Source organism: Silene latifolia, chromosome 10 (assembly GCF_048544455.1).
Source record: "Silene latifolia isolate original U9 population chromosome 10, ASM4854445v1, whole genome shotgun sequence".
NCBI classification, from domain to species: domain Eukaryota; kingdom Viridiplantae; phylum Streptophyta; class Magnoliopsida; order Caryophyllales; family Caryophyllaceae; genus Silene; species Silene latifolia.
In genome coordinates, this window is record NC_133535.1 from 144,646,013 (window position 1) to 144,718,101 (window position 72,089).

General features: G+C 34.9%; 4 protein-coding genes and 1 long non-coding RNA gene across 5 annotated transcripts; all 5 read right to left on the reverse strand.

Annotated features, from left to right (window-relative positions):
• Positions 1–246: 246 nt before the first annotated feature.
• Positions 247–1,850, reverse strand: LOC141606163 (F-box/kelch-repeat protein At2g44130-like). The gene has a single exon (XM_074425189.1). The coding sequence runs from the start codon at positions 1,743–1,745 to the stop codon at positions 486–488; it is 1,260 nt and encodes a 419-aa protein (XP_074281290.1). The 5' UTR covers positions 1,746–1,850; the 3' UTR covers positions 247–485.
• A 2,608-nt stretch (positions 1,851–4,458) lies between these two features.
• On the reverse strand, positions 4,459–14,221 carry LOC141606164 (guanosine nucleotide diphosphate dissociation inhibitor 2-like). The gene is made up of 13 exons (XM_074425191.1): positions 14,029–14,221; positions 12,317–12,379; positions 12,145–12,228; positions 11,910–12,017; positions 11,635–11,807; positions 7,872–7,983; positions 7,691–7,771; positions 7,485–7,547; positions 7,288–7,389; positions 6,893–7,017; positions 5,695–5,905; positions 5,519–5,593; positions 4,459–4,770 (listed from the first exon to the last, which is right to left on the reverse strand). The coding sequence occupies exons 1-13, from the start codon at positions 14,113–14,115 to the stop codon at positions 4,720–4,722; spliced, it is 1,335 nt and encodes a 444-aa protein (XP_074281292.1). The 5' UTR covers positions 14,116–14,221; the 3' UTR covers positions 4,459–4,719.
• An 8,002-nt stretch (positions 14,222–22,223) lies between these two features.
• On the reverse strand, positions 22,224–24,238 carry LOC141609279 (high affinity nitrate transporter 2.5-like). Its single transcript, XM_074428392.1, has 3 exons — positions 23,737–24,238; positions 22,991–23,633; positions 22,224–22,782 (listed from the first exon to the last, which is right to left on the reverse strand). The coding sequence occupies exons 1-3, from the start codon at positions 24,236–24,238 to the stop codon at positions 22,467–22,469; spliced, it is 1,461 nt and encodes a 486-aa protein (XP_074284493.1). The 3' UTR covers positions 22,224–22,466.
• Positions 24,239–37,139: 12,901 nt separating this feature from the next.
• LOC141609280 (uncharacterized) lies at positions 37,140–40,298 on the reverse strand. Its single transcript, XR_012527338.1, has 2 exons — positions 40,002–40,298; positions 37,140–37,577 (listed from the first exon to the last, which is right to left on the reverse strand). It is a non-coding gene; the product is annotated as an uncharacterized LOC141609280 (long non-coding RNA).
• An 11,174-nt stretch (positions 40,299–51,472) lies between these two features.
• Positions 51,473–55,604, reverse strand: LOC141606165 (RAP domain-containing protein, chloroplastic). The gene is made up of 3 exons (XM_074425192.1): positions 53,492–55,604; positions 52,944–53,026; positions 51,473–51,939 (listed from the first exon to the last, which is right to left on the reverse strand). Exons 1-3 carry the CDS (start codon positions 55,290–55,292, stop codon positions 51,871–51,873), a joined length of 1,953 nt encoding a protein of 650 aa, XP_074281293.1. The 5' UTR covers positions 55,293–55,604; the 3' UTR covers positions 51,473–51,870.
• Between the last annotated feature and the right edge of the window lie 16,485 nt (positions 55,605–72,089).

Genomic DNA, 72,089 nt, shown 5'->3' on the forward strand with positions numbered 1-72,089 from the left:
TTGTCCAGAAACAAATGACTAAAATCGAGATAGTATATTACTCCCTCCTATTCTCTATCTTCTTCCACATTAGTTTTAGACAATTATTTAGTGGAATGGTAACATGTGGAGGAAAATGAAAGTAGAAGAGAAAAGGTGGGGTTACATGTGATATTAACCACAAATGATAGACAAATAAGAAAAGTGGAAGATCATTGTGACTTAGCCGTTTAGGAAATGTGGAAGATGTTAGTGAATAGGAGGGAGTACAAGCCAAAATTCATGAATACACCTTATGTTTATCACATTATTGTACATGCCATTAATATGAGTCGACCTTATTTATTTTCATTATTATACTTATTCCAAATAAGTATTACTTGTATTATTTATCAAAAACAAAATACGACTATTCTAAATTTCTAATATTCACATTGAGTAGAGTATACGATTACCGAACTAATTATGGGTAAATCAGGAAATTGAAACTCAATTGACAAGAGTAATTAGATGAAGAGATTTGAAGTTGAAAACGGAAATCCTAAATAACCAAAAGGAGCATGAACATGTTCCCATTTCCAATTAATTCCGTCTTTCTTCTGATTTTCCTTAGTTTTTTCCAACACGTAAATTCCTTCTCCACCGCATCCTTCTTCGTTACATTCCCCTCCTCTTTTCTCTCCGTTACCCATTACCATCATTCTATCATCCCCCATGTCGACTATCGATATCGACGACGATTCGCTTACGCTTTTCGGGATTGAACCCGTGTTTAACACCTTCCATGACTTTTCCTTGAAATTGAATTCTTTTAGTTCTCCCCCTGTCATACATATCCACCTCCGCAACGCGGAGGTGGTCGATTTCGGGGTATGTCCCATGTGCGGCCACACCCCGTCTATACGAGTCCATGTATTTGTTTCTGGGTCATATATTTCAGCATCGGAACGGAATCTCCCTTGAGATTCTGTTCCGTATCCGCTGATGACCCAGAACTTAGAATCGTCGCTTAATAACAAACCGTGAGATTCGTCTCTTTCCTCGGCCATATCAGGTAATGATCGCCACTGATCAGCCTCGACATCGTAAACCTCTGCCGTCCGAAGCGCGTTTTTCTGTCCGTCGTGCCCTCCCGCGACATAAACTGTCGCGGGACCAGCTGCAGCACAGGCGAAGAACGACCTCGCTGTAGGCATCGGAGAGCCTTCTCTCCAGATACCCTTAGCAAGGTCAATCACTACGACCCGTGAAACCGGGTCGAGTGTAGCCGGGTCCCACCCGCCTAACACAATTACCATCCCCAATTTCGGCAGTGTTACGCACTGCGCGAACGTGGGGATGGTAATATTAGACAAACTCCGCCATTCTTTTCGAGTAGAATTATAAATACTTAAATTATACAACAAAGAGGTCCGAGTGTCCACTTCATTTAACTCTGCAACCTTTGCCTTCGACGTTGTTGGCATCAACCGCGGAGACGGAGAAGACAGGGGTTGGATTAAAAACACGAGATGCTCCGCCAACGCGTAACGTTGACGGAGCGAAAAGAAACATGGATGGGATAAGGTGAATTTCCAATGATTAGAAACTAATTTAAGTGTTTGATGACAAGAAATAGGCACCCTTAATAAACATTCTAAAGCAATATCATTTGGTAAACCCGGAATTAATTCATTTTCTTCGATACATAATTTCGAAAACTTATTGGAATTATTTTCTCTAATTAAATTAGTAGATGTAGAAATGAAATTACTAAAATTTGCCATATTTTGGAATTGTTTGTGGAAAATGGAATATGATTTTGTTGTGTTGAGATAGGAATGGGAGAAGACGGTATATATATAGTGTGGAACTGTACGTGATACACTGTATTTGTGAAACACTGTCGCTTGAGACTTGTTTAAGTTCAAGTACGAGTGTCTTACATTTATTTGGTTCCATCTGTATTTTTGATTTTACGCGGTTAATTAATTTGTGGTTTTACCACGTGAATATGTGTAATGTTTTAGTGAAAAACGTTTAAAACATTTACAATGTATCAATCAATAAACTTGATGAAACTGGCTCGATTCAGATGACCGATACTAATAACCTGATTTGAAACTGGCCCGACATTCAGAGTAAGGACTCGGGATTGGCCTGATCAATATAACTGGACCTAACATTTATTGCTGCACACAGACCATGAAACCTAAATAACTTCATAATAATTAACCCGAAATTAACTTAACCTAATCCGACTCGAATTTTGTTAACCCTTAAAATAACCCGATCTAAACGGATCCGACCCGACCCTGTTCAACCCGTTTGCCATGTCTAATATTATTCAGTTTATCACTACTTGTTTATTACTAATATAATATAGGCTAGACCTGGTAAAATTGACCCGACGTAAATGACCTGGTCGTACTGGACTCAACACCCGAATTGATGAGCTGAGCATAACTCATAACCCAACGCAAACCGATATAATCCGACATAAATATTTATTATTGTAAACTAATAGTAATATCTTTTCTGACTCTCTTTACCTTGTAATACAAACTTGCCGAGGCATTATCACATATTTTTAATTTATTTCTAGGATAAATCGTACGTAGTTAATTTTTAATTTATTTCTAGTATCTCCGTTAAGTCTATTGTTTTTATCGTCTAGATTTAGCTTTGTTCAAAGATAAACTTATCCCAAAAAATAACAATAATATCACAAAGTCGTACATCTAACTGTATAATAATAATGACAATAAAAGGTGAGGTCTTGAAGTGATGAAAGGATAACGACTTGTATTTAAGTATGAGCCTTCAGTCTACAATTGTCAGCTTTGGCACACCATTCATTTTTATTGAAAACGGTTGTTTCTTTTATTTATTCTTTGAAAATGATCGTTTTTCGTTAAAAAAATTCCTTGCTTGTGAATTATTGCACTAGAGAAAATTCTGATCCTAATCTCAATTTTGAAACAGACGTACATGAGTATACATTATACAACATTTCAAAATATCACCTATCGTATCAAATCAGCTGTTGAAAAAAAAAATCATCATATAAAATCGTTCTAGAAAATAATAATGACGATATTTTATACGGAGTACTTCTTGTATCCTAACTCCTAATCATTTGTTTATCTTTTGATTAAAACAGCTCTTAACAAGAGTAAAAAAGTTAAAACAAATAATTGAACGGAGGAGTAATAACGATTAAAACATGCTTATATGTATTGGGTTATCATTAATAAAAAAAATTAAGATCAAAATATATTTAAGGTGTAAAGAAATACAAGTGTTTTTAACATTGAAATTTGTATTATTAGGCCAATCATCCTATAAGTAATTGAGATTTAGGAATTATAATATTGTGATTGTGACATTGTCAAACTTCAATTTTTTTTTCAAATATATAATTTTCACATGCTTAGATCATTGTAATTTGTAGTTGATTTATTAATGCCTTTTAGGACCCGCTGCCTTTTAGATCCTTGAAAATTGACTTATAATTTAGCAAAAAAAAAAATAAAAAAAAAAAAAATTAAAAGATATATAGTGAATTGCTTGATGTCGGATACTCTCTTTGCAAAACTTAATTTAGATGAATAAAAATAATTATTGGCTAGATTAAAATGTCAGTTATTAAAATGCTTCTCATCAATAATCCTCCACGGATTTTTAATACGTCGTAGTTTCCTTATTTTATTCTACATCTTATTAAGAGTGTTTCCCTGAAATCCTTTTAACATTATACTAGTTCTAATTTGATAATCTAAAAACCCGAGTTTTACTCGAAAATATTCACTTTAGAACCATATACTCGGTATTAGTTAAATTGCATCTAAATTAATTATAGGCGCTTTGAATCCACAAATACTACTACATAACCCTATATACATAATACATTAATCCGAGCTTATGTGTAATTTTTTCCGAGTTTTGTAAGAGTTTATTTTTTTTATGTTTAAGTGTATGAGTTCAAAAACTTTACAGCATAGCTCAGATTCTTTTAAACAAAACTCGAAAATTTTAGTACAGAGCTCGGATTCTACATCATACAACTGCATACAACAGGTTGTATAATCTACTCATGGCTTTGAATCGCCAAATCAAAACCAAAAACTGTCATCTCCAAATTCCAAACAAACAGAAATATGTCATTTCGAAACTGGAACAAACATTAATGGAAGGAAGAAAAAGATGAAATTGGGAAATTGGGTTCTAGAAGACTCAGCTACGTGATTTTGACAACAGAATATCAGTCTTTGGTTACAAATGGTGGCCTGTCTGTGACGGTCCAGGACCCATCAAAATCACTCCAAGGGCCAAATTTATGGAGCATTAAAAGCTGAAAGCCACACATTGTTGTCGAGTCGAATCAATTCATAAAAACAATTAGCCTCATATCGCGTTAAGTTTATCCTATCATACGGTTTTTTCTCGACCAGAATATAAATGACAGCTTGCAAATGACGCATACTAGGTTACCTATCCTTTTTGCCAAGAAGAGACGGTCTCAGGTAATATAACACTAACGATGTTGAAATAAAACATAATGGATACGTAAAATCATAGCACATGAGGAAAATTGTTATCAAATTCATCAAACCATGATTTTGTCCTACAAAAATATGTCAAAAGGAAAAGAAGTCATAAAATAGGCACTATCAAGAAGCGATGCCACGGAAAACAGGAAAGACTCAGTAGCTAGGAGAAAAACATCCATCAATTTTATCGGTGAAGCCCGTGTGGGTTTCATTCTTCAGCAGCACTAGCTGCGCTCAAATCCACATTCAAGTCCAAAGCCTACAATTGCAGTCGTATAGAACGGGTATATCATTAGTTAGATGAACTTGTTAACAACAAACCCAAATAGAAACAAACCTCAATGATAATTTTAACAGTTTGATACTCCCTATAAGATATTAGTGAGTCATTTCCCTTGTGTTATTATACCGAAGTCAGAAAATAGCGAGTCTTTGTCTGGATAGGGAAAACCTTATGTTCTGGGCGTTGAAGTATTAGTTTAAAAGGTGACGTCTGAAGACTCTGAACCAGTCATGCATGGAGTCATTCAGACAGAAAGTTTCTTTCAAAATTACTTGTGTAGAATCTAGAATCACAACTATGCACATACGTCATACTTACTCCATTTAATCAATCGTTTTACATTTTACAAAATTGCCCTCACATTTTTTGTAAATTGTATAAAATTGGTCAGAGAGGGATTCGTGATGGGTTTTCGAGGGTGGACGTTGTGTTTCAGGTGGTTAAAAGAGGTTTTCAGGAGGGTGAACTGGTGGTATGTGGTTGGGGAGGGTTATGGTGGACGAGGGGAGGGTTGTGGCGGTGGTCGACATAAAGTTGGTGGTGGGATTATGACAGGTCTTACGAGATTGACATAGCTAATCTCACAGACACAAGAGTTCATAGCCGAAGGACAAAATGAAACCACCTCCTCAACGGCAACAGCATCAGCATGATGAAAAAGCCAATCTAATATGGAGTGAATTTCTGAGAGAAACAAAATACAAAAGGGTTTCCAGCTTTTTACCTTTCCGGTGATTGAAGTATACATCTTGAGAACGTCTGTGACAGTCGACTCAAAGTGTGTTGTGGCATCGTAACTCTGCATAAACAGCACAAACAGAATGGGAAAAAAAAACCTAAATTTTACTCAATTCATACCAACTTTCAATGGAAATATCAAGAAAAAGTGAAGGGTCATACAGCTGATATAAAGCAGTTGTCCGAAGAAGGTTCATTGGCTGGCTCATATCTATCATACATGTCAAAAAACAGCTCATCCACTGTACCAAGGAGGTCAACTCCAGGCTTTAACTCAGTTTTAGGATCATCAATCTCAGCCTCTGTCGATACAAATGCGATGAATTTTCCCTTTGGAGCAACATTGTGGGTGTATGAACAGCAGAAGACATACCTGCAGGAACATACAATAACAGAAAACAAACGAGGTCAGTAAAAGCCACGACAGTTGAAACAGGTGAAGATACATGCACTACATACTACATAGCATCTAAACAGTTAGAAGTTATCCCGTGTGCTAGTATGTTTTAAACAGAGCAACTTTTTAAGAGAAAATATGTAGGTAGTAAGACACAAATTAACCTATATTCTCCATAAACGAAAAAACACATGACCAGAATGTTTACAGGTAGTAGAGTTGTCAAACACGGTTTTTCAATAAGAATTCACATAATCAACAGAACCAACAAGAGCATTAAAAATCACACTGAATGTCTGAATCCATATTATTAGTAAGGCACAAATGGGTGTATGTTGTACCATGTACTAGACCCTATCTTGGAATCTTCCATATATTTACTTCCGAATGGAGCTTCAGGAAAACCAAATATAAGTGGGCTGTGGGAGATGTAGACCATTTTGGAAGGTAGATTACTTGTATAGTTTTACGTCCTTTTAACATCAAAAGAATCTTAAGCATGCTGCAAATACGGTTGTTTTGAGTGTTCTGGTCATTTCAGTTAAAACTCATATCTAAAAAAGAGATGTATAGAACCTGTTATAATGACCCCAAGAAAATAATATGTATACAATGTTACAAGGCAACTCAAAACCTTTTAGCTGCAGCATCCTAAAAAGTAAATGGTATCACAAATCCAGAGTAGCCTTATTACTGAGAGGTAGATGATGAGGCTCACCCCACCTGAAATTACTATTTCAATTCACATATATTTGCCAGTGAGTAGAGGTGAAACCATTAGATAACAATTATGAAATAAAAACAAATTTGCGATAAATGGCCATGAACAAGAAACGCCCAAATTCGCTTGCATATGTAATTTCAAATTGCGCCAAATTCCTTTTTTTTCATTCTTTGTCCTAAATCAAGTTTCAGGAAAGGAGTGACAACACATTCATCTTTAGGGCAAACTGAAAATCTTACATGTCTGATTTGCGGCCTAATTGCTTCTGAGGCAGGATGATCTGAACTGAGTGCGAGTCACCTGTGTTGGGAATTGGGTGGCTCATAATCGCAATGGCCCTTGCAACCTTCCCCACCTTCCTCACCTGCTCGTAACAATTACAGTCATATCAACAACTTATTTAGTGTCGTAGCATCTTCTAGCATGTAAGATTACCTAAATAGCACAGCACAGATTAAATTACGAAAATTTTGGGTAAATATCTTAAGTATTAACAGTCAATAAACCACAGAGACACAGGCCCTCCCTGCTCCCTCTTCCTACAGCCCACCCCCTTAATCACAATCCAAAACAAATAAAAATAACGTTGACGTAGAAAAAAAAAAAAAAAAGGACAACAATAATGACTTTTTACCTTGTTAGATAGATAAGAAGGATCACAGACAACTTTCTTGCACTTGGCAGTCTCTCCTTCAGATGTTACCCCTATAACTTTGCCTTCGTCATCAAATTCGACCTAAAATTTTATGATCATCAAAAGCCAGGATTAAAAGGAATGATGTGCACGATCAAAAATACATTATAATTATCAGAAGGAAAACACAAACATACCTTGCAGTCTGGCTTATTTAGCATGTATGTCCCACCATAAACTGCACTTAGCCTTGCAAATGCCTGGAAAAAAAGGTTATTAAATTGCAAGAAAAACACATCTGAGACTTGAATGAGAAAGTACTAGGTGAACCTAACCCAAAAATCAGCTGAAAAACAAGCAGATATACTAAGGCACGCCAACATAGTTGAGATAGAAAAATGACCTGTGGGAGTTCTCCTAGCCCATAGAGGGGATAAATGTATGGCGATCCTCCTTGAAAGCGGGCCAGAGATTCAGCATACAACTGCGAAAAACAAAACAGAGAACAAATCACGAATCATACTTATAGTTAAATTTCTAATATCTAATTATTCTAATATATAAAGAAAGAACTGGATACTTGCTTTCATTCTCTTCACAGTTTCCAGCGCAGGTTCATTCAGATAGCGGTCATCTGTTTGAAGTGCCAGTGCGTGGCCAATGAAATCAATAGTGTTGTCATCAAGCCCATACTTCCTGCAAAGCAAGTAAAGTCCATTATGCACGTTAGTAGCTAGTAGAAAGCATGATAATGACCTATATAGAAAGAAAAAAAAAAAAATTAGTATCTGAAGCAACATGCAATAAGAACTCTCTTGCAAGGTTCAAGGTTCAGTCGTTCAGTCCTCGAGCCAAATTGACCGTACTGGAACATGGTAAGGTGGCAAAGTTTTTTTTATATTTGAATCAAGTTCCAGGTAAGGCGTCTATGAACTTGAACCCATTCCTCAAATCAAATTGGACATCAAATCTCACTAATTACAATGTTTACATGCATGCAGACACACATTAATATAAATAGAGAAAAAGGAAACTTGCTGATATATACACAAGGAGGTGGACAAAAGAAAACCAACGCACATTTGCAGAGCTTGGAAAGACTATAATAGTGTTGCATTCAGTACAGGAAAAAAGGATGGTTCAAGTGCGACAGTGCAACAATGTTTATAATTGATGTAGGCATGCATAGAACGAAGATAAAACTTAGTTACAAAAAGGCACGAGGAGCATCAAGGTATGAGCCTGAGGTGAAGAGGCGCGAGACAGGAGGGAGGGACACTGTTTTTGTTAAAAAAAGGGTTATTTCATGTGAATAATCCAAACTAAGCTTCATCTTCTCACATTAATCCATGCTATTCTTTAACTCAAAATAATCCGATCTTTAGACACCTTTCTCTCAAAATAGACTCAGCTAATTGTCACCTGCAATATCAGGTTAAAAATGACCCTGATAATGACGTGGCGATGACTAATTATAATCAATCCATCTTAACAACTAAACCCACCTCCTCACCAAACCCATCTTTACACCCATCACCAACCCACCAAAACAACTCCCTCACACCACCGTGTTTGCCGCCAGACCCACGCGCACCACCGACTAACATCAGACCACACGACCACCAAAGTTGTCTTCAGCGACACTTTCATCATTTCTGGTCATCGACTTCTCCGATCACAATTTCACCCGCCGCGATCTACAAAAACCACCAATCAACGTGCTCACCGCCATCCAATTAATCGTGCCGCCTCAACAAAACCATCAGCGACACCAACGAACAAATTTTTGGCTGATGAACTCATGTTTTAATTAAAAATGTTCCGACTAAGTCTCTTACCTCATTATCTTTCAATATTTATTAACCCTTTTTTGTAGATTTGGGAATTAAAGTCGAATTTTCAATAATTATTTGGGAAAATGGTAGTGAGTTCAGAAGTGGGAGGAGTAAAGGAGCCCGACATCGGTGGCTTTGGTGGTCGTATAAAATTGATCATCTGAGTTTGCAAAATGAGGGTAAATTGGATGGGGTGTGGAATCTTAGTGGTAGTGAGCTGAGGTGTGGAAGCTTAGTGATTGGTTCTCCACCACCATCTTTTGATTAAAGGGGGTAAATTGGATTTTTGGGATTTTACAGTATAAGGAAGAAAGAGGGAGTGAATAAGTCAAAGGGAGTGAGTAAAAATGAAATTAGTCGGTCATTACAAGAAAAAAGAACCGGTTGTATAGGTTACCTTTCTAAAAGTTCATTAAAAGATAAATGATGTAATAGTTCGGATTTTTCTGAGTTACACAATAGTATGGATTATTATGAGAAGGAGACGCTTAGTTTGGATTATTCTTGTGAAATAACCCTAAAAAAAAAAATAGAAAAATTGTGAAATAACACCCTTTTTGGAATTTAATATGAAAAGGACTCAAAGCTATAAATGATGTGGGAAAAAGAGAGATAATTTTTTTTGGAAAATTATATAGTAGAGAACCTTCCGAGCAGCACCTTATCTACAAGGCGCGTAAAGCATTTATGCTAGGGAAAAATCCACATATGGTAATTTGGCATACTTTGTTAAGTGGCATTAGATGTTGGGTTGTAAATACCATAAGATACATGCAGCAGAGATGCGTATGTTATGATGGATGTGTTGAAATCAAAATAGGATCGATTAGAAACTGAGGGATAATCGTTTGGGGCGGTTTTGCCATAAGAGACAGAGACCATGGTGATGAGGCACAAAGTGTAAGGTGAAAGTGCATGCCTTTTGCACACGAGCCAAAGGTGCTCAACACCCCTTTTTGTTTTCAAAGAGTGTTAGCACGTAAAGAAATAAAATGTTAAGGAAAAGGAAGCGAAGGGAAGGGCAAAATAAAAGAACTACGAGAAAAAGACATGTATGTTGCATATAGGTGCAACTTGCCGGTAGCACCACATCAATAAGGCGCACAACTTGCGTAATGTCCCAAGGCGAATTTGCTTGTGAACCACTAACTCTTCACCCAAGGGATTTTTTTAACTAAGCTCTCGTTCAAAAAGTTCACCACAATATTTTTATGTTATTGTTCTCTCTTCTATTCACACTATGCACTAATATTGTTTATTCATTTAGAATTTAGAGTTTAGATTACCTTGCTTTCTATGGTATCTTGTTTTTTTTCATTTCTTTGTTTGTTTCTTTGTCTCTTGTACACTTTTTTAATTTTATTTTTAACTCATAGAGAAGGTTTCCACTGATAACTGGCATTAGTCTACCACAAACAATCTTGAGGCTAAAGCTTCGTTGTGGTGAATTACACATAAAGTAAGGACGACAAATTTAAGAAATGTTTTAACATTACCGCAATGCGTCAACAACTCTGGCAAGTGACCACAAAATCTTTTTCCCATGTCCCATAATGAAAATTAAGTCGAGATTGAAGCAAACGCTTGGTACTTCACATAAGAAGCACAACCATTTTAAGGAAAATTTTCAATTCTTTACAGATATAAAAGAAGAAGATTAGTTTTAGGATGACACCTTACCCTAAAAGACCAGTTCAATGATGCCATGTAAGTATTAAAATGACTAACCCATTTGCTAAACCAAACTTTCTCATTTACTGGTTATCCATTTTAGCCTCCACCCTCCTTCTCCACCTCCCACCATCAATGGATCATCAGCCATTGGACATCTCACGACCATGACCAGCAGACCTGTGAGCCTGTGACTACAAACTTGCACAGCTACTTGACTACCGACAACCCTGCTGGCTATGTTAGGCAACTTTGCTCCCAGACTCCAGTGAGCCTGTCAACTATTATGTATTTACAAACTGTAGTTTACCCCTCCTCTCATTTCCCTTTCTTAAATGTCTCTAACTCCGGTGAAAACCTCTACTTTTTCAAGGAAATTATACATTTGTACCTAAACCCTTTTTCTGACTTCTCTATCACCACTACAACAGCCATTGGTTGTGAGGAGATGGTGTCATGGGCAGTAGATGTGGAACTTCGATAATGAGGTTTTTTACTTCTATGAAATAATAAAGATTTCTGTTTTAATATTATTATTGGCTTTGATAAGGTCTTATAAGAAAACACCGCCTTATTCCTTAATCCAATTAGACAGAGGAAAAGCAAAGAAAAGACTTTTTATAGGTCGTCTCACACGAAACTTAATAATATACCGCTTCGACGAATAGCTAGTAACGCGCATCTAACCAGCTCGCGGTTCACCAGTAACACCGAAAACTCTCATTTATCGTCAGCAAACGAATATAGAAATAACGGACAATTACGCTAGGATTTCCCTACCAACAGTGGTAGAAAGAGATTGTGGCATGGGACGTGACAAAAAAGAGTTAAAATGACATACGCAATAAGCTCTTTAGTAGTGACTCTGGTCAAGTCCAGGCCATCATGTGTTTTCGGATCAGCCTCCTTGTACTCTTGCACGTAAAGAAAGAATTTTCTAGCTCGGCGTTTTTCAAACAACCCCATCAGTGGGGACTTTAGGGCCTCCATATCAGTTGCTGGCACTTTGTGAGTCTGTGGAACGAGTAAGGCACATAATTATAAAGCTACAGTCCATATTATGACAAGAGGCAACGCAACTAACCTCACCCACTCCAATTAACTATGAGGTCATACCTTGCCTTTGTTAAACACATAGCTACCATCAACAGCTTTAAAGCTCAAATATTTTGTGACATCTGTGTGAATTAGGACCCGAACAAGAGCACCATTTGCCATTATAAACTGCCATTTGAGAAAAAAAGATGGGTTAGGAAAACAATCAATGAACTATTACTACAAGATGAAATGAAAAAAAAAAAAAAAAAAAAAAAAAAAAAAAAAAAAAAAGTCGGCCAAGTTATGAGAAAACCTTTGGCATCATATCCACGTTATAATCTCTGCTGGCACCCAATTGCGCTGGAGGCTGTTCATCACCTCTAAACTTCTTCCACAGCTACAATTGCAAGTAGTGACTTACAATTAGAAATAAAACTATATGAAATAAAATATTCTGGACATATGAAAAACAGTAGGATAAGTACCTGCATGAGATTAAGAGAAGTTGACTCTCCTCCGTAATAGTCATTTCTGTCCATGTGTAGAACCTAAGATTCAAATCAAGGCGCATCAGGACCCACCACATTAACACATATAAAAAAAAACCACCAAATAACCAAAGATCATATGTACTATTTTCTTCTTTCTTTTTTGTTCCTCTCACAATCCTTTTTGGGAGGGTGGAAAGGCAAGTCTGAGGTCATGGCTTGGTGGGAGAGTGTTGATAGCTTAGTGGGAATGTGGCAGCAGTATTTTGAGGTTAGTACTTCTAATACAAAATGGGTTTATTCTATTATAATGCTTCCTATTTTCGTAAGAACCGCCGCGCCTAATACATCTGGGAGGAAATAAAGAAAATGGTGGTGGTGGTGGTGGGTGGGTGGTGGTGGTGGTGGGGGGGGGGGGCAGTTGATAAAGGCATAAACATCTGCCAGGAAAAGCTTAGTTTGACTCTCCTTAAAGATTAGAAATTGACAACCACAATCAGGGGCATTTCTGACCTAAACTTTTGCCAAATCATGACTTTACATCCCAAAAGCTGACAGAGCACTAGAAGAAGCATTAAACATCATACAATTTCATAAGACCGTGACAACCTAATAAGCAAGATGCCATGCTTCATCCAAACGAAGGATTTATATCTTCTTAAGTAGCAAGATTAAGTGCTCTCTAGCTTAAAGGATGCAAATGATATAACTGAAACATCAATTGGATAATCTTAAGCCATACGCCCATACATAGACAGTGATCAATCAGTAAACGGCAAAAAAATAGCTTGCATATAGCCTCTCTGGGTACTTCCACCATGAACACTCAACAATAGACCTCAATCACTTATCTGAAACTGCATTCACCGACAAGGTTTTCAACAATAAACACACAGAAATGAGAAAGACAGTCAGACAATCCTTTCAAAAAAAAGTTCCTCACATTAAAAACTCATATTTTGGTGTCCAAACACTAAACAACACCTCTCCATAATCGTCTACTGCATAGATACATCTATGTTACAGCTCCACAACAATTAAAAAAAACATGGGTAATCTCTCTTCGTTTCCCTCTCAAATTACTTGAAACCAAAAACCAAAGTCTCATCTTTCTCATCACCAAGATAATTCTCATTGACAACCGCCACATCCCACAAAATCGAGTAAACCTACATGAAACATTGCTTCTTTTTCATCATCATCTTCCAATGGGGTACCACATTGTTGCTAAGAGCCAAACCTAAAACATCAACCAAAATGTAATAACTTTGAACTCCTTTTGATGATCTAAATCAATACGCTCCGTCAATACATGAAATGAGCAATGGTAATGACATTCTTTATCGAACCTACTCTCCAACCTTCTCCGCCCACAACACAAATACAATATATCATATTTTCCTTTCATGGATAACAAATGCAAGTGGCTACCATATAGGCATATACTGTATTATTTTACCGGTTCGTAATAGGAGAAGATCCAAAAGAGACTGTCCGCAACATTGCTCGAAATGAAACACCATATAACATCAAATACAGAAAACAAAAACAAAACTGAAACAGATCATAAGAAACCCATTTCAATTCAACATCAAAATCACCCAAAAATCCATAATTCAATGCTCAAAGTTAGGATTTTTATGAACAATTCTTGTAATCAAATTAACGATATACAGTAATATTAACATAATCGTTGAGAAAGGGAAAACCTTGAGACCAGCAACAGAGAGAAGACCACTGAGAATGCATTCTTTGAGACCTGTTCCCAGAACAATCACATCGTATTCTTCATCCATGGCGATTTAGTATTGGGTTAACTCTGATCAATCCGAGGGATTTTGAGAAAACTTAGATCAAAAGACAACAGAATTGTGTTAAGAGGGGAGATATACGGTATATTTCAGGGATCCACGTCAATAATGGGTCATATATATTGTCCGTATATCTCCGTCATTTCTTTACGTTTTCCTTTTTAATATATCAACTAGTTTTGTGACCCGTGAAATTCACGGGATCTTTTGTTTTTTACTATGATATTTTTAGTGAATCAAATCATAACATTCTACAATATGATTTCATGTTTTAAGACTTCTATAAAATCAAGACAAATTAGTTTTTTTGTACAATAGTTTTATGTAAAATCAGAAACTAAAGTGTTATATAGTAAATACTTTTATCAAAACCATGTCATTATTTGACGTTCTTTTATGAGAGTTTTAAATGGTAAGTGGTGTTACTCAAATCCTTTTACGTGCTTTGTGATATGTCAAATATGCGCAAATAGAAGCTGATTAAAATCAATTAATAATACAGTATTCGCATAATCGAAAAATCAAGTAACTCAATGGAAGTGATTAAAATCAATTCATAATACAGGTATTCGCATAATCACATTACATGAAACCATAATATTATCAAACAAAGATCGCCAAACATGCAACACCCTCACTAATTAGATATTAAAATTTTATCAACAAATCCGAAATTAATATACAGCACCCATAATATTGCAGCTAGTACTATAAAAAATTGCGGAACTAAGAATTTGAAAGGAGCAACTCGTAATAATTGGATCATTAAGTCCCTATACTTCATCCATTAAACAATATTAAGCAAAAATGTGCTTTGACATTTCTCCAAATTTTCCACCTTGGGGATTCAACCGTATACTTCAAAATAGATAAACTAAGCATTCCACTCAATCATGTTTTCTATCAAAAGCCATTTTGAATAGGCATGTGTCTCATGTGTATAATTAAAGAAAATGAAAATTAAATTTAAGGTGTACAAAAGAATAATGTAGATGTAAATAAACTTTTTAGATTTCTCTATCTTTATAGTTATTAATAGTTGATAATTAATTCACCTCACTAATTTAACATCTAACTCCTTTCTTAAATGATAATTTTTGGGCTTTTCACTCCATTATTTATGCTACCTATTATCCATGTCAATAAGATTGAGATCCTCGCAAATTCAATTTCATTCTATGAGTGTTATTTTTCTAAGGAAAAATGATGATTAAAAAACAACACATATCAAAATAAAGCATACATTTGAAAGTTTTTGAAATACAAATTTTTTTTATGAACCTAAAAACAATTAGTCATTTACATTCATGTTGTCAATCTTATAGTTAGTTTATAATATAGTATTGAGTCGAATGAATAGAGTATTTGTTTAAGTAATTCTAATATTTCTCTTCTTAGTCTTCTTTCTTCAATAAACCATCCCTACATAAAAAAAAAATCACTTAGTCATTAAATTTTGTTATTAATTTAAGTTTCTCTTAAATAATGGAAGAAAGATGACATTGAGTCTAAAGATGTAAGTATATATACCTTTGAATATCACAACACCACAAATCTCAATATCCCTAAATAAGAAATAAACAACAAATATGCGAGGTTAAAAATGTGATGTACTTCATAACCAATGGAAAATAAAATAAATGAATGAATTCTTAATTTAAAACCTTAATACATTTACCTTGATGCTGATACAATGATAAAAAAAAAAGTTAGTGACATATACAATTCTTTTCGCGATAGCGGTACAAAAATATTTACTTAAATGTTGTCTCACAAATGTTGTCTTCCGTCAAAAACTTATAGTCAATCTTGTAGTTAGTTTATAATATAGTATTGAGTGGAATGAAGGGAGTAGTTGTTTAAGCAATTCTAATATTTTCTTTCTCCATATAGTATTTTTTCTCCAATGAACCATCTATAGGCCAGGAAAAAAAAGGACAAAATCCATCGAGTAATTAATAAGAAATAAAATGGTGAAATTTGATTTACGTGATATTAATCTTATCGTTATTAATTTAAGTTTTTATTTAAATAATAATAGAAAAAGGGCATTGAGCCATAAAGATGTAAGTATATTTATTTACCTTCGAGTAGCACAATACCACAAATCTTAATAGTTCCTACATAAGAAAGTTTTAAAAAGTGATGAGCAACCAATTGAACTTAAAAACAAATAAATGAATTATTATTTTAAAACCTTAATACATTTACCTTACCTTAATACACTTACCTTGATGTTGATATACTGATAAGATTTAAAAAAGACTATTTACATATACAACTACGATTTTATTGGCGATGAGGGCAACAAAATATTGGCGTGAAATTTGGCTCACAAATGTTGTCTTACATCGAACATTTATATCCAATTGAGGATGCATGTTATGACTTTTGGGTGTCTTTTTATTATTATCATCAAATTTAATATATATAATAATTATGTAGTAAGGTTTTAGGACTTTTGAGCATTCTTTTTCATTATTAGCAAATTTAATATAAACATAAATATGAAGCAAGGAGAAATGAAATGTTAAAGGTTTGCTTTAATTTTTATTTTATTTTTTATTTTTTTGTTGACAAAAGCCACCTTGTTTAATGTTAAATATGTTATTATTTACTCTTAATATCAACAAAATATTTTTTTTTTTAATAAACGGAGTAAATTAGAATTATGTGATATTTATTTGTTGCTTAAAATATTCTAACAATAAACGTCGAAATTTAAAATTTAATATGAATTTTGATTTTAATTGTTGTTTAATTTATCTACAAGCTTAAAAGTCCAAAGTATAATATTTGTAATGCTATTTGCATTTAATATTTCTTTCTTTTTTTCTTTTTTACTTTTAAAATGATAAATAATGATGTAAACTTTGGTGTAAATTTTAATTATAAATTATGAAATTTTGATGTAAATTTGAAAGGGATATATAAATTTTGGAAAAAAAATATATTTAAATTAATGTCATATAATAATAAGTTGATGATTTATACCACATTAACTCGCCATGTCATATTAAAATTTGACATGTCATGTGTAGTAAGTGACGTGGCTTTTTAGTAGTGTAAGGTGGCATTTATGACGTGGCATTTTAAGTTACCCTTTTAATAGTATTATATAGATGCTATTTTATGTTTTTGAAAATTAATGTTCTTTTGAACTGAAATTGTCTAAACTGAACTAAATTTAATGAAATTGAACTTAATAGAGCTAATCTGAACTAAAATAAAAATAAAAAGATAATAATAATAATAATAATAATAATAATAATAATAATAATAATAACAATACTACCAATAATAATAATAACAATAATACCAATAATAATATTATTCATTATTATTAATAATAATATATTAATATAATCTAATAATCTAATAAGTTACATAAAAAATAAAATAGTAATATAATAATAAAAATAAAAATAATAATAATAATAATAATATATAGTAATATAAATGATAAACATTAATAATAATAATATAATATATTAATAATAATAATAACTAAAAAATAAATATGATAAGTATAATATAAATATTATAAATAATAATAACAGTTAATAATAATAATAATAATAATAGATGTAACATAATAATTTATTAATATAATAATAATTATAAATATGTTATTAATAATATTAAATAAAAATGAATATATTAATAAAATAATAAATACTATAATATAATAATAGAATAATAATAATATTGACATTAATCATAATAATATAATAATAAATAAATATATTAAATATAAATAAATTAATAATAATATACTAGTAATATAAATTATAACATTATTAATAACAATATAATATATTAATAATAATAACTCAAAAATATATATGATAAGTATAATATAAATATTATAAATAATAATAAAAATTAATATAAATAATAATAATAATAATAATAGATGTAACATAATAATTTATTAATATAATAATAATAATAAATATGTTATTAATAATATTAATAAAATAATAAATACTACTCCGTATATAATAATAATAATAATAATAATAATAATAATAATAATAATAATAATAATAATATTCCCATTAATCATAATAATATAATAATAAACAAATATATTAAATGTAAATAAAATAATAATAATAATAAATATAATAGTAATATAATAAATATTAAAAAGAAATATTAATATAATAATAACAATAGTAAATAAATTAATATAATAACAATGATAATAAGAATAAGAATAATAATAATAATAATAATATTAATATTGAAATAAGCTAAACTGAGTTGAATTGATCTGAACTGAGCTGAACTAAATGGAGCTAAATTGAACTGAATTTTATAGAGCTGAACTGAACTGAACTGAATTTATTAGAACTGAAATTTAGTCCAAAAGAACAGGGCATAAGAATTCTTTTGAGTTCCCCACTGCTTGTAGTTGTTATTGATGGTTTGAGGCTGTCTTTGGATGACAAAACAACTAATTATTTCTCAGTAATTGCTATACTAAGGGTATGCTTGTTGGTTTAAGGAAAGTTGACGAGCCACCTTAACTTAATAGCAGAATTCAACATAACTAGTTTTACGCCCGTGCAAAATAATGCACGGATTACGATAACAATTAATATTGTTATAAATTAAGCTAATGCGGATAGAATTGTACGGAATTTAATATACAAGAACTTGAATAAAATAAAAATATATCTACCATTTGAAAATTCAGATAGTTTCGAAACTTGAAGTATTAGATAGTTATATCGCCTAGACAAAAATATGTTCATGTAAGTACGATCCGTCACTTATATCTGATTTTTTAATATTTGCTTGCATTTATTTTGAAGTCAATACTTCATATTTTTTATATCTACTTTATACTAAAATTAAAAATATCGGTAAAATAATGAAATCAAGAAGATTATGTCATGGAAAAAGGAGGAAATGAAAAGAAGAAAAGAGAAATCGCAGTGGACCCTACCCACTAAAAATTATGAGGACCAATCATATCTTTCTAAAAACTTGGCTTTTATACCTAAAGGATATTCAGATTATATTTTATATTTTGTATCTATCTTCTATATCAAGTAACCGCTGTTTTGGAGTAAAAAGCTGACGTATCGCGCTCATATCAATCGACCGTATAAAATACAGATTATGTACACAGTAAATACTTAATAGAAAGAAAAATTCTTGGATCCTCCGGGAGGACAATAAACGTGTCCTCCTTAATTACCCAATAAGAGGCTTTATTTCCATTAAAAAAGATATAAATGTAAAGATAAATATAGGAAATACTAGAAATGCAAGCTTCTTATTAGCTAAGGAGGACGCATTTATTGTCCTTCCGGAGGACCCAATAATTTTTCTAATAGAAAAACTACCCACTAATCCACTATCCCCTACTCTTTCGAGAAATAGGAACTTTCGAGAAATAGGAACATACATCGGATGTACTACCTCAGACCTCATTAGTTTTTGAGCTTATGTGTATTTTTTATGAGTTTTTTTAAGTTTATAAGTTTCATTTTAATTTTTTGCCGTCAAAACTCAAATTTAACTGAGCTTATATGTAATGTTTTTGAGTTATATTGTAATTTTTTGAGCTTAATGTCTAATTGAACGAACTCATAAACTTTATAGTAAAACTCAAAAACTTTAAAACAAAACTCGAAAATTTTATTGTAATGCTCAAAAATTAAGCAATTAGTGGTAATACATCGGATGTATACTCCACCTATTACTAAATGAATAGGTGAATTCACAAATTTTCCCTCCAAAAAACATCTTTTTAAATAAGGAAGTCATTGATAATTTAATTGTATTTACTAAATAAGGAAATTAACAATTATAATATATTTCATTATAATTTTTTTCATCAAATTATATAATTTTCACTAAATACTAAACTATTATATTTTCACTAAACTATAAACTATTAAATTTTTTATTGATATTATTATTTGATAATGACTTGACTCATACTATTCATAATATGTATAAACAAAACTATAATTGATTTTGATTACTTTCATAACAAGAAAAAGTTGAGAAAATTTATAAATTGGAATCGTTAGCGTTGTGGTATAAAAAATAATTTTAAAAAAAATGTATTTTAGCACATTACTCATTCCTCTTGGATTAATTTTCAGTTTTTATTTATTGTTTGCTCGAAAAAAATATAATAACGAGAAAAATAAACAATTAACGAGATAACACTATTATTTTATAGTTCAATTTTACTTAGTTTTCTTGAATAATTTTAAAGTTTTTCCCCAAAATATAATAACGTGAAATATGAAAAATTAATGAACGGTTAGTTTAACTTGATTAAGTAATACAAAAATAAAAAGTCCATAAATACCACGCATTCATTACGCGGGATTGAAGAATTGTCTCTAGTGGTTGAAGCTATGGAGCTTTCTAGCCCAAGATGACCCTACTCTTTATGTCAATATTGTGATCCAATTTGTAAAGGAATATAAGAATATTAGTTTAGGACCCGTGCAAAATTGCACGGGAATATTTAGAAACTATTTAGATTGGTTTGAGAAGTGGTAAACTAGCCCCTTAAGTTTGCATCAATGTGAGAATAACCCCCTTAACTTTATTTTGGTGTAAATAACCCCCATAACTTTGCTCTAAAGTGAAATCAAGCCCCTTCTACTTTTCCGGTGAAAATCTCGCCGGATTGCCAATTTCTCACCAATATCTCATATGTTGTACACATATTACGTACAATTATTTTCACCCTTTCTACTCTATATACTTATACAAATGCATGTATCCGAAAGATTTATACGCCTTATTTTAGCACATTATCCAACAATTCATATGTCCTGCCACTCCTACCTCTGACTTTCTCTTTCCCTGGCGTCTTGTCTATCCCCCCAGAACACTCAACAGCAACATTATTACCTCTTTTTTCCTTTTCTCAACTTTGCCAAATAAATAAATAAATTTATTCTTAAAGAAGCGAGCGAGGAGAGTTCCATTGTTGAAGATGATTCAGAGATTTAGACTAAATTACGTGGCATTCTATTCTCAAAGAGGCGATAACAATCTCAGATTTCCTTATTTTCCCCGAGCCAGTTGGTTACGGAAGTAGCAATTTAATTTTGTGAAAGGTGCACCCAAATTTCAGTGTTAAATTATGAGCAATTATACGTAATATTGGTGAGATATTAACAATCAGGCGAGATTTTGACCGAAAAAGTGAAAAGGGCTTAATTTCACTTTATTACAAAGTTACGGGTTTGTTTATACGTAATATTGATGCTTCATTCATTACATCTTATCTTGGCTTGAACTTTGGAAGAGACAAATCTTGAATTGATCCTTGAGTATTCTGTTAATTACTTAACGAAACAAAGTCACAGGTTGTTCCTTCTTGCACTTGTTGCAAGTCTCGTTATCAATTTATCATCAATATTGTTCTTTCACTATTATTATTTCATTGATTGTTAATCCTCTACTGTAGTGACGCCAGTGCATGGGAGGCAGTGGAGTCATGAATCCTGTTGTTTTGGGCATCTTAGTGAAGTTCCTCCCCCTCGAGGGAAGGGGAGACATAACACAATGAAGCTAGCAATCCTTTATCTATGACAAAACACCTTTATAGATTGATTACCCTCCAACATTTCAAATAGTTAACTTGAGCTATATATACATATACTAAATGTATACCGTACAATTTAGTACATAATGAAATCTTGTTGCTGACAAAAAATTACACAATGACTGAACTCCGTTAACATTAATTCAACTATGTTTTACAACTGTAACAGAAAATTGTGTCCAATTTAAAAAGATATGGAAAGTAAATAACAGTAGTCCATTCCATCTCCCTACCTTTCCTCCCCTCTATCCCTTTCTCCTCCTATTCTGTTTCGCATTCCGTCTCCCTAACAATATTTAAATCTCGTCGCAAGTTGGAATAAGAATATGAAGGATTATTTTAACTGTTAGGATTAGGTTCTTTGATCGACTGTCGAGGTTTATCAGTAAGCTAATCAAAATGAAATTTTGGTGCATTGTGATTGGTAATCAATTGGAAAATGTCAATATGTCATCTAGAATTCTCGACTAGATAATGAAGTCGATGTATGGTACTCGTGATTTATTCGATTTAAGGCTGTTTTGATGTTTTCATAGTTTCTGTTACAACAAACAGGATACAAATGGCTTGTACTGTGCTAAGTATGGAAATCGTAGATTATGTTTGATTTCTGCTATACAATTTCTCGTAACACTTCTGCCTTTGGCTTGTTCTCCGATACTTTGAACACAAGCAGTATTCAGAAACTCAGATTTTAGACATGAGTTGGTGTACTGTCTTCTGAGGATGCAGACTGTACTTTTTAACCTCTTTCGCTCTTGCTACTGTCGGCGAACTTTAAGCTAACCTGATGTAAGTCTTGTTGCTGTTCCTGTGAATCCCATTCTTTCATGTAGTAATCTACTTCTGTAACTTCTGATTTCGGACCACACAACATTCCTCCCCATTGTGGGAAATATATCAAGGTTATCGGAATGCTACATGCTATCATCATAATTCCCATGTAAGTTATCCCCAATTCAGTCGTGTAGCGTGATCCTTTGAAGAAAATTAGTTGTGTTATAACCGCTCCCACATTTCCACCAGCTCCGGTCATCCCCGATATCACTCCCAATGATCTGTAAAAAAAAAAAAATCAGAGAATTGAAAACATATCAGTTTTTTCATTTATAGTTTCGGAAACTGGGTAAGTCTGCGTACATCTGACCCCCTTATCCCGCAATTTGCAGGAGCCCTTGAAAACATATCAGTTTTTTCATTTATAGTTTCGGAAACATATCAGTTATTTTTGGAAAATTTCCGGAGCATGTTAAAGTAAAGTTTGACCTTCTGGAGATAAAAGGGACAACTCCGAATGTAAGTCCACAGGCAGCCTGAACAAACATAGAGAACACAACCATCACAGCAACTGATGCGCTCAGCGAGCTCACCCGTCCTAATAATATACACAGCAGACCGCCAATCGTCTGAATAATCCACCACCCCCATAATCGCCCTCTCATCCCGAATTTCTTCCCCAATAAATCTGAAACCACTCCACCACCAGGCCTGGCAAATAAATTTGCCAGGCCGAAACTTGCTGCAATAACTCCTGCAGTGTGCAGGTTTAAATCAAACCTGTCGTAGAAATACTGCGCGATAATATTGTCTACTGTGAGTTCCACCCCAAAACAGTACCCATAGCATAAAGCTGTGATCCAACCCCTGTAATTCGCTACTCCGTCTTTTATAACCTTGGTGAAGTTATCCTTATGCTTCTCACCTGACTTGTGTAGCTGCTGATAGTTTCCGTCAGGCATGTCTTGCCCGAAAATCATCACTGCAAAAGCCGAAACTGTCTGGAAAAGGGCGGGTATGAAGAATGCAATCCTCCAAGCAGTAAAGCTCTTGGCACCAATCTTTACCATGAGATTGTATACGAATGGCATTATCAGCTGAGTTGCACCTCCTCCAAGGTTTCCCCATCCACCTGACAAGTATGAAATCCGTAAGCATCAAAATTGTCGTTGTGACTCCCTTTACCGATACAAAAAAAATAAAAAAAAAATAAAGGGGGAATTTTTGCCAGTTACCTGAGACCCCATTGGCGCGACCAACTACAGGAGGCGAAAACATGGAGCTCATCCAGAACTGAGTCGAAACAAACGTGGCCAAAGAAAAACCAGTGAAAAACCGGACCAAAAGAAACCAGGTAGCTGAATCTGCACTGGATGTAAGGTACACAGCAGGCGCAGTGAGAAGGGTTAAGGATGCCGAGGCAAGCCGTGGACCAACCAAGTCACAGGCAGTCCCCATAGCGATACGAGCAAAAACTGCACCTGAAACTGATGCAATTCCTGCATTTCCAATATCTGTGGCCGTGAGATTAAGGTTGTCTCGGATTATAGGCAGCAGTGGCGGCGCTGCAAAACTGGAGACGAAACAGGCGAAGAATTGTACCCATGACAGGTGAAATGCTCTCATATGAGGGTTTGCCACAGAAAATATAGGAAAAACTTTGGACTTATGCTCTTTATCTACTGGCAGAGCAAACTGTTTTGGATCTAGATCATTATTTCCCTGAACTGTACCCATGATCACCCTTTCCGACTACCCTTTTCGACCAAAATCCGTAATTTTATGTGTTAATGATGTTCTGAACTGTGAGATATCAGGAAAGTTGCATTCTTACTTAAAACATGTTTATGAAGTGAGACTTGGTGAATTGTATAGCTATTTGATACTATGAAAAGGAGAAGAATATTCAGAATTCTGCACAGTCAAAGTCTTTAAGCTGTGAATCTGAGAATTAATGAGAATCTTAAGTAGAAATTAAGTATATTTTGGTGAAGAATTGATAGTATAGGTTGCTTTCAAAGTGTGGAAGGTGTGTTGTTTCTTTTGCTAGTTGGTTTGACTTGTGAAATTTAAGGAAATGGTGATATTCAAAGAATCTAAATGAAATTTTGTTGATTTTAGGTTTATATATGGTATGGTAGAGTTATTTTTCTTATTACAAGTTTAAACAGATCATTTAGGATAACATTGATGATCGCAGAATGATATTGTGTCAGTTGACGCTAGAGTGTGAAATATCATCTAAAACGGTGTCGCTTGCCGCTCAGGCGCTCATCACCCCATCACAATCGTAATCTCATAGCAATACGACGTCAACTAATGTGAGATTTCATTTGAAACCAGGCGCTCATCATCCCAGAATCGTAATTTCAAAATGATGCAATATCATCTAAAACGGCGCCGCTTGCCGCTCAGGTGCTCATCACCCCATCACAATCGTAATCTCATAGCAATACGACGTCAACTAATGTGAGATGTCATTTGAAACCAGGCGCTCATCACCCCAGAATCATAATTTCAAAATGATGCAATATCATCTAAAACGGCGCCGCTTGCCGCTTGCCGCTTGCCGCTTGCCGCTCAGACGCTCATCACCCCATCACAATCGTAATCTCATAGCAATACGACGTCAACTAATGTGAGATGTCATTTGAAACCACTCATCATCACCAGAATCGTAATTTCAAAATGATGCAACGTCAGCTAATACAAGATATTGTCTGAGGCTGGTATAAAAATTCCATTTGCTATAAATACATTAATTATCTTCTTTTTTTAATTAATTGTATATGATTCTACAAGCCAGATTTTTTTGCATGTTTCAAATTCTAAAGTATCCTTCACTGTAGTTTGGATTGCTAAGTCACCAAAAAATAAATTGAAGTTTGGTTTGCTATAGTACTCTGGTGAGCTTGTGAGCTTGTTGCTGTTGATGTCTCTCTTAAATGCTCTTTGGTGATATAATAATTGTGACGTCTCCCTATTGCAAATCAGAAGATATAAAAATCAACAACAAATGTTGTAGGAAAAATGAATACATTAGGTTTCGATATTTTATCAAAAAAATTTTAATAAATATTTGTAGATAATGTATTTATTGTATATAAGACCTAATAACATGAGACTAAATATATAATCTTGAGTTAATTTTTTTGCATGTTTATTTGTATCAACTCGCTGAAATTTCAACACGTATGTGAGGTTTAACGATGAAAAAAAACCTTTTTTGAACTTGAAAAATATTTGGTTCTAATAACATTTTTCAAAAAAGTTGACTTATTTGTAGCTTCAGTTATAACTTAGATAACGTTTGTACATGGTGACATCCACTCGCGGATTTAGGAGGTAAGTGTCTATCACGTTTTCCATAGAAGCTTATATACACTTCTACTAAGGAAGCGGTTATGTATGGATAAGAAGGAACTTGGCTTGGTAGTTAGTATGTTGCTCCCCCTTCGGGAGGCAAAATCATGTGTCGGCTGTCAGTCACTGTAGAAATTTCAACAGAGCGATTATGTATGGATAAGAAGGAACTTTATTTGCTTGGTGGCTAGTACGTTTCTCTCCCTCGGGCGGCAAAATCATGTGTCAGCTGTCAGTCATCGCAGAAATTTCAGTAGGCGTATGTAAACTAACTGTGAAAATTGAAACAACTTTTTATTTAAAGTTGAAGTAGATTTGATTTTTAATACCACTTCCATAAAAGCTGGTTTGTATCTATAATGGTAATCCTTAATACCATTATGCATTCTGATTACATTGGTGAAATTTCAACACATATACGAAATCTAACTTTAAAAACCATCTAATCTTCTATCTATATATTAATCTTGTAAGTTAGTTGTTGACATGGGTACATAATAAACGAGCCAAGATGACATGGCATCTTGTGGTAAAATTAAAAAAATGATGTATAGGCAAATATAATCAAGAGAAATTGAGCCAACCTAAGTATTGATATCTTTGAATTCAATTCATTCATTCATTCAATTCTTTCCTAATGTGTTCACACAAAAAAAATGTTCATCATCAATTTCAAAATCACTTGGCTGCAAATGGCTATTAAAATCAAGTGCAAAGATTCTTTCCCAATGAGCTTTCAATTAGGCCGTAAAACTAATATTTCAAGTTCAGATAACTATGGAAAAAATAGATTATAAAACTAATTTATTATTGTTATAGAATAAGATAAAGTGGAAAATGTAGAGAGATAATAGAAGGAGAGATTCAATTGCAGTGATTTTATTCATCTCAATAGAGGCATATATATAGTACATATTCTTGAGGAAAACCTAAGTACATAAGTATTGTAACGGACCATAAAGCCCAATGGACATCCACATAAGTCATTTCATAACACTCCCCCTTGGATGTACATTACTGAAGAGCATGTCTCGTTAAAAACCTCCCTAGAAAACCCCCGTGGGAAAAACACTAGCGAAGGAAAAGAGTACAATAATCTTCAAATATGCATAATCAGCTGCCTCGTTAAAACCTTTCCATGGAAAACCCAGTGGGACAAAACCATGGATAAGGAAAAAGAGTACAGCGCGTGCACACTCCCCCTGATGGTTACATCACTTGAATTAATGTCAATGCAATTCATAATGTAGCAAAGTTTCTCGATCTTGGAAAAGCTATCTTCGTATTTGACCAACTTTATAGGTGCCTTCGATTAATAGGAGTCGTTGGTTGCTTCAAATTTCATAATATGAAGATAGTAATTCATAACGATTTTCACATCTTCACTTCACATAATCTTGTCACTTTTGTAATACTGCACCTTTCTTTGATTGAACATATCATCAACAATAATGTGCATGCATATGATATGTGACTAAGTTCTAAACTATATGATATGAAGTGATGCAATTATGTAATATGAAAACAATATGAAAATGCTTAAATTAGTCTCTATATATGCACATGCATGATGACTCGATAGTGCAAAGTCTGCAAACTGTACAGTTTTATTTTCAATATCCATGATTTGGATGAATTTCAGGTTTATGAGCTCGTTAATAACCATATATATGTCGACTGGTCAAATGGACTTATAAAGTCCTAATTCAATTGGCAATTGAATATTGCGCGCAAATGTGTATCCGTTTCATATGGATATACTTTAATGATCATATACTAGAATTTCTAGAATTGATATTCTTCAAATATTACACTGTGAGTGTAATTTAATATGATAAAATTTCTTTTATTTTACCAACTTTTTACTTACTTTCTCCCCCTAAGGTGGTAAAAACAATATCCAAGATAGATTGCAATCATTTACATAACCACCGTAGAATCCGATTTCTCATATCATATATAAATGAGATAGAATAATGGACATTTTGTAAGATAATATAATATTTTGGGGAGTAGTAAATAATGTATTTGGCTCTTAATGTGCTGAATCAAGACGCTCAATTTAGAAGATCAACTTGTTCACATGATTATAATCAAACTGTGAAATGTAATTGCGCAATTACTCATATTTTGTTATGTGGTTTTCAAGCCACTAAAAGTAATATCAATTTGTGAAATTGAATTTATTAGGTCTTTTCAACCTCGAATATTAATGTGGAACGCCAATGTTTAGATCTTCAAATATCAATCATACTCAAATTTAGTGTAGTCTCCTGTTTTAATACGGAGTAATATTTATATGCTACACATAAGAGTTTCAGCACATTATAAGCTTTATGTTTATAATAAACGGGTATAATAAAACCCCAAATGAACTCAATGTCACATCAAAGTTCATTAAGCACTTGTTGATCATATATGATCATTTCATGTCAACTTTTGATATGTATTCCCAATTCTCTATATACAAAGTTGGCTATGTTTTAATATATGTGCAATTGTGCACTTAAATGCCAAACTTATTAGATGCTAAAATAATGATTAGCTATTTAATACTGTATGTGCTCAAAATATTGATATAGCCATTAGCCATATAAGACACCTTTAGGTGTCTCATGTAAATTAGAAGGATTGGTAATATAGTGATATCCTTTTGAGAATATGATGAACAAATTAAGACTTAACTAGGATAATTTTGATTTCTCGTTGAGGTAATACAAAAATATGGGTAAAACTACCCCATAAATAAATTAGTCTCGCAATAAATTTATTTAAAATCAAAACGGACTTTTAGTTCAGTCCATAGAGTATACGAATCTTTAACTGTTAGATACTGCGCCTTTAAAGATGCGTCAAGATGACGATGGAGAAAAATCAAGGCATTTGAACGATCCTCAAGGGATTCTTTATTGCCATCCATAATGGTTTTCTCAAGAGATGCAGCACTAAGGTGCATTTCAGCGTCTGAAATCCATGATAAGTAATTCTTTCCCGATATATCAAGGGCAACAAATTGTAATTGTGAAAAATTCGACATCTGAAATTAATAATAAGAAGATGGAAGAGAAAAATATAACATTAGAAGAGAAAAAAAATTGTTAAAAAGTAAAAATTCCAAGTTTCACCATTTACTCAATTCAAAAGGTCAAGATCTTCGTTTCTGCACATCAAACTTCAATAATATGCATTTTTACATCAAATTAATAACTCAATACATATGATAAAAATCAATTTAAAAAATAAATTCCATAATCATGAACAATTAACATTGGGGAATTTGATTTTTTCGTTGACTAATGAAAAATAAATAAATAAATAAATATGGAGTATGATGGGTAAGATTACTCCATAAATAAACTAGTCTCTCATTCAAATATAGTAGACTAGCTCACATTAAAGTGATATGAAACCGTCTTACACTAAATTGATAGCATACCGTCTCAGATTAAATAGATAGGAGACGAATTAAATTGATAAGGACTAATCTCACATTAAAATAATAGGAGATTGTCTCACATTATATTGATAAAAGATCGTCTTAAATTATAATGACATGACACTATCTCGTATTGGATATGAGATCATCTCACTGTAAAATAGATATGAGACCGTCTCACATTAATTAGATAGGAACTCGTCTCAATTAACTAGATATGAGATGTCCCGAATTATAACGAGATAAGACCGTTTGGTATTAAAACAATCAGTATCAACAAAAAGACGGGAAGGAAAAAAAAATTAGGACACAAATCCTAAGCACTTACGTACTCCAATCTCATAATATAAAGCAATACAACGAGATTAGAGACTTCAAGTTCTACTGCAAAAACAAAAACAATAGAAAAACTAAAATAGACCTAGTAATGTTATTAATTCATTGAAAGATTGGAAATTGAACATCAACAACTAAAAACCACATAGATGTAGTTCATGTAGGTAGTTTAAATCTGCCGTCAAACATGGTTTTTTAACCGGCTGAAAACAAATAGGAACGTACGTTAGATTAATAGAAGTTCGAACTAATCTTTGGAATTAGTCACAATATTATTTTATATGCTCAATTGGTTAGACTGGTGCTGATAACGTGTTATAGAATAAGATAAAGTGGAAAATGTAGAGAGATAATAGAAGGAGAGATTCAATTGCAGTGATTTTATTCATCTCAATAGAGGCATATATATAGTACATATTCTTGAGGAAAACCTAAGTACATAAGTATTGTAACGGACCATAAAGCCCAATGGACATCCACATAAGTCATTTCATAACAATTATAGCTATATGATTTTTTTAAGGAAAACTTACGGAATATATTTATATATTTTTTGAAATTCCTATATTAATGATATTCTTCCCAAAAACAAACGTATTCTTAATTAACCATGTTAAAATCTACAAACTATAGTAATAGTAAAAAAAAAAAAAATACTCCATCAGCAATATATTATGGTTGTCAATGATTATTAAGTTAAGACGGTCTTATACTGTGAGACGGTTCTATAATGTAAAAATACAACTTATTTGTTAGCATTAAATGAATCTTTTTATAAAAATGGACCGTCTTATGGTGTAAGACCCTCTTATTTTATAAATTTTGACTTGTTAAATAAAAAGACAATTTATTTATTAATTTGATAATAAAACTAAACGTTTTCTTTTTGTTCTATTAACAAATATGGACAGTTTCATAATTGAGGTCGTCCTAATCTATAATTTGTGAATAAATTTTACAAGCACCATTTTTTTCGATGACTTTTTAATGTGTATACGAGGGTAGAGAAAGGTCGGGCTTCCTAACATTATATATAAGTAGTGATCTAATACTTTAACTCTATGGAGTAATTGCCATCTACTTAGTTTATTTCAGTAGAAGATACGATACTCTAAATTATGAGCGGCTTTATTTGAGATTGTTTTTATTCCCGATACTTTTTTACACCATTTAAATGAGGCTATATATCCTTTATGTTATCTATATATCTCAAACCGGTTGGGTGGGTCGGATCATACAAGTCGGGTGGGTTCATAACGAGCCACATCATACGGGTCATGAGTCGGGTTAGGAACAAAGTGCAGGTCAACAATTAGTATCTAACGCCTTTTATAGCTCGGAAAAATATTTTTTTAAAAACTAAGGCCATATTTAATATTAATATTTTAATCATATTTTATGTTTAGTTTTTTTAATTATTTATTCAATATAATATATAAATATTAATATTTTAGTAAAAAAATTAATTTATCTTTGACTTAACGGGTCGAGCTGTTCGAGTCGAGTTTGACTTAAGTTAATGGGTCATTTCGGGTTCCAGATCCAACGGGTTATGGCTCGAGATTTACAGGTTTTTACCCTGGAAAAAATGGATGAGGTCGGGTCAGGTCGAAATTTGACAAGTCTATCTCAATCATGCCTTAAAGTCATAACTTATCATTTAGTTAAAATAATATGAATTGTACACATAACCAACTCTAATTTGTTGTGTTTTAGATTATAATTTTATAAAACGAGTTCCGTATGACTTTAACTTTATTAACAATATATGGAGTATTAGCTTAAAGATAATCATCTAACTACAAAGTATAAAACAGCCTGTAAATTTTACGATTTTAAAACTAGTATATTTTAATTTTAATGTGGGAAAGTTTTTCTTAAGTCGCAATGATAGTCTGGTACATATATCATTGAAATGTCAATAAATCATTATAATTATTTTCCTTAACTGGGCCCACATAATTACCCGTAATCTTCTATATATAAAAGCTAAGTTCTTTAGAGGGTTGTGATTGGCTGACAGAAATTAAGGAAAAAATTAGATAGACCCACCCAACTACCATCTTCTAACTTTATTTTCTACAAATCAAGTTGGTGTTTATTTCATTTATATGCAGATAATTAATCACCAATTATACATTTCTCTCGATATCTTTGTATTTTCATTTCCGTTTATAAAAGTTTTAACAACTTAATATATCTCAAATTTTATAATTATGTGCAATTTTAATTTTCAATATTTAAACACTTCGTCAAGTTATTAAACATCTAATTCCGTGCAATTTTGCACAGGTATAAAACTAGTTTAATGGAAAAGTTATGAAGTCGTGAGGTTTTGGGAAAAAGTTGCATTCTTAGTATGTTCCATGCAGTGAGACTTGGTGAACTGTATAAGCTTTTTGATGGCTAATGAATCTAAGACTTAACGAGAATCTTAAGTGGAATTTAAGTATATTTTGTGAAAAATTGATAGCATTTGTTGCTTTTAAAGTGTGTGTAATCAGTAATGTGTCTTCTTTCTTAGCTAGTTGGTTTGACTTTTAAAATTAAAGCAATGGTGAAATTTAAAGAGTTTAAATGTAATTTTGTTAATTGTACGTTTACTTATGGTATGATAGAGCTATTTTTCTTGTTACAAATCCAAAACAATCAATTAGAATAATGTCACCGTTAGAACCGTAATCTTATAATGACACAGCGTCAGCCAATACAATACATCATCTAAAATAAGCTATTCGCCGCTCATCTTATAAAATGGTTCACATATGTTGTGCATAGTGACATGTGTGAACGAGATTTAACTTCTGAAAATAATTTTATTTCACTTTTTATTAATCTTAAATAAGACATGGGTTTTAATAATATTTCGATAAAAGCTTGTATGAAGTCGTAAATGACATTCTGGATAATGTTTTGTGGTAAATAAAGACACCAAACATATAAGTGATTTTACATATAGCATTTCATTTAAGTCATCATATCCTAGTTTAGGATCAAAATCTCATCAAGTTGTAACATGCTTGCATATTAAGCAGGGGCAGAACTAGCCTTAGGCTACTCGGGCTATAGCCAAGATGAAAAATAAAATAAAATTCAGTGCACTTGATATTCACTTCTGCAATGTGTAGCTGGTTGTTGAATTGGGTTCCAGTCCTTGTGACAGGGGATCGACTCCCCCCTACCTGCTAGTTTTTTTTTGTCCTTTAATTTTGCTAAATAACAGCATTTAAGGCAATTCCCAAACCCCAAGCTAATTTGAATATTCATTTTTCACAAAGTCCAATATTATTCATTTTTCATAGAAAACTCAAATTTATGGGACTATCTCTTGTGAATATTTTATCGGTAACCTATATTTAAATCAAGTATTTAATTATTGAGTAAGTTATATTGTTATTATTATAAAATATGATTGACAAAATTGAATACGGCTAAAATAAAATGTTTTCTTTTCAGATACTTCCTTTTTTCCTAATCTTTAAAATTCGTTTCTCTTAATATGCTAGATTTTTATCGTATTAGACATACAAGATTAATTAAAATAGCTAATATCTGTCTCGATAGAAATTATGTCACGGACTCACGGTCAATAACGGATAGGTAAAATTTTATATTTGGGAATCCAACCAAAATATTAAGGTGATTTTTGCGTAAAAAGTATAATTTTTTTAGCCTAAAATTGGACAAAGTACAGAAAAAACGGAGTATCACTTTCCGGGTGTCCCAGAATGCGAAAACTCATACATGGATCTATCAACAATTTGAATTTTTCTTTAACCAACACGTTTGTCTGACTTTTAAAAGTATAGTAAAACTCAAGATTATATATTTAGTCTCATGTTATTAGGTCTTATATACAATAAATACATTATCTACAAATATTTATTAAATTTTTTTCAATAGGTCTTGGTATAGACGGGTGGAGCGAACAGACGGGTAAAGACCTCTAATAAAATGGGTAGGGGAGACAAGGTGGGGGACCCTCCATGTGCTTCCCACTTTATGATAAATGGGTATTTTGTGAGGGAAAATGATATCCGTCTATACATATAGACGGATAGTGTCCGTCTATAATGAGAATTTGTGAATTTATTTTGATAAAATATCGAAACCTAATGTATCCATTTTTCCTACGACAACAACATTTGTTGTTGATTTTTATATCTTCTGATTTGCAATAGGGAGAGGTCACAATTATTATATCACCAAAGAGCATTTAAGAGAGGCATCAACAGCAACAAGCTCACAAGCTCACCAGAGTACTATAGCAAACCAAACTTCAATTTATTTTTTGGTGACTTAGCAATCCAAACTACAGTAAAGGATACTTTAGAATTTGAAACATGCAAAAAAAATCTGGCTTATAGAATCATATACAATTAATTAAAAACAAGAAGATAATTAATGTATTTATAGCAAATGAAATTTTTATACCAGCCTCAGACAATATCTTGTATTAGCTGACGTTGCATCATTTTGAAATTACGATTCTGGTGATGATGAGTGGTTTCAAATGACATCTCACATTAGTTGACGTCGTATTGCTATGAGATTACGATTGTGATGGGGTGATGAGCGCCTGAGCGGCAAGCGGCAAGCGGCGCCGTTTTAGATGATATTGCATCATTTTGAAATTATGATTCTGGGGTGATGAGCGCCTGGTTTCAAATGACATCTCACATTAGTTGACGTCGTATTGCTATGAGATTACGATTGTGATGGGGTGATGAGCGCTTGAGCGGCAAGCGGCGCCGTTTTAAATGATATTGCATCATTTTGAAATTACGATTTTGGGGTGATGAGCGCCTGGTTTCAAATGACATCTCACATTAGTTGACGTCGTATTGCTATGAGATTACGATTGTGATGGGGTGATGAGCGCCTGAGCGGCAAGCGGCACCGTTTTAGATGATATTTCACACTCTGGCGTACAATATCATTCTGCGATCATCAATGTTATCCTAAATGATCTATTTAAACTTGTAATAAGAAAAATAACTCTACCATACCATATATAAACCTAAAATCAACAAAATTTCATTTAGATTCTTTGAATATCACCATTTCCTTAAATTTCACATCAGAATATCAATGTTTGACTTTTAAAAGTACAGTAAAACAATTTCATTTAGGCCCTGTTCTTTTGGACTTAATTTCAGTTTAGTTCAGTTTAGTTCAGTTCATTTAGGCCCTGTTCTTTTGGACTTATTTATATATTTAATTACAATAACATTCAATGATACAAGTTCAATTACTCACTTACTCCGTATTATAGTACAAATTTAACAACAATCGTTAAAAAAATGAAAACGTTCTATAATCTCCGTCTTATCAAAATGCAATATATTTGTATGCTTAAAGAGGTGGATGTCTTTAATTTGTTTAAATTAATTTTAATAAGGATAAAAGGAGTCTTTAATTTGTTTAAATTAATTTTAATAAGGATAAAAGAAAAACAAAAATATGCTTATTATGGGGTTTGAACCCCTACCACCAAGTCAACAGTGAAATAGAAGGTCTAGTTGTCTAAGGCATCTACTCTCACCAACTGAGCTACATTATACCACTATGTATTTTAAAATGCAAATTATTCTTATTCTTAAAAACAGGTTGGGCTGAAGCCCAACTAGCCGAGATCCGCCCCTGCTTGCAGTCCAGAAACAGCGCGAATGTGCAGAACAGATGGGGGGACGAGTGAAAATTAGCTTCTGGTTCGATGTAAAGTGTTGGAATTTACGGGTTTTAGGAATTGTAGCTTTTAGTTTTTCTTGCTAGACGCGATTAGGTTTGTAGACGGTTGCTTAATTTGCAACTACTGCTATTTCATTCAGCTTCTTTTCAAGATTGTTTACTAATTTTTCATAATTCAAAGAAGTTTTTTTCTCTACAATGTAGCTTATTATCAATTTCAACCGCTGTTTTCGACAATTTATCAAAAAGTTTTCAATCGGTATATACTCAGGAATCAAGGATGATTTCTATGGCTTCCAGACGGGAATAAATAGAGTAAGACGCTATTGTCAAGCCGCCTCTTTGATAAAATTGTCGTCTCACCGGAGTTTCTTGTATCTTCTAGCAAAGAAAATATACAGTATAAGACGAAATATACAGTATCTCGTCACAAACAAAACGCTTTATTTAGAAGAACACATATAGGAAACAACATAATATATAAAATCACGTCTTAATATCACAATTGCAAAACAAAAGCAAGAAATAAAAACAAACCCATTAAAAAAAAAAATGTGAATTCAATCAAGGCACAAAAGAATCAAAGGGTAATACAGAATTAGTGAATACCTTCAAAAGATTGGCTGTTGCGTCAAGGCAGGATTTTTTTTTATGAACAAGTTCTAAGGGGAAAGCAGGTTGAAGGCACAGTATTTGTTAAGAGAAATTTTTGAGTAATAGGGTTTTTATATTTTGGCTCAGTTCAGTTCAGGTCAGGTCCATTAAGTTCAGTTCAGTTCAGTTCAGGTCCATTAAGTTCAGTTCAGTTCAGTTCAGTTCAGACGGATTCAGTCCAAAAGAACAGGGCCTTAGATTCTTTGAATGTCAATGTTTGACTTTTAAAAGTACAGTAATGATATCGCGTCAGCTAAAAAGACATATTTGAAAGTTTATCACATCAGAATCGTATTTCAGAATGATACATCGTCAAGCGAGACGTTATCTAAAACCACTTATCACCGTTAGAATCGTAATTTTAGAATGATATAATGCCAATTGATGCGAGATATCATCTGAACCGCTAAAATTATCATTTTATATTTAGTACGATTATACATATTGGATATGGTTCTACTAGCTAAGTTTTATTTATTTATTTATTTATTTGCATGTTTCAAGTTCCAGTATCCTCATTGAATCGTATAGTAGGATTGCATTCGCATCTATGCATGGTGAGCTTGTTGTCGTTGTTGCCTTCTTCAATGCTCTTTGGTGAGACAATTATTGTAACCTCTCCCTAGTGCAAATCAGAGACGATGTACAACAAAACAACACAAATATTTCTATTATTAGAAAAAAAGGATTATTTTGGGTGTAATTTTTAATTTTTTTTAAAGGGACTTAATTTTAAAAATGTGTTTAAAAAGGAGTTATTGATAATTTACTCAAGAGAAAATTATTAATAACTCCCTTTTAAAATATACTTTTTAAAATTTATTCCCTTTTAAAAAAGTTTAAAAATCACACCCAAAATATTGCAAAAAATTAGAAATTACTCTAAAAAAATTAGAAATTGCTAAATCTTTTATTAATACTATTATTTGAGAATGACTTGACACATACTAAATACGAGTATAAAATCCCCTATCTATAAAAGCTGAAGCATTTAAATGCTTCCCATTGGCTCCTTAAAATCAGGGATTGTTAAAGCAATTTTATTTTTTTTGTTGAGGAAAGTAACCCACGTTTCTTACTCAATTAATTACTCTCTTTCATTCTTTTAATTCTCTCTCCTGTTTATTATTATGCATATACTGTAAATATCCCTCTATATGATATGATGATTAGATTAATATGATATTCAACATCTGAAGTCTGAAATAACCAAATAAAAACAAAGAAATTAATACAAATTACAAATAATAATTACATACCCAAAAAAATATAAATAAATTACACTACAAAAATTACAATTATTAGCTTACAAATTTATTTACAAATACATTACAATTACAAAATTAAACTAAACAAATATAATAATGGTTGACATAATCTTTGAGATCAGTGTAACAACCATTCATCATCGAGATCTGATAAAGACTCGGTAACGTGAGCTAAATGCCTCCTAACCACCGTCGTGGGATGGCACAATAGTTAAGCTGACAATAGTCAACATAAAAAAAATTACCTTTATATTTGAAAAAACTCCGAATGGTGACACGAACCATTCAACATCGAAACTCGGAAACATGAACTTTCAGCACTCCATACCTGCACCAATAACACGATTTTTCGTTATCCGCACTTTAAATTAAAACTTAATTTAATTTTATCAAACTATACAATAATAACGCAATTTATATTTAATAAGGCAATTTAATTTAATCAAAGCAAGCATGGTATAATAAAGGAAATAAGCGTAAAGAACAAATATATCGTACAACCTATATAGGTAGACAGTATATTGGCTAATCTACATTTTAAACTTTAAATTTTAAACTTTAAATATAAAGTTATCATGTTCGCATCTACGATTATTTTTTCAGATTTTTATCCAAAAATACTTAAAAAAAAAGAGGCAATTTAATCAAAGCAAGCATGGTATAATAAAGCAAATAAGCGTAAAGAACAAATATATCGTACGGAGTATATTGGTTAATCCACATTTTAGACTTTAAACATATCGTGTTCGCATATGCGATTAATTTTCCAGATTTAGGTAATCCACATTTTAAACTTTAAAAGTATTGTGTTCGCATATGCGATTATTTTTCCAAATTTGTATCCAAAATTACTTTTAAAAAAAAATTATAAGGCAATTTAATTTAATCAAAGCAAGCTTAGTATAATAAAGCAAATTAGCGTAAAGAACAAAAATATCATATGGAGTATATTGGTTAATCCACATTTTAAATTTAAACTTCAAATATATCGTGTTCGCATATACGACTACTTTTCCAGATTTGTATCCAAAGTACTTTTAAAAAAAATAAGGCAATTTAATTTAGTCAAACAAAACTTTTATGACATAATATAATACTCGCATTACTTAATAATAATAATAGCTTTAAACGCAAGTATACAAATAATATACGCAAAGTTTATTAAAAACACACCACTTTTATGACATGCATACATAAATATTAGCTCACAAACAGCCAGCGTTTTTTAAACATGATAACTACAAATCACTAATTAAAATTTTATTTTAATAAAATTTTAATAATAATAATACAATAATAGCTTTATCACATGAGTAATTAAACAAAGGAACCCGACGATGGCGACGAAGAAGAGGCAGCAAGTGTCTAAAATTCGGGGTTTTGCCTCTATTTCGATTAAATAAATAAAAGACACCCTAGGTTTTTTTAGCACAACATCATGTTTTGGACAAAAATAGAAGACTCATAGAAATCTAACTTAATTTTAATTTTAATAACATCTAAATAATTTCTTAACAGCCAACGTTTTTTTAAAACATGGTAATTACAAAAAAGTAGTTTCATAATAATTATTTAAAGACACCCCGACCTTTTTTTAGCACACTACACAACACCATGACTCTTAAATTAAGGCACTGCTAAGTAACTGCCAAAGTTTGTTAACTGTCATTGCAAAAGATAAATAAGCCTATCAGATTACATACTAAGACTTTTTAAAAAATCAAAATCAAAGCTTAGTTTTAAAAAAAAAAGATAAGAGTCATGAAAAGAGGAAGTTGTTCTAACATGGGTGAAAAGAGAAGAAACAGTTCACATGAATGCAAAACAAGTAAGTTATTAATGTTTGTTATTCACTAATCCATAGTTCCCTTATTATTATGACTAATGTTAAGATTAAAGAGTCCAGAAACTTTACAATTAATGTTAGAATATACTTAATAAATATATGTAATCATTAGAACATTAATCCATTAGAATTTTATATTGAATTAAATTTTCGAAATAATTGATTGAATTGTGTCAAGTTTTTGTAACAATTCGGGTAAGGGTGGGATTCGAGTTAGGTTAGATTAGGATAAACTTCGGATATGATTCATGTTTAAAATCGGGTTAGGGTTCAGGTTTAGATTCGGGTTAGGGTTCATGATTAAATTCGGATTAGGGTTAACAACGGGTTTGAGTTCGGGTTTCAAAACGGTTGCGGGTGCGGGTTTGGTCCGGGGGCGGGTTTGGTTCCAATTTCGGTTGGGTTGGGTTGGGTTGGGTTAGGGTTTGAGATTGAAGATTACTGGGTTTGGGTTGAAGATTTCTGGGTTTGAAGTTGAAGGTTTTGTATTTGAATGAAGATTAACTCAGAAACTCATCTAAACCCAGAAACTCATCTTCAAACCCACAAATTGACCCCAAATACAGAACTTCATCCCAAAATCCAGAACATTTCACCAGAAAAATGAAAAAAAATGTACAACACAGAAAATGCAATCAACTTAATTCATGCAATTAATACATCATTTTTATATAAATTTTTTTTGTATAATTTAATTAAAAAAACAATACATTCATAAAAAATAATGACTTTAAAGCGGTACTAATTATATGAATCATATAAAATTCATTAATGACCACGATTACATTATCAGATCTATGAAAACTTGATTCTTAAAGATGAAGAAACTCATAGAGGAAGCATGAATCGAGTCACATGAAAACAAAAAAGGAAAAAAATATACAAACAACAAGATCAGAAACATACCAAAGTAAATCGATCGAAAATATAGACGATAAAATTTAAGAGCGGTGGAAATTAAACCCGGAAATTGAAATACACACGAGGGATCGACAAGTAGAGATGAATACGGCGGAAATATAGCAGAGAACCAGTTAGAGTTTGATAGAGTCGAAGTGACGGCGGAAATATGGTGGATTCAGTGTTATGCGGAGGAAAAGTAAAGATTCATTTGAGTGCTTGGCTAATAGAGATTGACGGAGTTGAATTGAGCGCATAAAGAGAAAAGAGTAGTGTGACGGCTGTGTTTTAGAGAGTGGTAGGTAGAGTAAAAATAGGGTTTATAAAATAGTGTGAAGGTATATATCACTCTTTTTGTTTAGATCATATAAATATATAATACTCCCTCCACAAACCTATTTTCACCCCATTTGCTTTTGGGAGGTCAAAGTTTTCGAACTTTGACCGTAAATAAGTTGGAGAATAAAAATTATTCGATTATAAAACAAAAATATTTACACTTATTTTCATAACATCTTTCACGAAAAAAAATTTCAAGAAAAAAAAGTAACGTATACACTTCGAAAAAGACGGTCAAAGTGTCGTCTTGGAGACCGCAATAAAGCAAATGGGGTGAAAATAGGTTTGTGGAGGAGAAAACATGGAGCTCATCCAGAACTGAGTCGATACAAACGTGGCCAAAGAAAAACCAGTGAAAAACCGGACCAAAAGAAACCAGGTAGCTGAATCTGCACTGGATGTAAGGTAGACAGCAGGCGCAGTGAGAAGGGTTAAGGATGCCGAGGCAAGCCGTGGACCAACCAAGTCACAGGCAGTCCCCATAGCGATACGAGCAAAAACTGCACCTGAAACTGATGCAATTCCTGCATTTCCAATATCTGTGGCCGTGAGATTAAGGTTGTCTCGGATTATAGGCAGCAGTGGCGGCGCTGCAAAACTGGAGACGAAACAGGCGAAGAATTGTACCCATGACAGGTGAAATGCTCTCATATGAGGGTTTGCCACAGAAAATATAGGAAAAACTTTGGACTTATGCTCTTTATCTACTGGCAGAGCAAATTGTTTTGGGTCTAGATCATTATTTCCCTGAACTGTACCCATGATCACCCTTTCCGACTACCCTTTTCGACCAAAATCTGTAATTTTATGTGTTAATGATGTTCTGAACTGTGAGATATCAGGAAAGTTGCATTCTTACTTAAAACATGTTTATGAAGTGAGACTTGGTGAATTGTATAGCTATTTGATACTATGAAAAGGAGAAGAATATTCAGAATTTTGCACAGTCAAAGTCTTTAAGCTGTGAATCTGAGAATTAATGAGAATCTTAAGTAGAAATTAAGTATATTTTGGTGAAGAATTTGTCAAAGATATCAAATAATCATATCACCATAATATTAGGAAGTCTATCCTTTCCTTCCTCTTTTGTTAATACGTTCATATGCATAGTCAAAGTGTATATTTGGTTAGCATTATTCTCTCCTCTTTTATAGGATTATTTGTTCATATTCTGATCTTGTATCTTTGTATAAATAGCTATGTAATTGTATACATTCATCATCAATAAAACAACTCTTCTCATAACTCTTATAGAATTGATAGTATAGGTTGCTTTCAAAGTGTGGAAGGTGTGTTGTTTCTTTTGCTAGTTGGTTTGACTTGTGAAATTTAAGGAAATGGTGATATTCAAAGAATCTAAATGAAATTTTGTTGATTTTAGGTTTATATATGGTATGGTAGAGTTATTTTTCTTATTACAAGTTTAAACAGATCATTTAGGATAACATTGATGATCGCAGAATGATATTGTGTCAGTTGACGCTAGAGTGTGAAATATCATCTAAAACGGTGTCGCTTGCCGCTCAGGCGCTCATCACCCCATCACAATCGTAATCTCATAGCAATACGACGTCAACTAATGTGAGATGTCATTTGAAACCAGGCGGTCATCACCCCAGAATCATAATTTCAAAATGATGCAATATCATCTAAAACGGCGCCGCTTGCCGCTCAGACGCTCATCACCCCATCACAATCGTAATCTCATAGCAATACGACGTCAACTAATGTGAGATGTCATTTGAAACCACTCATCATCACCAGAATCGTAATTTCAAAATGATGCAACGTCAGCTAATACAAGATATTGTCTGAGGCTGGTATAAAAATTCCATTTGCTATAAATACATTAATTATCTTCTTGTTTTTAATTAATTGTATATGATTCTACAAGCCAGATTTTTTTGCATGTTTCAAATTCTAAAGTATCCTTTAATGTAGTTTGGATTGCTAAGTCACCAAAAAATAAATTGAAGTTTGGTTTGCTTGCTATAGTACTCTGGTGAGCTTGTTGCTGTTGATGTCTCTCTTAAATGCTCTTTGGTGATATAATAATTGTGACCTCTCCGTATTGCAAATCAGAAGATATAAAAATCAACAAATGTTTTTGTTGTAGGAAAAATGGATACATTAGGTTTCGATATTTTATCAAAAAAATTTTAATAAATATTTGTAGATAATGTATTTATTGTATATAAGACCTAATAACATGAGACTAAATATATAATCTTGAGTTAATTTTTTTGCATGTTTATTTGTATCAACTCGCTGAAATTTCAACACGTATGTGAGATTTAACGATGAAAAACAACCTTTTTTGAACTTGAAAAATATTTGGTTCTAATAACGTTTTTCAAAAAAGTTGACTTATTTGTAGCTGCAGTTATAACTTAGATAACGTTTGTACATGGTGACATCCACTCGCGAATTTAGAGGGTAAGTGTCTATCACGTTTTCCATAGAAGCTTATATACACTTCTACTAAGGAAGCGGTTATGTATGGATAAGAAGGAACTTGGCTTGGTAGTTAGTATGTTGCTCCCCTTCGGGAGGCAAAATCATGTGTCGGCTGTCAGTCACTGCAGAAATTTCAACATAGCGATTATGTATGGATAAGAAGGAACTTTATTTGCTTGGTGGCTAGTACGTTTCTCTCCCTCGGGCGGAAAAATCATGTGTCAGCTGTCAGTCATCGCAGAAATTTCAGTAGGCGTATGTAAACTAACTGTGAAAATTGAAACAACTTTTTATTTAAAGTTGAAGTAGATTTGATTTTTAATACCACTTCCATAAAAGCTGGTTTGTATCTATAATGGTATTAAAGATAACTTTTTATGCATTCTGATTACATTGGTGAAATTTCAACACATATACGAAATCTAACTTTAAAAACCATCTGATCTTCTATCTATATATTAATCTTGTAAGTTAGTTGTTGACATGGGTACATAATAAACGAGCCAAGATGACATGGCATATTGTGGTAAAATTAAAAAAATGATGTATAGGCAAATATAATCAAGAGAAATTGAGCCAACCTAAGTATTAATATCTTTGAATTCAATTCATTCATTCATTCAATTCTTTCCTAATGTGTTCACAAAAAAAAAAAGTTCATCATCAATTTCAAAATCACTTGGCTGCGAATGGCTATTAAAATCAAGTGCAAAGATTCTTTCCCAATGAGCTTAAAATTAGGCCGTAAAACTAATATTTCAACTTCAGATAACTATTGAAAAAATAGATTATAAAACTAATTTATTATAGCTATATGATTTTTTTAAGGAAAATTTACGGAATATATTTATATATTTTTTGAAATTCCTATATTAATGATATTCTTCCCAAAAACAAACGTATTCTTAACTAACCATGTTAAAATCTACAAACTATAGTAATAGTAAAAAAAATAATACTCCATCAGCAATATATTATGGTTGTCAGTGATTATTAAGTTAAGACGGTCTTATACTGTGAGACGGTTCTATAATGTAAAAATACAACTTATTTGTTAGCATTAAATGAATCTTTTTATAAAAATGGACCGTCTTACGGTGTAAGACCCTTTTATTTTATAAATTTTGACTTATTAAATAAAAAGACAATTTATTTATTAATTTGATAATAAAACTAAACGTTTTCTTTTTGTTCTATTAACAAATATGGACAGTTTCATAATTGAGGTCGTCCTAATCTATAATTTGTGAATAAATTTTACAAGCACCATTTTTTTCGATGACTTTTTAATGTGTATACGAGGGTAGAGAAAGGTCGGGCTTCCTAACATTATATATAAGTAGTGATCTAATACTTTAACTCTATGGAGTAATTGCCATCTACTTAGTTTATTTCAGTAGAAGATACGATACACTAAATTATGAGCGGCTTTATTTGAGATTATTTTTATTCCCGATACTTTTTTACACCATTTAAATGAGGCTATATATCCTTTATGTTATCTATATATCTCAAACCGGTTGGGTGGGTCGGATCATACAAGTCGGGTGGATTCATAACGAGCCGCATCATACGGGTCATGAGTCGGGTTAGGAACAAAGTGCAGGTCAACAATTAGTATCTAACGCCTTTTATAGCTCAGAAAAATATTTTTTTAAAAACTAAGGCCATATTTAATATTAATATTTTAATCATATTTAATGTTTAGTTTTTTTAATTTTTTTTTCAATATAATATATAAACTAGTTTAGATCTCGTGCAATATATGCACGGTATACATAGAGTTTTACCATTTTAGTGTATTATTTTTGAAATTTAAATTAACTAATCTTTTTATTTTTACGTTTCTCATCGTTATATTTTGATTTGAAAATTCAAAATCAAAATCGTTTCAAGCATTTTCTTTTGCCGAGAGATTAATAGTGTAATTTTATAAAATTTTACTAATAATATATTTTTAGCCGCAACTTTTTATCATAAGAAATCAATGAATTTTATCGTATGATTCTTTAAAAAAAAAATGAATTCCTTTTTATATCATAAAAAGACTGCAATAAATTTGTATAAAATATTAAAATACTAAATGACAAAAATATATAAATCTAAAAGATTATGTGTATTATATAGCTCACCATACTTATTAAATATGCTAAAAAAACTAAACCTTATTTTAGGAAATATTTTTAGGCGGGAAAATTTAGAGTTTCACCTATTTATTTAGTAAATAGGGGATATTAATATTTTAGTAAAAAAATTAATTTATCTTTGACTTAACGGGTCGAGCTGTTCGAGTCGAGTTTGACTTAAGTTAACGGGTCATTTCGGGTTCCAGATCCAACGGGTTATGGCTCGAGATTTACAGGTTCTTACCCTGGAAAAAATGGATGAGGTCGGGTCAGGTCGAAATTTGACAAGTCTATCTCAGTCATGCCTTAAAGTCATAACTTATCATTTAGTTAAAATAATATTGATACGAATTGTACACATAACCAACTTTAATTTGTTGTGTTTTAGATTATAATTTTATAAAACGAGTTCCGTATGACTTTAACTTTATTAACAATATATGGAGTATTAGCTTAAAGGTAATCATCTAACTACAAAGTATAAAACAGCCTGTAAATTTTACGGGTTTAAAAACTAGTATATTTTAATTTTAATGTGGGAAAGTTTTTCTTAAGTCGCAGTGATAGTCTGGTACATATATCATTGAAATGTCAATAAATCATTATAATTATTTTCCTTAACTGAGCCCACATAATTACCCGTAATCTTCTATATATAAAAGCTAAGTTATTTAGAGGGTTGTGATTGGCTGACAGAAATTAGGGAAAAAATTAGATAGACCCCACCCAACTACCATCTTCTAACTTTATTTTCTACAAATCAAGTTGATGTTTATTTCATTTATATACAGATAATTAATCACCAATTATACATTTCTCTCGATATCTTTGTATTTTCATTTCCGTTTATAAAAGTTTTAACAACTTAATATATCTCAAATTTTATAATTATGTGCAATTTTAATTTTCAATATTTAAACACTTCGTTAAGTTATTAAACATCTAATTCCGTGCAATTTTGCACAGGTATAAAACTAGTTTAATGGAAAAGTTATGAAGTCGTGAGGTTTTGGGAAAAAAGTTGCATTCTTAGTATGTTCCATGCAGTGAGACTTGGTGAACTGTATAAGCTTTTTGATGGCTAATGAATCTAAGACTTAACGAGAATCTTAAGTGGAATTTAAGTATATTTTGTGAAAAATTGATGGCATTTGTTGCTTTTAAAGTGTGTGTAATCAGTAATGTGTCTTCTTTCTTAGCTAGTTGGTTTGACTTTTAAAATTAAAGCAATGGTGAAATTTAAAGAGTTTAAATGTAATTTTGTTAATTGTACGTTTACTTATGGTATGATAGAGCTATTTTTCTTGTTACAAATCCAAAACAATCAATTAGAATAATGTCACCGTTAGAACCGTAATCTTATAATGACACAGCGTCGGCCAATACAATACATCATCTAAAATAAGCTATTCGCCGCTCATCTTATAAAATGGTTCACATATGTTGTGCATAGTGACATGTGTGAACGAGATTTAACTTCTGAAAATAATTTTATTTCACTTTTTATTAATCTTAAATAAGACATGGGTTTTAATAATATTTCGATAAAAACTTGTATGAAGTCGTAAATGACATTCTGGATAATGTTTTGTGATAAATAAAGACACCAAACATATAAGTGATTTTACATATAGCATTTCATTTAAGTCATCATATCCTAGTTTAGGATCAAAATCTCATCAAGTTGTAACATGCTTGTATATTAAGCAGGGGCAGAACTAGCCTTAGGCTACTCGGGCTATAGCCCAAGATGAAAAAAGAAATAAAATTCAGTGCACTTGATATTCACTTCTGCAATGTGTAGCTGGTTGTTGAATTGGGTTCCAGTCCTTGTGACAGGGGATCGACTCCCCCCTACCTGCTAGTATTTTTTTGTCCTTTAATTTTGTTAAATAACAGCATTTAAGGCAATTCCCAAACCCCAAGCTAATTTGAATATTCATTTTTCACAAAGTCCAATATTATTCATTTTTCATAGAAAACTCAAATTTATGGGACAATCTCTTGTGAATATTTTATCGGTAACCTATATTTAAATAACAGCATTTAAGGCAATTCCCTCTGTTTTTTTTTAATTGTCATTCTCACTTTTCGAGACACTCACTTCTCTCTTCAATATCTCTCAAAATATATGACTAAATATGTTGAAATGTATACTCATATTAAAGCTCTATTCGTAAGGAATTTTATGGTGTAATTTTTATAATTTTCCGACCAATATATTTTTGTATAAATTGAATTCAAAGGCTCACCTCGTAAATTGAAAACGTCAATTATTTTAGAACGGAGGAAGTATTTAATTATTGAGTAAGTTATATTGTTATTATTATAAAATATGATTGACAAAATTGAATACGGCTAAAATAAAATGTTTTCTTTTCAGATACTTCCTTTTTTTGCTAATCTTTAAAATTTGTTTCTCTTAATATGCTAGATTTTTATCGTATTAGACATACAAGATTAATTAAAATAGCTACTATCTGTCTCGATAGAAATTATGTCACGGACTCACGGTCAATAACGGATAGGTAAAATTTTATATTTGGGGATCCAATCAAAATATTAAGGTGATTTTTGCGTAAAAAGTATAATTTTTTTAGCCTAAAATTGGACAAAGTACAGAAAAAACGGAGTATCACTTTCCGGGTGTCCCAGAATGCGAAAACTCATACATGGATCTATCAACAATTTGAATTTTTCTTTAACCAACACGTTTGTTTGACTTTTAAAAGTACAGTAAAACTCAAGATTATATATTTAGTCTCATGTTATTAGGTCTTATATACAATAAATACATTATCTACAAATATTTATTAATTTTTTTTTGATAAAATATCGAAACCTAATGTATCCATTTTTCCTACGACAACAACATTTGTTGTTGATTTTTATATCTTCTGATTTGCAATAGGGAGAGGTCACAATTATTATATCACCAAAGAGCATTTAAGAGAGACATCAACAGCAACAAGGTCACAAGCTCACCAGAGTACTGTAGCAAACCAAACTTCAATTTATTTTTTGGTGACTTAGCAATCCAAACTACAGTAAAGGATACTTTAGAATTTGAAACATGCAAAAAAATTTGGCTTATAGAATCATATACAATTAATTAAAAACAAGAAGATAATTAATGTATTTATAGCAAATGGGATTTTTATACCAGCCTCAGACAATATCTTGTATTAGCTGACGTTGCATCATTTTGAAATTATGATTCTGGTGATGATGAGTGGTATCAAATAACATCTCACATTAGTTGACGTCGTATTGCTATGAGATTACGATTGTGATGGGGTGATGAGCGTCTGAGCGGCAAGCGGCGCCGTTTTAGATGATATTGCATCATTTTGAAATTATGATTCTGGGGTGATGACCGCCTGGTTTCAAATGACATCTCACATTAGTTGACGTCGTATGGCTATGAGATTACGATTGTGATGGGGTGATGAGCGCCTGAGCGGCAAGCGGCGCCGTTTTAGATGATATTGCATCATTTTGAAATTACGATTCTGGGGTGATGAGCGCCTGGTTTCAAATGACATCTCACATTAGTTGACGTCGTATTGCTATGAGATTACGATTGTGATGGGGTGATGAGCGCCTGAGCGGCAAGCGGCACCGTTTTAGATGATATTTCACACTCTGGCGTCAACTGACACAATATCATTCTGCGATGTTCAATGTTATCCTAAATGATCTGTTTAAACTTGTAATAAGAAAAATAACTCTACCATACCATATATAAACCTAAAATCAACAAAATTTCATTTAGATTCTTTGAATATCACCATTTCCTTAAATTTCACATCAGAATATCAATGTTTGACTTTTAAAAGTACAGTAAAACAATTTCATTTAGGCCCTTTTCTTTTGGACTTAATTTCAGTTTAGTTCAGTTCATTTAGGCCCTGTTTTTTTGGACTTGTTTATATATTTAATTACAATAACATTCAATGATACAAGTTCAGTTACTCACTTACTCCGTATTATAGTACAAATTTAACAACAATCGTTAAAAAAATGAAAACGTTCTATAATCTCCGTCTTATCAAAATGCAATATATTTGTATGCTTAAAGAGGTGGATGTCTTTAATTTGTTTAAATTAATTTTAATAAGGATAAAAGGAGTCTTTAATTTGTTTAAATTAATTTTAATAAGGATGAAAAAAAAACAAAAATACGCTTGTTATGGGGTTTGAACCCCCGCCACCAAGTCAACAGTGAAATAAAAGGTCTAGTTGTCTATGACATCTACTCTCACCAACTGAGCTACATTACACCACTGAGTATTTTGAAATGCAAATTGTTCTTATTCTTAAAAGCAGGTTGGGCTGAAGCCCAACTAGCCGAGATCCGACCCTGCTTGCAGTCCAGAAACAGCGCGAATGTGCAGAACAGATGGAGGGACGAGTGAAAATTAGCTTCTGGTTTGATGTAAAGTGTTGGAATTTACGGGTTTTAGGAATTGTAGCTTTTAGTTTCTCTTGCTAGACGCGATTAGGTTTGTAGACGGTTGCTTAATTTGCAACTACTGCTATTTCATTCAGCTTCTTTTCAAGATTGTTTACTAATTTTTCATAATTCAGAGAAGTTTTTTTCTCTACAATGTAGCTTATTATCAATTTCAACCGCTGTTTTCGACAATTTTATCAAAAAGTTTTCAATCAGTATATACTCAGGATTCAAGGATGATTTCTATGGCTTCCAGACGGGAATAAATAGAGTAAGACGCTATTGTCAAGCCGCCTCTTTGATAAAATTGTCGTCTCACCGGAGTTTCTTGTATCTTCTAGCAAAGAAAATATACAGTATACTACAGAAAATGGTACAAAGACGAAATATACAGTATCTCGTCACAAACAAAACGCTTTATTTAGAAGAACACATATAGGAAACAACATAATATATAAAATCACGTCTTAATATCACAATTGCAAAACAAAAGCAAGAAATAAAAACAAACCCATTAAAAAAAATGTGAATTCAATCAAGGCACAAAAGAATCAAAGGGTAATACAGAATTAGTGAATACCTTCAAAAGATTGGCTGTTGCGTCAAGGCATGATTTTTTTTTATGAACAAGTTCTAAGGGGAAAGCAGGTTGAAGGCACAATATTTGTTAAGAGAAATTTTTGAGTAATACGTAGGTTTTTTTTTTAATTTTGGCTCAGTTCAGGTCCATTAAATTTAGTTCAGTTCAGTTCAGGTCAGGTCCATTAAGTTCAGTTCAGTTCAGTTCAGTTCAGGTCCATTAAGTTCAGTTCAGTTCAGTTCAGTTCAGACGGATTCAGTCCAAAAGAACAGGGCCTTAGATTCTTTGAATATCAATGTTTGACTTTTAAAAGCACACTAATGATATCGCGTCAGCTAAAAAGACATATTTGAAAGTTTATCACATCAGAATCGTATTTCAGAATGATACATCGTCAAGCGAGACGTTATCTAAAACCGCTTATCACCGTTAGAATCGTAATTTTAGAATGATATAATGCCAATTGATGCGAGATATCATCTGAACCGCTAAAATTATCATTTTATATTTAGTACGATTATACATATTGGATATGGTTCTACTAGCTAAGTTTTATTTATTTATTTATTTATTTATTTGCATGTTTCAAGTTCCAGTATCCTCATTGAATCGTATAGTAGGATTGCATTCGCATCTATGCATGGTGAGCTTGTTGTCGTTGTTGCCTTCTTAAATGCTCTTTGGTGAGACAATTATTGTAACCTCTCCCTAGTGCAAATCAGAGACGATGTACAACAAAACAACACAAATATTTCTATTATTAGAAAAAAAGGATTATTTTGGGTGTAATTTTTAAATTTTTTTTAAAGGGACTTAATTTTAAAAATGTGTTTAAAAAGGAGTTATTGATAATTTACTCAAGAGAAAATTATTAATAACTCCCTTTTAAAATACACTTTTTAAAATTTATTCCCTTTTAAAAAAGTTTTAAAATTACACCCAAAAAATTGCAAAAAATTAGAAATTACTCTAAAAAAATTAGAAATTGCTAAATCTTTTATTAATATTATTATTTGAGAATGACTTGACACATACTAAATAGTAAATACGAGTATAAAATAAAACTAAAATCACTAAAAGATGAGAAGATTTTAAAATTGAAATCATTAGCTTTGGTGGTATAAAAAATATTTTGTCTAAAATACATTTCAACGCATTACTCAATTCTCTTGATTATTGTCAGTTACAACTTTTTTTTTCTCAAAGCAAAATACAATGATAATATGAACAATTAATAAAATATCACTATTATTATATAAGTAATTTATTTGTAAAAAGAAAAAAACTATATATAGGGTTGATTTATTACACGGGGTCTAAACTAGTATAATTAGTACATAAATTTCCATTTGCGAATATAAAATTAAATTACTGCTAATTTTGTAAAATACTCAATCCAGTGCAATTTTACACGGGATTAAAACTAGTTTCTATATTAAACTTTAGTACTAAAATCAGTTTGATGTTACACGGTTATGAATCACAAGCTAAAGCGACTAGACTATTAATCGTAGCGACATTGACCACAGTAGAATAGGTAATTCATAAATATAGTTTGAAATGATCATTAGTTTACAATTCAAATATTACAATGCTATGCGTCTATGACCATTCTTTATGATAAAAATCAAAATCGGGACTATTTTCTAGATTGCTAAAACCCGATCGTAGTTTAACCTTCACGTAGAATCTTTTTATTTTTTTCCGTTGATGAAATTTCAGCACGAGGCATGAGAGGACACGAGCTCCACAACGTATGTAATCTGTATACGAGAATGGACAGTGTACTGTGCATGGAAAAAAAAGGTATACAACTATTGCTTCGAGAATCAAACATCAAGATGACCAACGATATTTATGTAAACATTTGAAACGTCGGAAGAAAATATGTAAAGCAGCTTCACGGCTACCTTCCTCTTATATATAACCGCTCAAAATTTGTCTCAGGTATTCTTCTTGCTCAGTACTCCCTTGAAGTTCTTGCCACTGCAACATACAGAAAATGTAAGATTCGTAATTTCTGAAAAGTAAATGTGAGCGACAATATCACAACATTAGCCCCAATGCCTGAAAAATGCTTCAAGAATAATGCATTCGACTTCAGTGACCATGATTCCACTTTCACGTTACGCTCAACTGCTCAAGTTTCAGGCTTCCCATGTATCAATTTTTCAAAGACAAGCACACTTCTTTAAAATGCAGCTGAAGTTTTTTTTTTTTTTTTTTTTTTTTTTTTTTTTTTTTTTTTTTAAATGAAGTATAGATATATTTGAGACACGGTTTAGACTTTAGATTAAATCATTAAAAGTTATGCTTATTGTCTAGTTATCCATCTCTCTCTACGAAGGATGGGTATGTCGTTCGGGTACAAATCATATACCCATATCCTTAAGTGTACCGTTGTGGTGATCCTCCCAACAGAGAATCTAGTGAATAAGGTATAAACTGCTACACCAAATCACACCGGCACATCCCCTTGAACACTGGATGTATCAGCAAAAAATATGATGAAGTCAATCTAACCTAACTAGACTTCGGTGAATTAAATGAAGCTGGCCAAATTCACCAGACAGATTCATGGCTTCAACCTTCAAGTCATGCTACTTATCAGTGATGGGTTTTCACCTTGATTTCAGAGTCGGTTGTCGCAAGCCTAATCTAGTCCATTGTGCTAAAAATATGGCCATTGCCACCAAAAAATGCGGTCAAGGAACCTTCAGTACCTTTATACAACAGTCCTGATGAAGTCTCACGAACGCGATTAACACCATGAGGTTGACACACTGATGTGAATAAGTTTCAAGACACTAAAATATACGGAATATCAAGCAGATTTATCAACTAAGAGTCAACGTAAGGTAGTCCAACAATAAGACACCAAGCTCTATCTATAACATAGAACGACAATGAAGCATGAAAAGTAACAGCAGGCATTGATGATCATCATAAACAAATTAAACATGTCAGGCATTATGTTTAAAAAACCTTACCTCCTGATGAGAAACTGACACGAGATTCCAGCCAGAAGAAGCAACATGTCGTCGTTTCAGCATGGTGTGCCCAAGAGGCACCCCTGTAAATTCAACATCGTGTAATAAGATTAGTTGAGGCTTCATTGCGCAAAATTCTCCTCACATAAAAAAGCAAGTGGAAGCCAATTGAGTGAAATAGAGGGAGTGGTACGGTATTGAAGGACTGTTACTGAGACTCATATATGGGTGTCGACATATTCAAGGATTCACCACGAGTCTTTTTATAGATACGAGAGCATGCCCTTTGAAAAAGAAATGTACTATACATTTGAAACATTCAGTAATTCTTTTTTAAAAAGTGCAATTGAAAATTTAAGGCTTAAATTCACAAATTAACAATTTTTTCGTCACGCGGGCCTCCTTATTTAGGTCTTCTAAGAGAAACGTTAAACTGGGATGGGTTGGGTGTGATTCAATACCCATATCCTTGACTGCTGTGTCAGACACATGTACAACCTCAAAAGTGAAGAGTCGAACTAATATAGCTGAAGAGTGAGAATGAGCACCTGTATTTCTGGAGAAATGAGTAACTCCATCAATTTCCAGAGCAAGTTTCTTGTCAACCACGGCAGCATCCAATGAGTACGCATCCAAGTCATACTCTTTCACCCATTCCAGCCCTGTAGAGTAAAGAAGACGCGCAACTTCCTTCTGGAATGATGACGTGACCTTTTGATTAAACCTTTTTGTTCTCCCTGCACGAGCCATCTTCTCCTCAACATCGCTTTTTAGTGATAAATTAAGAGACGAGCACTCAACCTTCAAGCACTGATTTGCCAAAAACACTTGAGATGCAAACATGACATCCTCCCTATACTGATCTGTAAGCCTTCCTTCTAAGAATTTCTGCAGCGTTGTCCACACATTGATGAAAAATTTGCGACCCATCTGACCAAGAACAGTATAAGACCATGCAATATTTCCAAGTTGGTCTCTATTGAAATGAAGGACAGGACAACTTGAACCTTCAGAAACTACAGCTTCATCGTGATTTAGTTCATCTCTAACTGAGGAACACTGAAATTGCTGTATATCCGTATATACATTGTCCAACACTTCAAGGAAAGGGTCTGCAGGTTCATTTAGAAAAGCAAAAGCCCATAATAATTGGGCAAGCTCTTGAGCACGGAAAGTGTGAATTATCTCTGAGGCTCTCTTTGACAACTCCAAGAAGAGATCTGGTGAAGAGTGCCGCATTGAGGCAAAGGCACCAGCTACATTAGCAACATTTTGGGAATTGAATTCACTAACTTTGGTCATGGCAACCTCGGCAACCCTATCCATCTCAGTCAGATATAGAAGGTCCCCTCCTATTTTGGACAGTGCCCAAGCAATGTTAGAAATCCCTTGAGCAGAGCACTCTGGTAGTGCAGTCATAATAATTCCAACCAGCATAGACATCTCCCTTTGGCGAGCGAAGGCTAGCCTTCGTGTTTCCGTCATGGATACTTTTTCCATGTTTTTAGCAATCCTATGAATTGTTGTAGCAAGATTTAAAGGAGATAAAGGGGAGGGACTCAAGCCTTTCCCCACAGCAATTATCGTCTCAGAAACCACCTCAAGCACTTCCTCTGCTGTTTGGGCATCTACAACCATTCTATTCAAGTTAACCTCCTTCTTACGATCAGAAGGACCGTTAAATTGTGATAACCTTTGAACAAATGTTTCCATCACTTCCTTCTTCCTCTCCTCATACATTCCCCCTCCAAGCATGCTAACAGTCTGTCGAAGATGGTCCTTACCATCTACGCCACCCACATCACTCACTTCCATTTCATCGTCAGAATCCAAATCATCATCATCATCATCTTCATCATCATCAACCTTTGATTTCTTTTTGCCAACCTTCTTATCAACTACCTTTTTCTTACTCTTCTTACTTTGTTTCGGCTTCTTACTCACCATACTCTCCAAACCTCGCGTCATCCCCCTAACCTCAATCGACTTCAATGCAACTTTCCTTGCCCTCACACACCAATCCATACTATCCGTACCCGCCAACAACCTCGATTTCTCTTCTTTCTTCTTCTCAATTGGATCCGAACTTAAAGACCGACGCTTTCCTAAAAATTCCAGTTCCCAATCCTCCACTTGAGGCTCTTCTTGCTTCCCATTCACAGCATTAACAACATAAACACCATTTCTTCCAAAAATTTCACCCTTTCTACCTAAGCACACAAATTTCACCCTCTTTTCCAAAAACCCAGATGGTAATTTACCCATTTGATACTGTAAATTACCTTTACAGCCAAAAATCAAGGGTTTTAAGCAACTTTCACTGCACAATGAACTGGTAAATACCTCCATTTTTTTCACTAATTTCACTTGTTATACTCTAATTAGCAGTAATTCCACATAAAATTCAGTGAACTAACTAAAAATTTGCAGTGCACAAGAATTCAAGTATACTGTATTCATATGATTGAAGAAACCGAAAAGGGAACATACCCAATTATTTCAGATAAGAGGAGAGTGATAGAAATTGAATAGCGGGGTTGAGTTACACAGCTTACTCTATCAGAAGAGCAGCATCAAGTAATTGTTGCTCTTTTTTGTTTGTGCGAGAACTGAGAAGCGAGAAGTCTGAGAACTGTGATGATAAGAAAATGTACATCACCTATACACACTTTGGAAAATCAGGTGGTGGCGAAACGGGTCAACGGATCGGGTTCGGGTTGGGCCAACTCGGGTCGGGTCAGTTCGGGTATCTGATTGATTTCGAGTTAATTCGGGTCAGGATGTGTCATTTCGGGTTAAGCAAATCGGGTTATTTCGGGTCGTGTCATTTTCGGGTCAATGAATAATAGAGAAATAACCATTTCAAGTCTTTTCGGTTCAATTAGATTTATATTTTGTCGGTTGTTTTCGGATTTAGTGGTTTCGGATCGGGTCATTTTCGGGTCGGGTTAGTTACGGGTCAAGAAAGCTCGGGTCATGTTCGGGTCGGGTCAATTCGGGTTTTCGGGTCACATTCAGATGATGCAGTTCGGGTCTCGGGTCTGTGTTTTCTGGTCGGGTTAATTTTGTCAGGTCTAGTCTTACTCAACACCGTCTCACATATACTCTTCTTATTATTTTCATCTTTATTTTAAGAGAAAATTGTTGATTACAGCCTTTTAAAAATCATTTTTTGAAAATTACAGCCTTATAAATTTTTTTTTTGAAAATTCTATCCAAAATATTACTTTTCTTCTAAAATTGCACCAACTTGAGATTTCCGGTGAATTTTGATGATGTTTTTATGATGTTTGGGGTGAATAATTGGTTTGTGTTAAGGAGAGGTAAGAAATCTGGATAAGTAGGCTCTCAAATAATAAAGGGTACATCATAAAAACATCATCAAAATTCACCAAAAACCTCAAGTTGGTGCAATTTTAGAAGAAAAGTAATATTTTGGATGTAATTTTCAAAAAAAAATTTATAAGGCTGTAATTTTTCAAAAAGTGATTTTTAAAAGGCTGTAATCAACAATTTTCTCTTATTTTAATCAGATATGATAATTGTGATCCCAGACAAGAATTAATGTTGCAAAATAGCCTAACGTGACTACGTGAGTTCATAGTTAGTGGCACTAAACCCAATTAAATTAAGCAATTAAAATTTTAATGAGTCAATCGTAATCGATCCCTTTAATTAATCGAAGGTAAAACTTAGAACTATGTATATTTATTGTTTTTCAATTTAATCTAAAATATGTATTTTAGATATAAGGTAGGTTTGTCAAACCAATCGGAACAGAATACGGGTTGGATCAAGTTAGGGTCAGAATACAAGTCAAAAATAATTTCTAATACCTCTTTCTTTTGTTTTTTTAGCCATTTTTAAAGTCGGAAATTTTTATTTACAGGTCGGAAAAATATCAGAATACAAAGAGTATACAATATTCAAGATTAGCTAGTCTTGTTATAGACGGATATATCCGTCTATAGCTAAAGACGGGTTAAATAGCTTGAGAGTGGTGACATTTTTTAACCCCCATCTCATTTGTTGCTTGTTCTATTAGGAATGTAGTATTGTATTTAACCCGTTTTTAGTTATAGACAGATATGTACCATCTATAATAAGATTTTATGATTTAAAGATTAGCTAACAATAAACAACAAGATGTGACACGTAGTTTATTAAAAGGGTTAATTGATGCCAATAATCCCAACTATGACGGGTCTGCTTATATTAACCCAAACTAGACAAAAACCCATAAAAATCCAAACTAACCTATCATTTAACTGTAATTGCTATCACCATTTTGTTCACCTATTGTCACCGGTATCTTCAATTAATTTGTAGGTTACCTCTTATTTCTCTTTAAAACCCCCTCCTCCTTCATCCTTTCACTGCCCAACCTCTATTTTGTTACCTTCCCATAAATCTTCTCTCTCTTTCTTCCTCTTTTTTTCCTTCCTCCTTTTACTGCTGCTACTATATTTCCTATCCTCTTTTATGATGTTTTCTTCATCATCTTCAACCTCCTCTTGTACAAATGCGAAAAAAGCGGTTTTATGCCATCATCAATTACCTGCGATTTTGAAGTGCGTGAAGAATGGTGTAAATGCGGGAAAAAAGTTTTACGGATGTTCCTTGTGGCCAGTAATTAAGTAGGTTTATTATTGATTCTTAAATTTCAATTGCTTAAAATTCAATTGCATTTTCTGAAATTTTTTGTAATTGGTGTTGTAGCATAATTCATGTCGATTTTTTGAGTTGGAAGAAGAGGTTGCTGTGGTGGACAAGAAATATTTTGAAGAGAAGATCTCAAAATTGAAAATGAAAAATCAAAAATTGAAGGAAGAGTTGGTGGAATTAAGACATGAAGTGAGGAGACATTCCAGAGGAGAGAAAATAGCAATGAATTGTTTAGTTTACTCTTGGCTATTTTTTGCTGTTTCTTTGATTTTAAAGAATCTTGTATGAAGCAGTGAACCTTGTAATGACAATTCATGTATTGTAATGAACCAAATGCTTCATTTATAAATGCTTCATGTTCCAAAAACTTCCCAGTACATTGATATCATCATCAAAGCTTCATGTTGGTTCCATTACATTGACACTAAACATTGTTCAAAATACATAAAAAGACATTCATCATTGTTTGGTTCAAAATACATTCAAAGACAGCATTCTCCTAATTTGGCTGTGCATTTGTTGAAACTTGGGTGCTAGGTTGGCTGTTAAACCATGACAAAATGTTTCTTGGACCACTAGTACTCCCTGGCTCATTTGTGAATGCATTTCCTTGATCATCAAAGAGCACGCTCATGCCCTGAGGTACCTGCAAGTAATGAACCAGATGCATCATTGAATAAACTCAAACAACAGACAGTTTACAAACTTAACTAAAACTGAAGATAAATTGAAACTTACCCTTCCACCCATCCCTCCTCTTCTACTACCTCTGTTTCCTCCTCTGGTTCCTCCTGCCATTGCACCCCTGGTTCCTCTTCTTATGGTCCTTCCACCCCGTCCTGTCCTTGTTGGTTGGGCAGTTGCATCATGATGAACTTGAGAACTTGAGGCAATGGTTTCCATGTTATCCACATTAATAATCCTAGGTCTACCTCTTCCTCTTTTTGGTGGTGGTGGTCCTTGAACTCTGTCCTTTTGTGGACACTTCCTCTTATTGTGCTCCTTTGACTTACAAAGAGAACATGTCATTTCCACCCCATGCTTGGTCAACTTTCCACTCCTCTTGGGATCCTCATGTGGATCCCTTCTTCTCTTCTTTCTTGGTCTACCAGGTCCAATCTTGATGGGGGGAGGAATCATGGGCTGATCCACTTTGGGCCAATGTCTTTCTCCTGCACAGGGTGCTATTGACCTGTTATAAGCCCTAAGATATGCATCTCTTTTGTACATTGGATGTACATAGTCCTCAGCATATGCATGCATATCAAATATGGCAGCTATTGCATGTGAGCATGGAATGCCAGTAACATCCCATTTTCTGCAAGTATAACTCTTAGCTTCCAGATCAACCTTGACTTCATCTAACCCATCTACAACTTGATAAAAACCAGGGTTGGATGGCAATGGGGTGTAGTATGCAGCCTTTTCTTTCTCCTTTTCTAGAATAGCTTGAATATTAGGGCATACTGTATCTGTTGACTCCTCCATCACCTTCTTTTTGGCAACCATTCTCTGCATCAACATTGTCCTAATTTCTTCAAGCATATATATCAAATGCTTTGACCTAGCATTAATGATATATGCATTGAAGGTTTCTGCCATATTATTGACAATGACATTATTTGTTGTCCTTGTGTTAATGAAGGCCCTACAGAACAGGGTAGGATTACAAGCAAGGAATGCAGTTGCTGCCCTTGGGTCTACCTCCCTCATATCATTTACTGCTGCATCAAAGTCTGCTTTACTGTATGCCTTAGCACAGTTCCAAAATAACATCTTCATCTCCTCTCCCTTGTAAGACTTATGCCAATTAGCAAAGATATGCCTGGCACACCTTCTATGCTCTGCTCTTGGGAACTCTTTCTTGACCATGGAGACAATGCTCTACATAATTGATGGATTAAAATGTTAAGTGAATGACCTAATATTAAGCTGAAATTAAATGAACGAATATGAAATTTAAATGAACTAAAATTAAGCTTTAAATGAAGTGAGATTAACCTGATGTTCATTTGATATGATGGTCCAACCATGACCATCTTCCTCTCCAGTTGCCTTCTTCAGTTCCTTGAAAAACCATTCATAAGATTCATTGTTCTCTCCTTCAACAACTCCCCAAGCCAAAGGATACATCTGATCATTACCATCTCTACCAATTGCATTAATCAGTTGCCCCTCTAAGAATGTTTTCAGAAAGCATGCATCCACACATAGAAGCTTTCTACAACCCTCAATCCACCCTTGCTTCAATGCATCAAAGCAAATAAATAGCCTTTGAAAGACTGGAACTGAACTAACCACATTGGGGTTTGTTGTCAAAGTAAATGTAGAACCAGGATACTCTTGTTCAAGATGCTTCAAGTAACTACCTAGCTTGCTGTAATGGTCCCTCATAGAACCATGTAAGAGCTTATGGGCAGTATATTTGACCTTGTATGCAAAATCCTTCTTAATTATCACCTTGTATGCCCTTCTGACAGTCTCTATTATATCACCACTTTGGCCGTGTGGCCTTGCTTTAAACACATCCAAAAGCTGCTTTGCAACCCAACTTGACTTCAACTGTCTGTTGCTCTCCATGGTTCTTTGACAGTTATGGGAAGCTTTAACAGTTTTGACCAAAAAACAAGCTAAACTGTTATCCCAGCTACCATACAATTTGAATGGACAACCTTGTTTACACATAACCCCAAGTCTTTTACCCCTACTCTTATCACTCACCACAAAAGTAAAGTTTCTACCTTGTGCAATTGCATACCTGGTTACACAGTCCCTAAATACTTCTCTAGTTGGGAATCTGATCCCCACACACCACTTCAACTTGGCAAAATCAGTCCTCTCATTCACTACTGGCACTGTTAATTTTTTCCTCTTGCCAGGTACGGATTCATCATCACTCTCACCTGGGGTGTGAATCTCATCTCCACTGTTGTCATAATCACTCAGATTACCATCTTTCTCATCACCAACATCAGTTGCTCCCTCATTTTCTTGCCCAGGCAACAGTTTTGATTCAGCTTGTACTTGTAACTGTTTAGCAATGGCAATAGCTTTGAAGTTCCACTCTTTCAACTTTTTCCTTGCTTCTTTTGACTCCTCATCCTCAGAATTGTCACCAGACTCAAATTGCTCCTCAATAAAATTCTCTTCCACTTCATTCAAATCCTCACCACCACTGTCATCCTCAGATACTAACTCCACTTCACTAGCCTCATCACCATCAGTTACACTATCCTCATCAGGGTTATAACCAGGGTCTTCTCCCTCACTTAAATCTTCCCACTCATAGTCATCATTAGCATTAAGGCAAGCTAAATCAGACTCTTCCTCATATTTAGAAAATAGATCTGATATCCTTAGATCATTACAATCATAGAATGGTTCAACAATATTAGGTGAGGCTGCTGTTTGTGAAACTAAACTGCTTTGGTTTGGTTGAGTGTTTTTTGGATAAGATTCTTTTAGGGTTTCAGATGTGTGAGACTCATGTTGGTCTTTTTGTGATGTTTTTTCTGAATATTCAATTCTTTCTTTGTTAAGTGGTGGTCCCACTTTTTCAACCACATTTGTACTTATGCTTTTACTCTTGCTTTTACTATCAACTACTTTCCTCTTTGGAGTCAACTTCCTAGAACACTTAACAAGTGATTGTGCATTTCCTTCTCCCTCAGCCAAGTTAATCAAGTGTTGTAAATGTGCTACATCAGCAAATGAGACAAGGTAACACTCAACTACTCTTTCTTTAACAGCCATCTTGCACATTACCTGAGCCCCACTATCATCAATCACCCTCTCCAATCCCTTTTCTGGATTCATGAAATAAATAGCATCTACATTCCTCTTAAAGTTTCCACATTTCTCACACTCTTCCAATAGGGTAAACCAACAAAATTCATCAATATCAACCCCAGCAGTCCTATTTATCCTACCCGTGTAAACAAGTCCTAATTCATTTCTTGCAAATGACCCCCCATACCACATTTTCAGAGTAACACAATCCCATGGATTTCCCTAGCAAATTAAGACCATAATTTATCAATAATTTTGTAAAACTGAGAAATAAATACATCAATAATTTAGGGGAAATGAATAATACCTAAAAACAACTAACTACAACCAAACAAAATTAAACATTCAAATCACAAAACTGAAAAACAAGATGATGAAGGGAATGAAAAAGATGAACTAGGGTTTTTATTAAAATAAATAAAAATTCAATAGAAAGAAAATTACCGTCCCCATTGAATCTGCTACAATGGCGCCTTCTTAAAAGGTGATGAACGATGATCCGGGATGATGAAGTTGAAAGAATGATTAGGGATGATGACGTTGATTGAAGCGTACAAGAGAAGGAGAAGGTGAAAGATTGTAAAAAGTTAAAAAGAAATGAGTAACTTGGTAAAATAAAGGTTTAAAAGGATTTAGGATAAGGGGTAACCTGTTAAACAGATTTCCCTTCCACCATAGCAATTAAGGTTAAATGATAGGTTAGTTTAGATTTTTATGGGTTTTTGTCTAGTTTGGGTTAATATAATTAAGCAGACCCGTAATAGTTGGGATTATTGACATCAATTAACCCTTATTAAAATGACGTCATATGCAAGAGAATATAGATCTCGCCTAGATGGTCTAGACTAATTTAGACGTGGTAGATGTTTGTAAAATAATCCCTTTTCTTCTATAAAACCATACACATTTCATTTAATCGTTAATAAGTTGTTAGGAGCTCTATAATAAGGTTGTTTGTACATTTATTTGATCATTGGAAATTTTGTGTTCTGCAGAAGGACCGTTCTTCTTAGATAAGTTATACCTAAAGATAATTCACCAAATAAAACATTTTATAAGCTTAGGTGTATGATCAAGTAATGTCTCGGAAGAACACATGAATTTTTCTTTGATCATTAGTGGTGAAATAATGCCCACATGCCACATTGGCACTCGGCCGCGATTAGTGGCGGATTTAAAGGGGGCTAGTAGGTGCGCTCGCCCCCTGAAAATGAAAATCTCGCAAGTCTTAGTTAAAATTTTCGATTTTTTCGAATTTGCATTGTCTAATAGCATTACTTATTCGCCCCCGTTGAAATTTTTCGCAACCACTAATCTCAAATCCTGCCTCCATCACTAACAGCGATCCATTAGACTACAACTAGAACATTCTAATATGACAAGATCATGATGGTTACAAACTCCTCGCGATGTACCGTACTACCATGGATGGGAGTGCATAGATGCGAATGCAATCCTACTATACGATTCAATGAGGATACTGGAACTTGAAACATGCAAATAAAAAAAAAAAAAAAAACTAAACTTAGCTAGTAGAACCATATCCAATATGTATAATCGTACTAAATATAAAATGATAATTTTAGCGGTTCAGATGATATCTCACATCAATTGGCATTATATCATTCTAAAATTACGATTCTAACGGTGATAAGCGGTTTTAGATAACGTCTCGCTTGACGATGTATCATTCTGAAATACGATTCTGTGTGATAAACTTTCAAATATGTCTTTTTAGCTGACGCGATATCATTACTGTACTTTTAAAAGTCAAACAAATCAGTAAAGAAGCTAAATATTTTACACGCTTTAAAAGCAATACGGAGTATATGTTAATTACCACTTAACATTCTCATTAAATCTCAAGATTCCCAGCTTAAAAAGACTTTGACTTAATATCAGAGGCGGAACCAGGATTGAAATCTATCTAGGGCTAGATTCAATTGAAACGTGTTGGTTAAAGAAAAATTCAAATTGTTGATAGCTCCATGTATGAGTTTTCGCATTCTGGGACACCCGAAAAGTGATACTCCGTTTTTTCTGTACTTTGTCCAATTTTAGGCTAAAAAATTATACTTTTTACGCAAAAATCACCTTAATATTTTGGTTGGATCCCCAAATATAAAATTTTACCTATCCGTTATTGACCGTGAGTCCGTGACATAATTTCTATCGAGACAGATAGTAGCTATTTTAATTAATCTTGTATGTCTAATACGATAAAAATCTAGCATATTAAGAGAAACGAATTTTAAAGATTAGCAAAAAAGGAAGTATCTGAGAAGAAAACATTTTATTTTAGTCGTATTCAATTTTGTCAATCATATTTTATAATAATAACAATATAACTTACTCAATAATTAAATACTTGATTTAAATATAGGTTACCGATAAAATATTCACAAGAGATTGTCCCATAAATTTGAGTTTTCTATGAAAAATGAATAATATTGGACTTTGTGAAAAATGAATATTCAAATTAGCTTGGGGTTTGGGAATTGCCTTAAATGCTGTTATTTAACAAAATTAAAGGACAAAAAAAAACTAGCAGGTAGTGGGGAGTCGATCCCCTGTCACAAGGACTGGAACCCAATTCAACAACCAGCTACGCCACATTGCAGAAGTGAATATCAAGTGCACTGAATTTTATTTCTTTTTTCATCTTGGGCTATAGCCCGAGTAGCCTAAGGCTAGTTCTGCCCCTGCTTAATATACAAGCATGTTACAACTTGATGAGATTTTGATCCTAAACTAGGATATGATGACTTAAATGAAATGCTAAATGTAAAATCACTTATATGTTTGGTGTCTTTATTTATCACAAAACATTATCCAGAATGTCATTTACGACTTCATACAAGCTTTTATCGAAATATTATTAAAATCCTTGTCTTATTTAAGATTAATAAAAAGTAAAATAAAATTATTTTCAGAAGTTAAATCTCGTTCACACATGTCACTATGCACAACATATGTGAACCATTTTATAAGATGAGCGGCGAATAGCTTATTTTAGATGATGTATTGTATTGGCCGACGCTATGTCATTATAAGATTACGGTTCTAACGGTGACATTATTCTAATTGATTGTTTTGGATTTGTAACAAGAAAAATAGCTCTACCATACCATAAGTAAATGTACAATTAACAAAATTACATTTAAACTCTTTAAATTTCACCATTGCTTTAATTTTAAAAGTCAAACCAACTAGCTAAGAAAGAAGACACATTACTTATTACACACACTTTAAAAGCAACAAATGCTATCAATTTTTCACAAAATATACTTAAATTCCACTTAAGATTCTCGTTAAGTCTTAGATTCATTAGCCATCAAAAAGCTTATACAGTTCACCAAGTCTCATTGCATGGAACATGCTAAGAATGCAACTTTTTCCCAAAACCTCACGACTTCATAACTTTTCCATTAAACTAGTTTTATATCTGTGCAAAATTGCATGGAATTAGATGTTTAATAACTTGACGAAGTGTTTAAATATTGAAAATTAAAATTGCACATAATTATAAAAATTGAGATATATTAAGTTGTTAAAACTTTTATAAACGGAAATGAAAATACAAAGATATCGAGAGAAATGTATAATTGGTGATTAATTATCTGTATATAAATGAAATAAACATCAACTTGATTTGTAGAAAATAAAGTTAGAAGAAGGTAGTTGGGTGGGGCCTATCTAATTTTTTCCTTAATTTCTGTCAGCCAATCACAACCCTTTAAATAACTTAGCTTTTATATATAGAAGTGTTCCGGGTGTAATTCCAGAGCAGTTATAAGTTACCACCCGTGCTTGTAGAATGACGTCTTTAGTTGGATCCTCCTTGCGGTCTCCTGAAACGATGAACAAACTGAGGGCTCGGCTTTGGACCGAGCGAACTCACTCTGACGCTCAAGTCAGTAAACTTAGAGAGATAAGTTGTAGTTACTTGGCGAAGTATGTATTGTAGAGAGATAAGGAAGATATTACCAGATGAATAGTGATTCTTAGGTTAAATTGTGTATATTTTCCTCAATGATAGTTGAGGAGTATTTATAGACTTTCACCTTTTGTCACGTAGTGGCCAAGTGGCTAGCAGGTGGAAAGACTGATCTACCCTTCGGCCGAGGGACCCATGGCAGGCCGGCGGGCCCTGTTGACTCACCGCCGAGGGGTCATGGATATGAGTTCGCGGATGTGTGCCTCGGCTGGCTAGTTGTCCCCGCCGAGGCACAAGAGACAGGCCGACAGGTGGCGTCGGTTAGGCTGTCTAAGCCGTTGACTTGCTGTGGATATCTTTGACCTTGCTCAATATGTTGACTGGTCAGCGGGTGCAGAATATGCTCCATCAATTTGCCCCCAGCGTAGTCTATGCCGTGGTATGGGCTCCGATGTATGTTGAGCGTATATTCTGCGCAAGTAAAAATTCTCTACGGCGGCTTCTTCTACCTCGGCGTGGCTCTGCTTAGGCCGTACCATATCCCCCCTCCACATGGTTGTGTAGTGGACATCCGATGTGGAAAAGGCAAAGACGCTGGCTGAGACCAGGGTGGAGAGTGCCGGTTGTTTCTGATTGCCCCCTGGCCGGTGCTGACAAGCTTGGTTGATCATGTGGCCGGCGGAGAACAGATACTTAGGAATTTATTGAGGAAGATGAATAGGCAGAGAGATTTGAAGGGGCGTGTTGAAGACGCTTGGTCACTGTTGCATTGATTGACGTTCAACTGTTGCAACGATTGACATTCCGTGGTTGCATGTCTGACACGTGTCTGTTTCTTTGATTGGTCATGGCGTTTCATGGGCGAGCCCTGATTGGTCCTTCTTCATGGGCTTTCCCCTATAAATAGGGCAGTTAATCCCTGAAATTGGGCACCAATTTCATTTTCTCAAAAATTTTCTTCTTTCTAGCCCTCTTTGTCGAAACTCCTCTCTAGCTTTCAGAATCATTACTCCGGCGTAGCACTTTTCTTCAAGGTAAACAAACAAATCCTCTCTTTTTATCTTGTAAGTTTTGTTGTAAACATGTCTTTTGCTGGTGCCGGGCCTAGTAAGCCTGCGCCGGGGGGTTCCCCGTCGCGTCTTGATGAGGAGGAGATACTAAACGCCATCCCGATAAGGTTTGGGGGCCCTAGGTCTCCGTCTCCTGAAGTCGATCCAAAAGCTTTGGAGGGTTGGGAGGATGATGATGTTGATGATGACTGTGAGGAAGGGATTCCTTCTGGTGAAGAGAGGCCGCATATCCTGGATCACGGCGAGGCGTGCATGACCGGTCCTGACCGTGCCTGGACCAATAAATTCGCCAGTTGTTCCGGTGGAACTCTTTTCGAGGGTCATTTCTACTTCGGTGAGGGGTACAAAATTGTTATCCCTGGGGAGGGTCAGGCGGTCTGTTGCCCTCCTCCGGGTCATATCGGCGTGTATATTAGGCACCTGGAGTATGGGCTCCGGTTTCCTTTGAATAAATACGTCACGGCCATCATCAAAGCTATGAACGCCGCGCCGTGGCTCAACTGCATCCGTTGGCCATTAGGACGATAGTTGGCTTCGTGTGGCTCTCTCTTTTTTTAAGGGGAGGTACCCACGGTTAACTTATTCCGCCGCTTCATCATCTTCGGGCATCGACCCCGGTAAGGTGGGGTGGTACAGCGTGCGAGATGGAGCCGGCGTCCTCTCTGTTGATAAGCTTTCTTCCTGCAAGGACCGGAAGGGGCGGTGGGTGTATGTCGAAGTGCTTGGATGACTATCCGCTGCCCGGTCTTCCAAAGACCAAGTCAACTTACGGTGCGAGAGTAAGAGGGAGCGTGAAAAATGGGTCTCCCGAGTAAACTCAAGATGGATGCCGTAGGGTTCCTCTTGGTGCGGACGAGGAGCGGGCGATGCAGCTGTTTGATGCTGAGAAGGGATGGGTGCCCCCGACTCAGATTATTCTTCAGGATGAGCTGCTTTGCCGCGTCGGCCTCATACCGGCCCTCAACCAGGGTGAGTAGGGTCGGTGTGAGAGGCCCATCTTTGCTGTTATGCTCCTTTTTTAGAGCTTTGTTTTACTTCTTTTATGTAACTCTTGTCTGGTTTCTTGCAGACCGGTTTGGCCAGGATCTGTCTGAGAGGACCTTGAAGAGGTTAGGGCTTGATAAGGACGGGAACGTTGTTGAGCGGCACCCTCAGGCTGACGCGCGTGATCGTAGACTGGCTCCCAACGAACTTATGGATAAGCAGCTGAAGGCACTGGATCCGGCGGCGGCTCAAGCACGGGTTATCGGAGGCGTGCCGAAGAGAAGACCAAAGGCAGCGTCCAGGTTGGCGACGGCGTCAATCCCAACTCCTTCTTCAACCCCATCGGCCCAGAAGGAGCATGTGGAGGTCATCGATGTCTCCGAGGAGGTGGTGACCGTTGCGAAGGGCCCTCCTCCTCCGAAGAAGAGAAACGAGCCACTCGGCTTCTACCGTTCTTAGGGAAAAGAAAGATTCACCCGGTCCTCCGTCTAAGAGGGTCCGGACTGGTACGGACCTAACCTGTGGTTCAGACTTAGATGGTTCGTTATGCATTCCCGATGACAGACTCTCTGATGTGTCAATGAATGTTGATATGGATGCGCTGTGTGAATTTTTTGTAGATCCGCCGTCGGAAGCCGTCGTTCTTACTGAGCGGCAATTAGAGAAGCAGCCTGAGAAGGCGGGTGATAGGAATGTCACCGTTGACTCCGTACTCCAGAAGGTTCCCCCCGCCGAGCTTGTGGCAGAGGGTACGAGAATATACAAGAGGCTGACGAAGTGGACTCAACTGGCCGGCTCCTACATTATGGAGCAAGAATAGGCCATGGCCCAGTGGGCCACCGATCCAACGGCTTAAGCTTGATCTTTCCGCCGCAAAGGGAGAAGCGGGAAGGCTAAGCTTGACCTCCTAGCGCTCGGAAGCGTGCGGAGGAAGGCGAGAAGCGACCATCGGCGGAGAGGGCCAAAGTTGAGGCTGCTGATGCCACCTCTGCCCAGTTGCTGGAGGAGCGGGACAGGTATAAGGGTGGCTACGACGCCGTTGTTACCAAAAGGGAAGAATGGAGGGGGATGTATGAGGCTCAGTCGGAGGCACTCGCGGACACTAGGGCTGTTCTTGCCCAAAGGGAGAAAGATATTGAGGTGCTTCAAGATAAGATCCTCCCTGACCTGTGCGCTCAATTCCGGGATCAGGCCGAGGAAGCGACCAGGGAGGCAATCAAGAGGCTCATTCCTGAAGACTCCTTCCCGTGGGAAAAATTTGAACAGCTCCTGGATGAGATGGCCGATGCCGCGGAAAAAGCGGTTGCGGAAAAGGAGGAGGCGGCGAAGGCGGCTCAGATAGCCGAGGCCAAGGCGGCCTATGATGCAAAGGTGAAGGAGGCCGAAGAGGAGGCTGAAAGGCTGAAGGCGTGTGGAGATGACAAGCTTTCCTCTGGGCCGTCCGCCGAAGTTGACGCTGCTGCAGCCGATGGTGGGCAGCATCAAGCGTAGGGAGACGGGCGGTCGTCACCAGACTCACCCGGCGTCTCGGATAGCTTTAGCTGTTCGGGGGCCAACTACTGAGCCTTTCCTCCCTGCCATCTTTTGGCGCTTCAAATGTCATGTCTGTAACCTTTTGCTTTTCTTTTCCTTATTTATGTAAAACTTTGGTAGGTTGCGTTTTGGCTTATCCCTATGGGGACGGCCGTCGTCTGCATTCTTCTCGTTTGTAATCTTATCATTAATGAAAGTTTGCTTGTTTTGCCTCTGGCTTGGCCGAGGTCTTTCCTTGTCTTCTTGCGTTATTAATTGAGCGCTTTTTCATTTTTACCTTCAGCTTAGCCGAGGCAGCTAGAATGCGTATCTCAACTGCGTTTGTCTTTTTCTCGAACATGTTAGCGTGTTGGTCGCTTCCTCTTTCACTCTCGGTCTAGCCGAGGCGTCGGATTTGCGCTTCCCAACCGCCGTTGTGAACATGTTAGCGTGTCGACCGTTGTGTCCCCTGCCAGGCCTTCGGCTGACCGAGGCGACTAGGGGTTACTGGGCGACAAAGATTCTTTTTCGGCGTATCGACCGTTGTGTCTCCCCGCCAGACCTTCGGTGGGCCGAGGCGATTAGGGGTTACGGCGCGCGACAAAGATTCTTTGGCGTATCGACCGTTGTGTCCCCTGCCAGGCCTTCGGCGGGCCGAGGCGACTAGGGGTTACTGGCGCGACAAATGTTCTTTGGCGTATCGACCGTTGTGTCCCCTGCCAGGCCTTCGGCGGGCCGAGGCGACTAGGGGTTACGGCGCGACAGTGTTCTTGGGGTGACTGCACGGCTTGGGCCGTGGCGTCTACCTCGATATGACTGCGGAGGGGATAAATACTTTGATGGAAAAATTGGGTGATCCTTCATTAGATGTAAACATGCGTTGGGGTGCCAACAATTGTTTTGGGCACCTCCGCCGCTACACAAAGTATTTCCTGAGATTGTCAGTGTTCCAATGGCTCATCAGAGGCACACCCTCCATGTCGGTCAGCCGGTATGTACCCGGCCTCATTTCTTCAACCACTTTGTAGGGACCCTCCCAGTTGGCCGTTAGTTTACCATGAATGTTTCCTTTGTTGGTGGCGGCCGACTTTCTTAGGACTAGATCCCCTACTTTCAAGTCCCTTTTGTGGACTCTTCGGTTGTAAGCTCTTCTCATTCGGTTTTGGTATACCGCCAAGTTGAGGCGTGCTGTATCTCGGCTTTCTTCAACCAGGTCTAGGGAGGTTCTTAAGCCTTCCTCATTTTCAACCGGGTTAAAGGTGGCCGTTCAATGTCGGCACCGTTGCTTCAATTGGCGGGATCGCTTCGGACCCGTAGACTAAGTGGAACGGATCGTACCCGTTGCTTCTTTCTCCGTGGTTCGCAGGGACCACAGGACGCCGGGTAGTTCATCGGCCCATCTTCCCTTTAGGTCTTCAACTGTCTTCTTCAAACCGTTGAGGATTGTTTTATTGGTCGCCTCCGCCTGTCCATTGCTCTGTGGGTGACAGACGGAGGAGTATGCGAATTTGATACCGAGTTCTTCCAGCCAGCTCATTATCGTGTCACTCCAAAACTCTCGGCCGTGGTCGAATACCATGACTTGGGGTAACCCAAAACGCGTTATGACATTTTCCCAGATTACCTTTCTTACGGCTGCCGTCGTCTTTGCAGTCTTGCTCAGCTTCAACCCATTTGGTGAAGTAGTCAACAAATGACAATCAAGAACTTTCTTTCGGCGGATGCCGTTGGAAATGGCCCTAGTAGATCCATCCCCCACTGTGCGAAAGGAAGGGGATTAAGTACCGGCTGCAGGTCTCGGGATGGCGCATGTATCACCGGAGCATGCATTTGGCAGTTGTTGAACTTTTTGGTCTTGGCTCTGGAATCCGCAAGCATGGTGGGCCAGAAGTAGCCGGCTCGGAGAGCTTTGTGGGCTAGTGTTCTTGCGCCCATGTGGTGGCCGCAGATGCCTTCGTGAATTTCTGTCAGTATTAGCTCCGCGTCGGCTGGACCGACGCACTTTAAGAGTGGCCTCGTCACGGACCTCCTGTACAATTCCCTTTCAAACACCAAGTACCTTGCTGTGATCCTTTTTATTTTCTGCGAGAGACTGCGGTCCTCCGGTAGTTCATTTGTCAATTTGTATTTCATTATCGGAGTCATCCACGTTGTCTCGGTCTCTATGTTACCCACCATGCCGACGGCCTCAGTAATGCTCTTGGCATTCCTGATGTCCACCAAAGACGGTTCGGTGACATTCTTGATGGTTGAACTGGTGAGTTTTGAGAGAGCGTCGGCTCGGTTGTTCTCGGACACTGGAATGCATTGTATCTGAAAAGATTTCAACTTTGAGGTGTCGGCTTTTACCCTTTCCGGGTATCTTACCATTCCGTCGTCTCGAGTCTCGTACTCTCCTCTGATTTGATTAGCCACTAAAAGTGAATCTGTTTTCAAAATGATGTGTTCCGCCCTGCGCCCTAGCTACTCGACTCTCGGTTATCACCGCCTCGTATTCGGATTCGTTGTTTGAGGCCGAGAAGGTAAATTTCAAGGCGTACTCGAACTCGTCCCCGTTTGGGCTGATGATAAGTATGCCGGCTCCTGAGCTGTTCGTCGTGGAGGACCCGTCGGTGTATACCTCCCATACTCCGGGGTTTTGCTCTTCTTGGTATGTGCATTCGGCCAGAAATCGCCGGTTACTGTCCCTTTATCGAGGGCCTCGGCTTGTCTGAATGCCGGCGGATAGCTCTACTTGCCCATTTGATGAGCCTGCCGGATTGCTCAAATTTTTCCAATGCCTTCTCCAACGGCTGGTCGGTTAGGACCGTCACGGGATGTTCGTCGAAGTAGGGTTTCGTTTCCTTGCGGCGACGACGACGGCAAAAAGGCCGCTTTTTCAATCGGCGGGTAATTTCTCTCGGCGGGCAACAATGTATGGTGACAAAGTAGATTGGTCTTCTGCTTGTCCTCTTCTCTGACGATCACGGCACTGACCGTGGCCGAGGTAACTGCTATGTACAGATATAGTGTTTCCTCCAGCATCGGCCTGGACAGGGTTGGGAGAGTCTGAAGATGAGCCTTCAGTTGTTTGAAAGCTGTGCTCTGCTCCTCCCCCAGCCGAAATCTTTATTCCCCTTCAACACCTTGAAGAATGGGGTGCTCTTGTCGGCTGACCGAGAGATGAAACGGGCTAGAGCCGCCATCCTC

Coding starts and splice junctions, on each gene's coding strand:
- LOC141609279 (XM_074428392.1), bottom strand. CDS start 24,238: ATGGGTACAGTTCAGGGAAATAATGATCTAGATCCAAAACAGTTTGCT. Junction 23,634..23,736: donor TCGCGCCAATGGGGTCTCAG/GTAACTGGCAAA, acceptor CATACTTGTCAG/GTGGATGGGGAAACCTTGGA. Junction 22,783..22,990: donor GTCCCTTTTATCTCCAGAAG/GTCAAACTTTAC, acceptor TTTTTTTTACAG/ATCATTGGGAGTGATATCGG.
- LOC141606165 (XM_074425192.1), bottom strand. CDS start 55,292: ATGGAGGTATTTACCAGTTCATTGTGCAGTGAAAGTTGCTTAAAACCC. Junction 53,027..53,491: donor TCATTTCTCCAGAAATACAG/GTGCTCATTCTC, acceptor TTGAATTTACAG/GGGTGCCTCTTGGGCACACC. Junction 51,940..52,943: donor TGTCAGTTTCTCATCAGGAG/GTAAGGTTTTTT, acceptor TGTATGTTGCAG/TGGCAAGAACTTCAAGGGAG.
- LOC141606164 (XM_074425191.1), bottom strand. CDS start 14,115: ATGGATGAAGAATACGATGTGATTGTTCTGGGAACAGGTCTCAAAGAA. Junction 7,984..11,634: donor ACTACTAAAGAGCTTATTGC/GTATGTCATTTT, acceptor CTTGCTTTGCAG/GAAGTATGGGCTTGATGACA. Junction 7,772..7,871: donor AAACTGTGAAGAGAATGAAA/GCAAGTATCCAG, acceptor TGTTTTTCGCAG/TTGTATGCTGAATCTCTGGC.
- LOC141606163 (XM_074425189.1), bottom strand. CDS start 1,745: ATGGCAAATTTTAGTAATTTCATTTCTACATCTACTAATTTAATTAGA.